Consider the following 72,089-nt stretch of genomic DNA (forward strand, 5'->3'; position numbering starts at 1 on the left):
AGTGTACATCTGAATAATGTATGGTCGGATAACACTAAGTGTGTGGTCACACTAACGCAATGCTAGCACCCAGGGGCGGCATGGCCCTGATCGTATATGCATTTCCAGTGAAACGCATGCAGTCGGTACCCAGCACCTGCTTTACTGCAAGACATGAGGTGTGAGGTTATATGTGAGGTAATATGACAGATAGATAAAGGGGCAAATACATCTTAATTTTTCTAGTTTGCAGGGTTTTTTGTACCTATATTGGGCTAGATGAATCACTTTTTTTTTCGTTGTTTTTGCGCCTTTTCATAATGTCACACTGTTTTTGCACTAGTTTTGCAACTAAAAACCAAAAGCCATGCAGCAAAACCATATTTTCCTCATTTATGCTACCAATTCAAGTTTTGCTGTGCCTATTAATTATTCATCATTAGTGAATTGTTCACTTAGGTGCAATTAAGGTGCAAAAACACTCCAGCCTGAAGGTGGCGTAGACTGAGAAGCAAGCACTGAGCTCTTGTGCAGAGCAGCTTATCCCTAGCAGCAGTGCTCAGCCAGACACTACAGACGCTACTATCAGCCTCTGTTTACAGTTCATAATCTTTTATTTACAATCAATCTGCAAAAGCAGCAGCTCAGAGCTGGATAGAAGAGAAGTGTGTTGTGAACTGTAGACCACACTGTAGGATGACCTGGTGTCTGAGGAGGATAATGGCCAGAATTACAGGGAAGCAGTAGAAGATCAGCATTGGAGGATCCCCTACAAGAGAAGCCCCTGCTGAGGATATCACTGGGAGCAGCCTGTGGGAGAGAAGCAAAGTGTAGCTTGTAGCAGGATCACATGTAAGAGCCCAAATCTAACATTGCGCCTATACTGTGCCTAAAGTAAAGTGATTAATAACAATGTGCCTGAATAAGGTGCAACAATGAGACTTGAGCGCAGAACAGTGATACATCTGGCCCATTGGGGCAGATTTACTTACCCGGTCCGTTCGCGATCCAGCGGCGCGTTCTCTGCGGTGGATTCGGGTCCGGCCGGGATTCATCAAGGTAGTTCCTCCGCCGTCCACCAGGTGGCGCTGCTGTGCTGAAAAGCATCTGAACGCACTCAAGTTCACCGAGCCGGACCAAGTGAAGGTAAGCGCGTCCCAAGCGACACTTTTATTGTTTTAAATGCGGCGGCAATACAGGGAAAATCGGCGCAAATCGGAAATATTTGGGTAACACGTCGGGAAACCGCAAATCGGGCCCTTAGTAAATGACCCCCATTGTCTCTATTTTGCACCAAATATATCTAATGGTTAGATAAAATTTGGTTAGATAGATGTGTTCATTCTCAGCGGCTTGTTTTTGAGCACTATGTGCAGTTTTGATGTGAAGTATGCAGGGTACAAAAGATTCATGAATCTGGCACACCCTGCACTGCACACACTGCAGCAACTTTTTTTGGTGCACCATTAACATGAGGCATGCAACACAATTCTGTTGGCACCAGAACGCCCCTTTCAGTGCAGAATTTTGTGTTTGGTCAGACAGAAAGCTAACGCAGGGGCTTCAATAAATGTGGGACAATGGGGCTCATTTACTAAGGGCCACACTTTCGTCAAGCATCCCAAAGATTACCATTTTGGGATTTAAAAGGGGTTTTTGGTGCACACGATCGGATTTTGACGCAATGGCGCAGGCTTTCATCCGACAGAAATCAGGGGCGGGCCAATGGATTTGGACAAACCGCAGAATTTTACTTTAAAATTGTGTCGCAAGCCAAGCACTTACATTCACCGGGAGGAAGATGGTGAACTCCGCCGGACCTGCGCGGGGAAGCGACACATGCAGGAAATCGGGTGCATGATCTAAGTGAATCGCGGCACAGTGCATTCCGGACGGACAATTCACTTTCGGGAACTCCGAGGGACTGGGTAAGTAAATGTGTCCCAATATGTATGAGATTGCACTTTTACGCACTGTGGCCCAGATTAATTAAAGCCCCTGCACCAGTTTTCTGTCTGACTGTCTGATAAATCTGAGCCTATTTATGCACTTTTTTATGTAACATATATATGCACTGTTCTACTTCGCCCATAATTGTGTCGCTTAGACCTTTGCTTAGGTATAGACAGATATAGATAGATACTCCAGTCACATCCAGAGCTGCAGTCTTATCCTTGCCATTATTTACTCCAGTCACATCCAGAAATCATCTATCTACCATTAGATCATCTCAAATGACTGCAGTAATAGCTAAGTCATAGCTATTTACTATCCCCGACAACGCTTGTATAAAGAAATAATAGATATTTACTTGGAATAATCTCCTAAGCTTTCACCCCTGGCAGCAACTTAATTTCTGTGTATTAAGAATGTTGAAATCCAACAAATACAAATTGCAATTGCATTTCTCAGTTCATGCCCTAGAGGCCATCAATTTTAGTTCATCTATTTGAAGGACAAGTGCTGCAGTCTGTTTATCATTTACATCAGTTTGGACCGTTTGTTCATATTGTGGAATATCATACTTTTCATAATACTACAGTTTGGTTCCATTTGTTCCCAACCCCTCCCTTTGACTATTCCATGATCAGTGATCACACTACTGGTTGATGGTCATATTATAACTCTATGAAATCAATAAAACACATTTAATGTGGCTAGTATACCTGAAAACAGGTGTGCAAGCAGTGAAATAATCATAATGCCAGGTGCAATGCTGGGAATTGTGACTTCTCTGGCTGGGCGGGGAGGGGGCTGGTTGTGGATGCAGTGGGTAGGCGCAGGAATTTCCTGTCTATAGCCTATCTATAGCCATCACACCAAGATGGCTCTGCACGAGGCAGCTACCTGTACACCCACTCAAAGTCTCTTCTTTTTTGTCTTTTATGTAGCCCTCCCATACCAACATACATACCGATGTGCACTGCTTGCAAGTGGGGTCCTAAGAATACCCAGTATGGGCACATGACCCCCCATCACCTGCAACCTACCAGGAACCACTGCACACGTCTGTTCCACCACTGATGACTGGCCTCTCAAATGACTGCGACCGAGATGAGTCATCCTGAATCAGCCTCCCCTCCTCTGCTACAGAAACCTGTCTCCCTCCCCCTGCTATGGATCCTCCTCCAGATGATGCTGCTGCCAGAGCCTTGCTCACCATCACAGAGATCCCGGGGCATCCACTGCACTGGTCTGCCGGTGGCATAAACTGCCATGGGCTATGCGGCATGTCATGGTGGTGTGATGGAGCCTACCGAAATGTTGCTGTTCATGCAGTGGCCTGTTGCATGGTGACCAGGATCCTTTGGTGGCCTACACTGCCGCAGGCAATTCTCTGGGGCTGTCAATGGCCTACTATAGCCAAGACCAGGCAACTGACCAACAGCTTGAAGAGCAAACCCCACCACACCTACCCCACCCCAGGACTACAACTCTTACAGACCTATAGGCCATATTGGCCTATTGCAAAATGGCCACCCAGATAAGCCCTGATCACCTTGACTTTGCTCAGCACACCTTCACAACGCACCTCTGGGCCCCCCTCAACAAACATTATCATTACAGCTCCCACAGACCCCCCCCCCCCCGCCCCCAACTAAGCACCAAACTTATGCCGGCACAACAGCGCCGGAATCAAGGCACCCAAGAGCGCCAGTACAAGCGTTACAGGAGCGCTATGTGAGGATTGACACCATGCAGTTAACAGTCCTGACCAGGAAAACACTCTTCAAAGGTCTCGGTACTAGTCAGTACCTTGTCAGCTTAGGCTCTGCCAGGAGAGATGCCAAGTGTCCCCCTGCCAGTAGTCCTGTCACAACATCGCTAACTGCACAGGCACACTGTGTAAACCTGGAGTGTGTCTATTGCTGTCTATGGGGGACATATGCAGGGCCAGATTAAGGGTCCCAGCGGTATGGAGCACCTAATTTAGGATGGGGCCCCCCCAGCTCGGCAGCCAATGCGGGGCCCCCTCCCACAACAATATAAGTAAAAAAGATACCACATAGTTATACTGTTAAAAAGCTCTAGAGATATTAGAAACCAAAAAATACTCCCGCCATACTATTATAAAATAATGATACCACAATACTGTAACCAATTAAAACTACCATAAGGCCAGTATTCCAAACAATAGCGCTACTATTTATAAATGATCCCTCCAAAATGCAGCACACAGCATCACCACGACATAAAGATAATACCAACATCCTGATAATGTGCACAAACTCTATACACAGACCAGAATTACCAATAATTTACCAAGTATATACTCCATTTACTGATAATCTTTACCGCCATATTATTATTATACAAACCCCAACCAGCACAGGACAATATCACTAATGACACCTCTTACCAGGCCCAAATAATAACATTACATCCTGATTATCACCCCTACATAATAACTGGATAATACTGCAATACTATATGATAACCTACACACAGACCAGTATGTACCACCATATAGTGACCATATAGTAGTATATACCAGTCCTGCACAGAGGCCGCAGTGTGATCCAATCACTTACCTATTGACGTCCCTGACGTTGTCTCTTCCCTCCTGTCTGATCTTTCAGGAGACTTCTTCCATCCATAACTCTATCTCTGCGGGTTTATAAAACAAACATGGTTGACATCATCCTATGTACTCCTCACACCTGACGGTCACACCACAACTGACCACTTTGTGTCCCCACATATATCATATATACCCCTCACACCACAACTGACCACACTGTGCCCCCACATATATCATATATACCCCTCACACCACAACTGACCACACTGTGCCCCACATATATCATATATACCCCTCACACCACAACTGACCACACTGTACCCCACATATATCATATATACCCCTCACACCACAACTGACCACACTGTACCCCACAATTATCATACACCCCTCACACCACAACTGACCACACTGTACCCCCACATATATCATATATACCCTCACACCACAACTGACCACTTTGTGCCCCCACATATATCATATATACTCCTCACACCACAACTGACCACACTGTACCCCCACATATATCATATATACCCCTCACACTACAACTGACTGCACTGTGCCCCCATATATCATATATACCCCTCACACCAGAACTGACCACACTGTACCCTCACATATATCATATATACCCCTCACACCACAACTGACCACACTGTGCCCCACATATATATCATATATACCCCTCACACCACAACTGATCACACTGTGCCTCCACATATATTATATATACCTCTCACACCACAACTGACCACACTGTGCCCCCACATATATCATATATACCCCTCACACTACAACTGACCACAATGTACCCCCACATATATCATATATACCCCTCACACTACAACTGACTGCACTGTGCCCCCACATATCATATATACCCCTCACACCAGAACTGACCACACTGTACCCTCACATATATCATATATACCCCTCACACTACAACTGACTGCACTGTGCCCCCACATATCATATATACCCCTCACACCACAACTGACCACACTGTACCCCCACATATATCATATATACCCCTCACACTACAACTGACTGCACTGTGCCCCCACATATCATATATACCCCTCACACCAGAACTGACCACACTGTACCCTCACATATATCATATATACCCCTCACACCACAACTGACCACACTGTGCCCCACATATATATCATATATACCCCTCACACCACAACTGATCACACTGTGCCTCCACATATATTATATATACCTCTCACACCACAACTGACCATACTGTGCCCTCCACATATATTATATATACCCCTCACACCACAACTGACCACACTGTGCCCCCACATATATCATATATACCCCTCACACAACTGATCACACTGTGCCCCCACATATATCATATATACCCCTCACACCACAACTGACCACACTGTACCCCCACATATATCATATATACTCCTCACATCACAACTGATCACACTGTGCCCCCCACATATATCATATATACCCCTCACACCACAACTGTCCACGCTGTGCACCTATAATGCTACACAAAGAGTTCCCCATAGAGCTTCATTAGGTAGGTCTCTCACTTAGAAACAACTCCATGCCGTAATGGTACAGCGTGGAGAGTTAAGAATTTAATATACTAGAATGACTGTTGGAATACTAATAATACATTATTTGATATGCTGCCCCCACACAATTATAACAATTATTTTTGTGTGACGGCTTGTTTTCTGCGTAACAAATTGCACTTCATGGTGATGGTATTTAATATTCTATGCCATGTACTCGGAAGTGGGAAAAAAATTCCAAATGCAGTGAAAATGGTGAAAACACGCATTTGTGCCGTATTCTTGTGGGCTTGGAAATTACAGCTGTGGGTGGGGTCATTTTTTGCGACATTTGATAATATTTTCAATGATATCATTTTTAGGACTGTGCGACCTTTTGATCACTTTTTATAGATTTTTTAAAATGTTTTTCAAAATGGCAAAAAAGTGCCATTTTCAATTTTGGGCGCTATTTTCCGTTACGGGTTAAGCGCAGTGAAAAACCGTTAATATATTTTTGTAGATCGGGCATTTTCGGATGCGTCGATACCTAATGTGTATATGATTTTTACTGTTTATATTTATATCAGTTCTAGGGAAAGCGGGGTGATTAGAATTTTTAGGGTTTTTTATTATAATTTTTTTTAAACTTTTTATTTTTACTATTTTTCAGACTCCCTAGGGTACTTTAACCCTAGGTTGTCTGATCGATCCTATCATATACTGCCATACTACAGTATGGCAGTATGTGGGGATTTTCCTCCTCATTCATTACAATGTGCTATCAGCACATTGTAATGAAGGGGTTAAAACGAAATAACGACGGATTGCCGCTCCTCGATGACGTCACGGGGAGCGACGATCCTAGGCATTGGCGCCGCCATCTTTTTGAAGTTGCTGGTTGCTTTGCCGGCAGTGATCACTGTGAAAACACCCGCGATTGGTGTTAGCACAGATTGCGGGTGTTACTGGGAAGGGTGATGTCAGACGTGGCGCTTTGTCTGCGCTTGCAAACGCAGACAAAGCCGCGCCCCAATCGCATCTGCGTTTCTATTAAATTTACGTAAACCATCGGCGACTCATTCCCGATCGCAGGCGTTTCCATAGAAACGCCAATGCGATTGGTCCGCAGGCCGCCCCGGGAGGCACGGCTTTGTCTGCGTTTGCAAGCGCAGACAAAGCGCCACGTCGGACATCACCCTAAGTCTTTGCTGCAATATGCAGCAAAGACTTACCGGCTATGGGAAGGGTTCAGCCCGTGAGCCCTCTCCATGCAGTAGGACCCGCTGCGCGCCGTGAACCAGTTAATTATTTCATATGCTTCCCCCCCACAATGAATTATATTATATCCTCCCCCACAATGAATTATATAATATGCTGCCCCCCACAATGAATTATATTATATCCTCCCCCACAATGAATTATATAATATGCTGCCCCCCACAATGACTTATATGATATCCTCCCCCACAATGAATTATATTATATCCTCCCCCACAATGAATTATATCATATCCCCCCACAATGAATTATATATCCCCCCCCCCCACAATGAATTATATTATACCCTCCCCCACAATTAATTATATAATATGCCCCCCACAATAAATTATATAATATGCTGCCCCCCACAATAAATTACTTCATGTTCTGCCCACCGATCCCCTCTCTCCACCAATGAATGATTTTATACAATAAGCCCCCACCATGTTTTTACTGTTGTTTGATGAAAAAAAAAACAACCTCATACTCAACTCTGGCTCCCGCGTCTTCTTTCTTCGTCCTGCGTCCGGACAGGAAAGGGTGCGCGGCCGCGTGATGACGTCATCGCGCGGCCGCGCATCCTAGTGCATGGAGCGATGTGCGCCGGGGTTGTCTTCCGGCCACATCGCTCCAGGAATAGTGCTCGAGCGGCCGTTCCGGCCGCACCGAGCACTGTGCAGTGACGGGCAGGAGCTTCCTGTCCGGACGGACGGAGGCCCCTGCCCGACTGCCGAGGCGAGGTTCGGGGCCTGTCGGTGGGCCCAGCTGGAGACTGAGCATTCGCGCTATTGGAGCGCCAGCCCGGGGCCCCTAACCTATAAATCCGGATCCGGGGGCCCGGCGCTAGTGCTCCAATAGCGCCAATGAAGATCCGGCTCTGCCCCCCACAATGAATTATATTATATCCTCCCCCACAATGAATTATATAATATGCTGCCCCCCACAATGAATTATATTATATCCTCCCCCACAATGAATTATATAATATGCTGCCCCCCACAATGACTTATATGATATCCTCCCCCACAATGAATTATATTATATCCTCCCCCACAATGAATTATATCATATCCCCCCACAATGAATTATATATCCCCCCCCACAATGAATTATATTATACCCTCCCCCACAATTAATTATATAATATGCCCCCCACAATAAATTATATAATATGCTGCCCCCCACAATAAATTACTTCATGTTCTGCCCACCGATCCCCTCTCTCCACCAATGAATGATTTTATACAATAAGCCCCCACCATGTTTTTACTGTTGTTTGATGAAAAAAAAAACAACCTCATACTCAACTCTGGCTCCCGCGTCTTCTTTCTTCGTCCTGCGTCCGGACAGGAAAGGGTGCGCGGCCGCGTGATGACGTCATCGCGCGGCCGCGCATCCTAGTGCATGGAGCGATGTGCGCCGGGGTTGTCTTCCGGCCACATCGCTCCAGGAATAGTGCTCGAGCGGCCGTTCCGGCCGCACCGAGCACTATGCAGTGACGGGCAGGAGCTTCCTGTCCGGACGGACGGAGGCCCCTGCCCGACTGCCGAGGCGAGGTTCGGGGCCTGTCGGTGGGCCCAGCTGGAGACTGAACATTCGCGCTATTGGAGCGCCAGCCCGGGGCCCCTAACCTATAAATCCGGATCCGGGGGCCCGGCGCTAGCGCTCCAATAGCGCCAATGAAGATCCGGCTCAGGACATATGTACAGCCGCTAACTTGCAGTCGTATATATGTCCCGCATACATTCATGCGAATTGAACCCTAACTGTTCTTATCACTATGCCTGGACACACTGTACAAAAGAATTTTTCCCTAGGGGATCAATAGTGTTGTATCATATTAAATGCTGTGTCCCTTGACCCCTATGTAATACAGGTTTCATGTAATTGATTGTTTATTTTTGAAGGGGGATAAGTGAATGACAGATTACTGTTGTGGCTGTGGCACAACAGAGACCAGGAGCCACATGCAACATTCTTTTGATCCTGCAGTGGAGGGGTAAGCTGAAGACCAAGGGCTCGGAGCAGTGACAAATTAAGTGTCCCATAGGCCCTGGGCTGTTGACACGACTTGGGCCCCCCAGCGTCCAAACCTTACCTCATGAACCGAGACCTAATCTGCTGCGCCCAACGACCCCACTGCAAGCCCATACTGGCCCCCTTTAGTGAAAAGTCCATAGCAGAGCCCCCCCTTTACAGAAATATCTACAGCAGAACCCCCCTTTACAGAAATGTCCGCAGCAGAGCTCCCCTTTACAGAAATAACCACTGTAGAGACCTCCTTTGCAGAAACGTCCATTGCAGAGCTCCCCTTTAATGAAATGGCCACTGCAGAGACCCCCTTTAAAGAAATGTCCACAGTTGAGCCCCCCTTTAATGGAATGTTCACTTCAGAGCCCTCTTGAAAATGAAATGGCCATAGCAGAGTCCACCTTTAATGAAATCCCTACAGCAGAACCCACCTTTAATTAAATGGCTGCAACAGATTTCCCTTTAATGAAATGTCCACAGCAGGCCCCCCTCTATTTATAGAGATGTCCACATTAAAGCCCCTTGAAAAAAAAACGCTTTACTCACCTCGGTCTTCTTCTCTTCCTGCCGGCACGCAACACTATGCCTCACGTGGCCGTGACCCTGACACATCATAGTGATGCGCTCGGGCTGGAAGAGGAGAAGATGGAGCGGAGTATAGAGTTTTCTTAAACTGAAGCTGCAGCGATCCCCATATAGTGCCCAGGTATGGGGAGCGTGGGCCCCTGGGAAGCCGTAGATCTGCCATTGGCTAAGAGAGACCTTCCTTTTCTATTAAGCAACAAATCCACCAAAAACATTAATACACAAGAAGATCCCTTTAACAGTTTAAAAAATGTTATATTCCATAAAGTCTATTAAACAATATAACAGAACAAAGAATATTTCATCTGCAGCTAGAAGATCCGAGGCTGTTACTGATGTGTTAAAGGACATCTACCACCAGAATCAAGAACTATATGCAAATTAGCCCTCAGGCTTATTTGCATACTGTCTTTCATCCTGGTGGTAAATGCCCTTTAAGCATTGTGAGTCTGTTACAATAGGTTTTACTGTATTGTAAGAATAGAAAAACAGAATATCTAATGGGATGGTGCAATCGAGTTAGAACAGGACATTCCCTACAGACGAAGAACTGATCTGATCTTTCCATTCGTCAGCAAACTTTCTACGATGACAGTAAAATGACTATATGAGGACATTCTTTACTAATTGCACCAGAAAGGAGATAAAGATACTTACTTCTTAGAACACTTAAAGGGGTTTTCCAAGATTATAATGATATGTCTATTAAATAGGATATATCCTTGGAGTAAGTCATCAATGTCAGATAAGTGGGAGTCCGACACGCAGATCCTCCATGAGCAACAGAGAACAACAGGGGCAAAACAGTTGTCAGCTACGATTTATGTTACTCCATCTCGGTAATCTAAAGGTAGATAAGATTCTGCCAAATACATGCTCCTTATCTGGTGTAGAATAGGAAAACAGATTCCCGGTGAATTGTATTTAAGTTTGCCAACAGATATTCCCATTGCCAGCTGGAAGGGGTGTTCCATTTCAGCAAATAAATGTTATTGTTTGCATGATAAAAAGTTATACATATACTGCCCCAATATACTTTCTGAATCAATTCCTTTTGCAGATCTCTGCTTGCTGTCATTCTATAGACAACTTCTATGTTTATTGCCAGTGAACAGAAATCTGTCCCTGGTCACACAGGTGCACTTCTTGTTAGTATCATAGAGAATAATCAGAGTGGTGTGTTATAACGAGCCGTGCACCTGTGTAACATCACATGATGGGGCGGTCGTGGGATCACATGCCGTGAGACGTGGCACTGCAAAGGCTACCGGGATGTGTCTTAGCCCGGCCAGGCTGCACCACGACCCAGTAGCCTCTGCAGGTCATTTATATATTGCTAAAATAAAGTTTATAACAAGAAAGGTCAGGTTATTTTTATTATTAAATCAAAGATTAGGACAGAGTCAGGCAAGAGGAATCTGCTATGATATCTAGTTCTGCACACTGTAAGAATTTGCGATTACTTTTACGACTGCGCCAGGTTTTTACACAGCGCTACACCAGGTCAGACCTGGCATCGTTTAGCACCACCGGATAAATCAGGAGACTTAAGCCTCTTGACGTACATGGCAGGACACATCTGAGGCATGAAACAGTCTTCTAATTGTCTCCAACAGTTCATCAGTTTTTCTTACACGATGCAAAAAATTGGAAAAAAAACATTTTCAAAACATAAAACCCCCCAAAACAATCTGATAATAAGCATCTGTTTACAAAGTGACAATGGTGGAAACTGGGCATAAAAATACTTTTATGAAACTTTATTGAGCGACATATCATGAAAATATACCAAACAATGTGAAACAATATGGTCGCCCATGTACTATCAACTGCCAGTGGAAGGGTCTGGTATTTTTCTATAAATATATATAACACCAGAAATATAATCAGATTCTTTAGCAATCTCCTTTTCTGATGTAGCTTTCTCCCACTGCTCCACTTCTTGTACTAAGACTTGTTCCCAGAATCCTTTGCTCTGCAAAGAAGACATTTCTTCCTCCAGATCAGCCTTGTACTTCAAGTTCGAGGTGTTACTACGTGTGGTCATACATACAAGGCCACCTAGACAAGGGCAGACAAACTGTATTCAGTTCAAGATGTTATGAACATGACAAATATATTTATACAATTTTCATGATGTTTTATTTACTATTTATATTACTTTTTTATGACAATCAAGGACCACAAAAGGTAGGACGAGAAGAAAAAATACATTTTCTATTACTTATCCTCCACTCATAAGAAAACTATACCCAAACCAAACTGATCCAAATGTATGGCTGACATTTATGTGGTCACTATATATTTGGAGTCAAAATGGCTGTCCTATGAAATACCATACATGTTTAGGGCATTCTGTATAGTGTGGATTATGTAGAATTATATCGAAGGGAGGGAGTGAAGAGGTGCTATTACCAACTCATGTGTGCATGCACATATACGAGGGAGAGACCTGTGAGCCACATTTAGTCTCTCCTTAAAAAAAGCCAACTATAGTACAATAATGCCCCCTGCCCTCAAGAAAGTTTGTTCCGATAAATTTGCTTTTTGGTTACACTACACTGAGGACTGACTGATGGTAGTGATTACAATAGACTATGCACTCACTGGTCGTAATGATTATACTAAAGCGAGCAATGACTGGTGGCAATGATTATACTAGAATGAGGACTGACTGCTGGCAGTGACTGCACTAGAATGAGGTTTGACTGGTGGTAGCGATTACATTAGACTATTCACTGACTGGTGGTAGTGATAATACTAAAGCGAGCACTGACTGGTGGCAGTGATTAAACTAGAATGAGGACTGTCTGGTGGCAGTAATTACACTAGAATGAGGACTGACTGGTGGCAGTGATTACACTAAATGGAGGACTGAGTTAAGGTAGTGATTACACTAGACTGAGTACTGACTGGTGGTAGTTATTACACTAGACTGAGTACTGACTGGTGGTAGTGATTACACTAGACTGAGCACTGACTGGTGGTAGTGATTACACTGGAATCGTGACTAACTACAGGCAGTGAATATAATAGACTGTGATAAGTGTTTGTATGTTTTTATATAAGTGAACTTATAATAGTGTATATGTACTCACCTGCTTTTGAGACACGGAGTAGTTCGGGAAGCAGAGACACTGGGACCTGTCCATCACTGAGTGCTCCTACTATAATAACTGCATCATACTTATCTGCAAACAGACCGGATGTAAAATGATCAGAGAATTGTGCTGTGTATGCAAAACAATCCAACACAAGAAGTGAGAGGGATAATTGTCTGCGTAGTCATCAGGGTCTATCATAGAATATAATAATATGTGGTTGTAATTTGTAGAGTGATCCACGCTGTTTAGGTCTCCAAATCCAGAATGAAAGTGCCACATAATAGAAATGTATTAATGAGATGAATCTCTGGGAGCCTCACAATCACAAGTTCCCAGTGCATCAATGGCGCTGTGATCAGGTGTGAGTAATGCTGCTCCATTCATCTCTAAGATTTCCAAAGGAAAGCTGAGTACAATGCACCTTAAGATACCATGCCATACTCGTATTTCCGGGCGTGTGGCACTCTTTCTAATGGAGAAGGGGTGGGTGAGCAGTGCTCATCCCGCCTCCTCTCCAATGCACCGATATGTAGTCTAACACAGTAGGACATATTTACTTACCCGGTCCGAGGAGTTCACCAAGATCGTGCGCCCGATATCCTGTATGTGTTGCTTCTCCGCTCAGATCCGCTGGAGTTCACCTTCTTCTTCCTGGTGCATTGTCTTGTGACACAATTTGAAAATTAAATCCTTCGCTCAGTCCGAATCCCTAATATCGTCCGACGGCCCGCCTCCTGATTTGTGTCGCATGGAAGCCAGCGCAGTTGTGACAGAAACCGTCCACATTAAATACTTGTCAAAGCTGCAAAAATCCTGAAAACAGCCTAAAAACCGACAAAAGTGTGATCCACGACCCTTAGTAAATAAGCCCTAGTATCTTTTTTTGTTGTTTACCAGAGTCATATGGTAATTGTTCATGTCCCAGCATGCCATGCTTCAAATCTTGGTACAAAGTTTTCTTCTTTGCAACCTCCAGCATTCCTGCACTGCCATCTAGACCGTGAAACAATGTAAAGCCACATCGCTTCAACTGGAAACAAAAGTATAATAATAGTATGGTCAATTTTTGTGTTCTATCCTATAGTCAATTCACATACTCATTGTAATTAATAATTAATTCAAATATTTTATCATAGCTATCTGCCAATAGATATCTAGCCATTTTTTACTTATTTCAAATGTTCATTTTATCTAGAATCACATCACATAATTGCATCTAAAGCTAAGTCACCTATACGTACAGAAAGAATATAATGGACCTATATAAATATTTTAAATTATATAAAAAATTATTCATTTCATAACCACATTAAAGCAGAGAGATTCCTAATGTTGTGAGGCGGCTACTCATGAAGCAGCTGTGTCTTCTCTGCTTGTCAAATGAAGTAACTGCCTCATGCTCTTAGAATTATCATTGACAAGAAGATAACATGCTGCATGTGTGTCCTTGTCTGCTCTGTTAAGGTGGAGAAAGAAAAGGTTATTGATATAATAGGTGATGGTGCCATTGTCCCGTGCTGCTGCCCGTTGGTCCATACAAAGACGGGCACACTCCGCTCCGACAACTTCCACCTGCCTGACAAGTCCACCTGTTCCCTGCCCCTGTGCCTAATACTAATTTAATCTGATGCTGTATCAGGGGGGGCAGGGGATGGGTGCGTGTGCCAGGTGGGCAGAAGTTATTGGTGCAGAGCATGCCTAACTCTGTCAACAAACAGGGGCAGGCGCCGACGAGCAGTGGCATGGGACAACGGGAGCACCGGAGGAGGTGCATACAGTATATATATATATATTTTTAGTTAATAATAATTCCTTTATTTATATAGAGCACACAGATTACGCAGCGCTGCACACATCTTGCCAAATCAGTCCCTGTCCCCAATGGGGCTCGCAATCTAATCAACCTACCAGAATGTTTTGGAGTATGGGAAGAAACCGGAGGACCCGGAGGAAACCCACACAAACACGGAGAGAACATACTAACTCTTGACAATTTTTTTAACATCCCTCACTGTCCCCAAGACACCTATAAAATTTTTCGAAACTCTCTGACAACTCCTTTAACATTATTGCTGCAATATTTGATAATATAAATAATTTTTCTTAGTCATATTTATTATATTTACACTTTCATTAGGAGTTGAGGAGAACACAAAGAAACATGATGAGTTGAGGTACACAGTCTGGGGAGCATTCCTGGTAGTCGAATCAGCATTTTCCACTGGATACAGATGTCTTCTGTTCCAGCCAAGGCTACTGATGTGTAAAAACCTGGAGTGTTTTGTACGGAGTGAGATGGGGACTGCTAGTGCAGCAATGTGGCGGAGGGAGAGGACAACTGGCCATAACAATACATAGAACCATCAGGAGGGTCTTCAAGACTCCTCCATTTTTCTGTATAGGGTGTTCACACAAAACATTCACAGCATGTCTAAAAATAGGAGTCACACGTGTCAGCAAAGAAGTCAAATAACAGTATTTAGCAGATTTTAATTCATGTATATCACATTGATAAGACAGAAACAATGGTGCCCCAACCTTTATGGAATATAATTAAGGCATTTGCAAATGGGCAAGTTTTTATTCTGTTTGCCAGATTTACTGACCCAAACCCCGAATAGCTAAACTGAAATCAGAATGTCAGTTCATCGAGATGTTCTTCATTTGAATCAGTAAATCCGACAGACACACATGTTCTTTAAGGGGTATTCCCTTCTTATGTACTCTTCCACCTCTATGTAGTCTCCTCTTCTCCTTCCTCTCCATTTATGTCTACAGGAGTGCCAAACATTGCTGAGCGCATAGGCTTGGCTCTCCCAAAAACATCAAGGAATAGTGGTTGTGCATGTCAGCAAACTCTCCATTTGGCTGTGATGTGGGAAGGGGGTCAGTGGGCTGGACTGGCCCAGAGGCTGCATCTATGATGTATTTATTACATATCCTGTGAATATGTCATTACAGAAGATGGAGAAAACCCCTGCAAGCTACTAAACCATCTAAACTAAAAATGTAAGTAGTCTTTAATGTATAAGTAAACTGATAATAAAGTAACAGAGCACTTTGCATGTAACATTAATATTAAACTCATGCTCCGGAAAAGGGCCATTATTATAGGCATTCCATCAAGCGTATGTATACAGTAACATGGTAGTAATTTTTACTGACCTCATAGCAGATGCAAAGTGCATTTGTTATTAGTTTATAAAAGATGCATTAAAATAGCAGATATTTTACTCATGATGTATCAAAACTGCAATAGTAACTAGAGTCAAGTATACAAATGGGATGCTAATGTATTGGCAATTATTTTATGGAAGTTTTTCATGGATATAATTCCTTATGAGAAATACATTATAGAACACAGAAGTATAGTTGACATAAAGAGGAATTTATCATTTAGTACAATTTATCACTGTGTTATACATGCGGTCCCCGACTTAAGGACACCCGACTTACAGACAGACCTCCCTTTCCACTGTGACCTCTAGTGAAGTTTTAGTGAAGCTTTATTTTAGTCCCAGGCTGCAATGACCAGCTGTAAGGTGCCTTTAATGAAGCTTTATTGATAACCATTGTTCCTGTGACAGCACATAATTGTGAAAATCAAATTGTCACAGGGACAAAAATATTTTTAAGAATATACCTGTTCCGACTTACATACAAATTCACCTTAAGAACAAACATAACGAACCTTATATGCAACCTGGGGATTTCCGTATATAGTATATTCTATGTAACTGCAGGTAACTCTACTGATAGTGGCTTGACAACCTTTTATGGGTGTAAAGGGTCCATTATATGGCTTAATCATTGGGAATAAACAATCATAAAAGCTCTGTGACAATAATTACATTGGGGGGAACTTATCATACGCTGGCACTCGTGTGCATTGGCCTCTTGATGTATATGCTGGGCAGCCCCTCCGACTCATAAACGTAATTTTAAAAGTAGATTTCAGAAGGAAGCGGCCATGGATAACAAATATAAGAATATTTTCTTTCCTAGTGCCATCCTCAATCTACTTTTGTTTGCACCTAACGGATAATTTCACTCTTCCCACTGATACCTCCTAACAACTTCTCCACATCAGTGACCAACCCAAGACTGATAATAAGGGAGATCTGTGCAGGCTATTATTTTCTCCCACAAACTAATTATTAGTTCAGGAAATTTCCCAGTAAATGGAACAACAAAAGTCTGGGAATTCTTATCTGAGAAGTCTCAAAGGGGCACTTTAGTAATGGCTGAGTAACTTTGTACTGACACAATGGATGGAGTGTAAACTAAGCTGGCGAAAAACAGAAGTATTCCTCCTCCAATTGGCATATGATCCAATACAATAGTCCAACATGGAAAAGCCTTTAAATGCACAATGAGTGTTCAATACCTTAGAACTTCTCTGCCATTTATGGTGACAATTAGGCAAAGCTACTTCTAATCCATCACCTTTGTATGACTTAGGCTACATTCACACGAACGTATGGAGGACGTATATACGGCCGACGTATATACGGCCGATATACGTCCCCCATACACTCCTATGGGCGCACGGCACCCTATGGGAGCGGTACGGTGCAGCACACGTGCGGCACCGTACCGTTCCGTACCCGGGAAAAAGATAGGACCTGTCCTATCTTTTCCCGTAATACGGAGCCGTGCGCCATAGGTTGCTATGGAGAGGGGCGGGGGTGAGCTGCGCTCACCTCCTCCTCCTCTCCCCGTACACTGCCGTTGCCCGCTACGGTACGGGCGGGCAACGGCAGTGTGAATATAGCCTTAGGCTTATTTTTAGATTTTGTAGTACATTTTTAGCTTGATTGAAAATATATATTTCCACTGCAATGGATTCAGTTCCCACAGTACATAGGTATTTTGGAAGACATTACATGAGTCGTTCAAGTTCTCAAAAAACATTTATTAAGAATAAGCAAACAACTTATATTTACTTCTCCTCAACACCACCAGGTCCAGCTCTGTGCTCCAGGCTTCTGTATCTTTATTCAGCATGTGTCCATGATATTTTGGCTCCCAGGGACTGGAGTCATTCTAAAACCTTGAGCAATGGCTAAGTACACAGAGTGAATAAAATACTTTATTTTTTCTTTGAAATCTTACATTGCTGCCATATTCCTTTTATAGTTTTGGATGAACTCCTTGTCATAGTCTGGGCTTGCACCTAAGTCAGAATTACTTTCTGCATTTACGTGTTGCTTTTTTCATTTTGTATATGTATATATCTAAACATATATATCCTTCCGTCAATAATGATCTCAACGGTCTTGTGCCATGTACCTCCGAGTGCAATAATGTGTGAAATCATCGCCCTTAGGCAAGTTTCTCACAAACAGATTTTGGTCAGTAGAACATTGTCAGATTTTCATCAGATTACAGTCCTGGGGGCACATTTACTCACCCATCCGAAGAGTTCCCGGAATTGCACTGTGCCGCGATTCACTAAGATCGTGCACCCGCTCACAACCGCCGGAGTTCACATTCTTCTTCCTGGTGCATGTAAGTGCTTGATCTTGTGACACAAATTGAAAGATAAATCCTCCTCTCAGTCTGAATCCGTCGGATCGTCTGACGGGACACGCCCCCCGATTTCTGTCGCATGAAAGCCAGCGCAGCTGCACCACAATCCGATCGCATGCGACACAATCCCCTGCTAAATACCTTTCCCAGCGGTGCAAATCCCAAAAATCATGAACAGTCCGACGAAAGTGCGATCCCCTTAGTAAATAAGCCCTGACCATTGATGTTTGTAGTCACTCATTTTTACAGCTCTAAGCTACTTTCTTGGAAAACTAGCTGCACTAGGATGCTGTCCCTTATTTTTCACACACTCATTGAGTTCAAGAGGTGTGTTGCACACAGGGCTTGGATCAGAGTAGAACATACAGCGTTTTTCTCTCATTGGATCGGTTCAGCAGACTAAAAATCGTCTGAGGTGTACACAGCAAAATAGCCTATCAATAGGTTCAGTCTAAGTGTGGTCCAATGTAGACTGAGACAACGCTCGTATGAGAAAATATTTTGTGGGCAAGGGACCTTAACAGATATATCAATTAATCCGGACAAGAACTACATTGATGGAAGTGATATCAGGAAAAAAGGAAAGATGAGTGTTTAGTTATAACTTGCTTAACCCCTTTAAGATGATGGCTTCCCATGCATTATACAAACTGCTTAAGTTCTCCAGAATGTATGCATCTTCAGAGACTCGCCATCCTGTTCATACAACAAACTGAGACCTTCCCCCCAGAATCACCAACCAATATCAACCAATATTTTCTCTTAGTTCCAAAATCTTTGAGTCCTCTGGTCGCCTGACAAATGTAGTGGGATTTTTCTATTTAGAGATGCTGTCAGGTTTTCCATGAAATAATAGAGCACAGATTAAACTCTCTCTCATCCAAGAAAAGATAAGTGACATAAAGGGCCAAGCATTAGAACAAATGTCAAAAAGATTTCTTCAGCTCTCATTATAGATTTTGCCTCAAGCTGTAAACGGAGAAATGCCCAGCGATTCCCACTGCTAGTCATGCACATCCAGGTTTGATTATAGGTTTCCCAGACGGGAAGGAAAATCTATTTCATGGGTCATAAGCTTTACATTGGGTGATGGCAGTGAGACAACAGTTGTCAGCAATTACAGAAGAAAATAAAAGCATGGTAATAAAAAATTGTGCAGTGAAATTTACACGTGGCTTCATATTATGGTTAAAGTCTGTCTGCGAGCTATGGTCAGTTCTGAGCGCTAGATCGGTCTGAACTGCCTAGATCCAACAAGAGGAGCTTACACTTCAGGTCCACCCCCTTGCACATTAATGTGTCTTTATTTTATCTCAAAGTATAGTGTGTCCTAGCATTGGGGATGTCCAATGGCAGCACCCCTACAATACACTGCAAATGCACTTGCTGTAACGTCAATGGAGAGGAAATCATCCGTGCATATTAGTGACCATTAAAGAAGGCAATATGAATAAGTCCCCCCGATGATCTGATCTTTCCATTATGACAAAAACGTCCCCTAAAACCTTGTTAAAGGGAATCTGTCACTATATTGTTCCCCAATAAACTAGCAGGTTGGCTATGAAATGTTGTTTTCAAAATGTCCTTTTTTATTTTATGTTAAATCTCACCTACTCAAATATAAAAAAACTCTCCCAAAGTCATGTAAAAATTAGCAGAGTAGAGTCATATTTCCATATTTTACCTGAGAAGATATTTTTTTCATATAGGTAACCGTCTTCACATACAAAAGAGAAAAAGGACATTTCGTAACCTACCTTAGGCGTCTGGTAGTTTAATGGGGTAAAATCTAGTGATGGAGTCCCTTTAAAATGTGCTTGTTTTCCTTGAATTGGGATGTATGCATTAGTGACCCTATTGAATTTACCAGTCTAACCAGGGACGGAATTCCCAAAAACGTGCTTAAAAATTTCTAAGGCTGTTATTTCTCCCTTCTGTGTTTCCGGTCACAGTCAGCTTGATGGTTACAGACACGCTCTAAGCAGCACATTTTATTTCATGGTTAGGAGAAAATCTTAAAGGGTTTTCTGGACTCTTTATGAGACCTGTAGGTGGTTGGTCTTATGGGCTGTACTGGAAGGTTGATTAGATTGTGAGCCCCATTGGGGACAGGGACTGATTTCACAAGCTCTGTGCAGCGCTGTGTAATCTGTGTGCGCTATATAAATAAAGGAATTATTAATAAGGGAATGCTCACCACCTACACATTACCTACAGTATTTGTCAATAGATTAAAGATCTTTATCCGCAGCTCGCTTTCCCAACTATTCTATTAACTGCCCTTATCTCTGGTTCTGCACCACAGAACACTGATGTTTTTAAAGATGAGATTCTCATCTTTAAAACAACACCAGGCAGCCACTTTAATTTGGGCAGGGCCACGAGCTCCCCTTCCTTATCAACAAGCATTTGTACTATTACACTCAATCCCTGGCACCTAGGGGAGTCCTTCTACCACACAAAAGAACAAAGCAAGGTGAAGCAGATTTACAATATTATAAGAGCCAAGTTAGTTAAAAAATCTAGCATCATTTGCAGGTTTTGTCCCCTTTACCTTTTATTGTTAAAAAGTGATGACATCAACATTAAAAATTTAAAATATAGTCCCTAATAGTCCCTAATATAACATTAATTACATTTCTATGCATTCTGTCATGATAATTTTTTTGTAGTGATTTTATATTGAAATATATATGCATCACATAATGTTACATATAATGATCACTATTATCTCTCAATTAACCATCAACGTCTTTCTTCACATAGCAGCTTCCAGAATCTGTACCTGATATATTCCACTTTATACACAAATTTGTATGATTTGGTGACATCTATACAGCAGTTCAGCAGCACTACTACACCCTGGTGGCTATAATTTATATTGCAGGTAACATATCTGTACCTCTTCTGCTGCACGTCCAGTACCACATGCTACATCCAGCACAAGCTTTGACTCTCGATTTAACGGACAAACAGAGGCCAACGCCAGCGCTGCTAAATGTGGGGCTTTATAGTCCAAGATGGAGACATCCTTAAGTGAAAAAACAGACAAATATTTGTATAAATTACTCTTTGTTAAAATAGGAAAGTAATCATGTTATCTGGAAGACTACCTATAGTATGAACAGCAGGGGTGTAACTAGTAGAGACAGGGCCCCATAGCAGACTTCTGAATGGGCCCCCCCTTTAAAAAAATGTACATATTTGTATACTCATACATGTGAGTTACAATCGTACACAGTACATACACAGCATGTATACAGCATATACACACATACATACAGTCAGGGCCGCATCTGCCATGAGGCGAGATGAAAATCTCGCTTCAGGTGGCAGAATGCGGGTCCCTGTAAAGGGCGGCGAAATTCGCCGCTCTAAAGTGGGCGATTCGGGCGTCCATTAATGCCCGAATCGCCCACCAGCTAAATAAATCGCGCCTGTCTCTTTAAGACACAGGCGCGATTTATATGCGGAGCGACGCAGCGCCTTTCCGGCAGCTGCGTCGCTCCGTTCTAAGCAGTGACACAGGCGTCATGACGTCACGCGCCTGTGTCACTGTGCGGAGCCGCGGCTGCCGGAAGCGCCGCGTGAGGACGGGACCCGCGCGCCGAGGGAGCAGCTGCCTGCAGGTGAGCATGTATTTTTATTATTTTTCATGTATTTAATTAATTAAATGTGGCTAATATTTAATAGTGGGGGGGCGCTATATATATATATCATATGGGGCCAGAATTATTTTATACTGGGGGGGGGGCTTGATGGAATGCTATGTATTTTATTTTGGGGCTATAATTATTTTATACTGGGGGTGGGGGTGGGCGCTATATATATCATATGGGGCCAGAATTATATTACACTGGGGGGGGGGGGGGGATGATGGAATGCTATGTATTTTATTTGGGGCTATAATTATTTTATACTGGGGGGGGGTGCAATATATATTTATATTATTTGGGGCTATACCGTGATTATTTTATACTGGGGGGAATGCTATATATATATTATTTGAGGCTATGATTGTTTTATACTGGGGGGATGCTATAGATATTATATGGGGCCAGAATTATTTTATACTAGGGGCGGGGGGAGGTTCTATATATTTTATTTTGGGATTTGGGGCTATACTTATTTTATACTGGGGGGATGCTATAGATATTATTTGGGGCTATAATTATTTTATACTGGGGGGGGATGCTATAGATATTATTTGGGGCTATAATTATTTTATACTGGGGGGGGGGATTCAGTATATATTATATGGGGCCAGAATCATTTTATACTGGGGGGTGCTGTATATATTATATATCACTATATCACTAAGCTGGGGGGGGCTGTATATCAGGTACAGTATATTACTAAGCTGCAGGGGCTGTATATGGGATACAGTATATTACTAAGCTGGGGGGGGGGGCATATAGCAGGTACAGTATATTACTTAGCTGCAGGGGCTGTATATGGGATACAGTATATTACTAAGCTGGGGGGGCTGTATATCAGGTGCAGTATATTACTAAGCTGGGGGGGCTGTATATCAGGTACAGTATATTACTAAGCTGGGGGCTGTATATGTGATACAGTATATTACTAAGCTGGGGGGCTATATATGGGATACAGTATATTACTAAGCTGGGAGGGGGCTGTATATGTGATACAGTATATTACTAAGCTGGGGGGCTATATATGGGATACAGTATATTACTAAGCTGGGGGCTGTATATGGGGTACAGTATATTACTAAGCTGGGGGGCTGTATATGGGGTACACTATATTACTAAGCTGGGGGGCTGTATATGGGGTACAGTATATTACTAAGCTGGGGAGCTGTATATGGGATACAGTATATTACTAAGCTGGGGGGGCTGTATATGGGGTACAGTATATTACTAAGCTGGGGGGCTCTATATGTGATACAGTATATTACTAAGCTGGGGGGATGTATATGGGATACAGTATATTACTAAGCTGCAGGGGCTGTATATGGGATACAGTATATTACTAAGCTGGGGGGGCATATAGCAGGTACAGTATATTACTTAGCTGCAGGGGCTGTATATGGGATACAGTATATTACTAAGCTGCAGGGGCTGTATATGGGATACAGTATATTACTTCGCTGCAGGGGCTGTATATGGGATACAGTATATTACTAAGCTGGGAGGGCTGTATATGGGGTACAGTATATTACTAAGCTGGGGGGATGTATATGGGATACAGTATATTACTTAGCTGCAGGGGCTGTATATGGGATACAGTATATTACTAAGCTGGGGGGCTGTATATGGGATACAGTATATTACTAAGCTGGGGGGATGTATATGGGATACAGTATATTACTAAGCTGGGGGGCTGTATATGGGATACAGTATATTACTAAGCTGGGGGGCTGTATATGGGATACAGTATATTACTAAGCTGGGGGGCTGTATAAGGGATACAGTATATTACTAAGCTGGGGGGCTGTATATGGGATACAGTATATTACTAAGCTGGGGGGCTGTATATGGGATACAGTATATTACTAAGCTGGGGGGATGTATATGGGATACAGTATATTACTTAGCTGCAGGGGCTGTATATGGGATACAGTATATTACTAAGCTGCAGGGGCTGTATATGGGATACAGTATATTACTAAGCTGGGAGGGGGCTGTATATGTGGGGCAAGATTTTATCCCTATATAATGAAGGGATGTGTTATATGTGGGGTAGCGTGCGGTCAGTTGTGTTGTGAGTGGTATATATTATTTAGGAGCACAGTGTTATCCAGGAGACTTTATACTGTAAGTGACTGTGGTATTTTTAGGGACGCCGTGGGAGATGCTGCACGGAGCTGAAGGTATCCGGCCACGAATTCAGCCGTAATGCGTCATGGATTGGAGAACCCGGAATAAAGTCCTCCTGATGGAAGAGATTGTCATCTATAAGGTACTAGATGCCACTAATGCCTCTCAGATCCTGTAGTCAGTCACACAGTGTCAGGGAGCTGTCTGTAGGGATGTTACTTGTTAATAAAGTTTAAGGATTTACTTAACAGGGAGCGGGGGGGGGGGGGGGGGCAGCATTTTAATATTCGCCTCAGGCAGCAAATATGCTAGAATCGGCCCTGCATACAGTACCATATACACAGACATACAGCATATATACATCCTCCCACACACACATACAGCATATACACACGCAATACCCCAGTTGTCAGGGCCCCATGACACTGTGGGCCTCATAGCAGCTTCTAACCCTGTAGTTACGCCCCTGATTAACAGCAAGAGTAACTTTAATGTGAGGCATTTTCCAGCAGATATATTAAAACAGATTCACTTGCTCAACTCCAAGTCAATCTCACTCCAACAAAAAGGATTAGTATACAAAGTTGAGTTGTGGAAGTCCTCCCTCTTATACACTGTTTCTGTACCTCCATGTCCATTATTCCTGTATGGGAATAATGGACATGTAGAACAGGCACATAACTCTATGACTACCACAGGAAGGTGGAGGCAGCACTATTTGCTTCCTAACCTTTCATAGTCTACAATAATAGAGGTTATGTTATGATTGCATGTTGGATAAGCTTTCTGTCTTAACCCTGATGGTATGCAAAGCTCATGCTCACATCCTTATTCTTCATTCTTTGGTGCAAGTCAACCTAAAAGATGATCAAATACTCTCATAACTCTTATTTTGAAAGACAACATAATAGTGTGATTTAGGTCACCCAGGCCTATAGTATTTATAACCAGTGTTTATTATCCCTAAATTGTAACACCATTGTATTTAATGGGGCACATTTACTAAGGGTCCGCAGCCGCGAATCCGTCGGGTTTTTCCCGAATATTTCTTCTTTGCGCTGTAGTTCACGGGATTGTGGCGCACGCCAACTTTCGTGCGACAGAAATCGGGGGGCGTGGCCACCGGACAACCCGAAGGATTCGGAAAAAACGCAGAATTTAAAAAGCCATTTGTGTCGCAAGATCAAGCACTCACATACACCAGAAAAAAGCAGGTGAACTCCGGCGGACCCCGGCGCAGCAGCGACACCTGGTGAATATATCGGCGCACGGACCTTAGTGAATCCCGGCAGAACCCGAATCAGCGTCGGAGAACCCGCCGCTGGATCGCGACTGGACCGGGTAAGTAAATGTGCCCCAATGTCTCTTCACTGTGAAATCACTGTGTACATTATCCCTGTTCTGTGACATCACTTTGTGTATTATCTTTGTACTGTAACTTCACTGTGTATATTATTCCTGTACTGTAACTTCATTGTGTGCATTGTTAATGTACTGTGACATCGCTGCGTACATTATCCCTGTATTGTAACATCACCGTGTGTAATATCCCTATTCTGTGACATCACTGTGTGTGTATTATACCTGTACTGTGAATAAAATATGTGTATTAACCTTGTACTGTGACATCACTGTGTGTATCAACCCTGTACTGTGACATCACTATTTGTATTACCTCTGTATTGTGACATAACTGTGTTTACTGACACATCACTGGGTATATTATTTCTGTACTGCAATATCAGTATTATCCTTGTGCTATGACATAATTTTCCTTGTACTGCAATATTGCTGCGTCTATTATCCATGTACTGTGGCATCACTATATGTATTACCTCTGTATGGTGACATCACTGTGTGCATTATCCATGTACTGTGGCATCACTATATGTATTACCTCTGTATGGTGACATCACTATGTGCATTATCCATGTACTGTGGCATCACTATATGTATTACCTCTGTATGGTGACATCACTGTGTGCATTATCCATGTACTGTGGCATCACTATATGTATTACCTCTGTATAGTGACATCACTATGTGCATTATCCATGTAATGTGACATCATGGTGCGTATTATCTGTATACTGCAATATCAGTGCGTCTTTCATCCCTGTACTGTGAGCTCTTTTTGTGCATTATCCTTGTACTGTGACATCACTGTGTGCATTATCCCTGTACCTTGTTAATCACTGTATATATTATCCCTGTACAGTCTTACCTCCTCATACTGTGTAGCCCATTGATCATAAAACTGAAGCTTTTCCAAGACGGAGCAGTCTTTATGAGCGGCAGCTATTATGTTTCTGACCTGTTGTAGCCCTCTACCACAGTCTGCCATGTTTCTCGATATTCAGAACATGCATTTATCTTGTCTTCATATACATCTGGGGAGAATAAAAAGAAAAGTAAATTGTGATTGTAAATAGTAGATTTGTCATTTATTTCTCTGCAGCGACTGCTTAAAGGACATCAGTTTGACAGATAGTAGACGAGTCCTACTCACATGTTCCTTAGGAATTATTTTATTATAAATCAAAATGGTGCGATTTCACCAGGAAAGAATAATTTATTTCCTCCCCCTCACTTGTCGCAAAGAGAAATCTTTATTTATTTGCAAAAAAGCCTGTGGGTGCACCATGGGTGTGACATTGTCAGGCAATGTGCTAGTGAAGTGCTAGGCAGTGAAACTGGGCAAGAGCGGGTGCACTAAAGCCATGCCTTTAATTTTTAACTTACCTGGCTTCCTCTGTTTATTCCTAGGGGTTGGGCTTTGGTTTGGATGCACTCTTAAATAACAGCATGTGACGTGTCTGTGTTGCTCAGTCCTCAGCTTTCAGCCCCCAACTTTGTGCTCCTTTACAGGAACAGAGCTAACAACATGGTGAGCTGACATCAGTGAGAGAGGGAGATGCTGTACAGGAGCACAAAGGTGATGGCTGTGAGCTAAGGAGTGAGCAGCACAGGTGTTGTTTTTTGCATCCAAACCAAGCCCAACCACTAGGACTAAACAGAGGATTCTGTCAGGGTGAAAGGTAAATTAAAGCACACAATTATACTGTCATGCAAATGCTTAGAGAAGGCAGAAATATTTGCAATGCAGGTGTGATGGGCTTATGCAACCTGTCTCTAGTGAAAATTAGGTCCCTGATGACAGGTTCCCTTTAAAGATACAAATTATCTTTAGAATGATTGGTTTATGGTGCAGGTGCACTTCACATACAGGGAGATATGTTTAGTTTATATGTGAGGTGGCAGCTGCCAATGAATTACAACTATGCACTGTCAGTTTCCCAAACTCTCTTAGCACTTGTCTATGAAGCTCACATATCAGATAACACATACTACATGTGCTTGAAGTTACAAATTTAAATTGCCTGTCATTTGTTTTCTTAGAAGAGCGGATCTCTCGGCACCACATTACACATGTATATGATTGGAAGCCTGGAGGCCCGCATGAAGTTATGTAATGCATTAGGGAAATGGTTCCAGTATAGGGTTATTCATCACAGGAGGGAACAGATCTATTAGATAGGAACATGAATGTACCTTGTCGTGTGGAGGATTTCCAAGCAGCAATAAGTGGAATGAAATTATTAGGTGGAAGGTTCATTTTATTTGCATACATTATGGGGTTACATATCAACATTGGCTGCATATCCGGCTGCCTGACTAAAGATTGCTGTGCTGTCCTCTGACTCCTCCATTAATCTAAGTGAATGGAGTTGTATTGCAACCCCAAGGATTTTAAGACAACAGATTCTGGTCCCCAGAATATCCCTTTTATTGCAATGCAACTCTATTCACTTGATCAAAGTGGCTGTTTAGCCCCAGCCTTGGGACCTAACTATTTTGAACCTTTAGGACCAAACATTTAGGGAATTATATTTTAAAAGGGGTTGGCCAATTCATGTTTTTGCAATGTGTGTGTTAGTGAGTGGGGCAGGATATTAGGTAATTTACCAATATATATCAATATTCTGCACTGCTTTCTGTCTGCTGTCTTTTACCTCATCAGCCAAAAATTCCTGTGCATAAAATGGCCACAGATGGAGGGTCATGTGATCTCTAACTGCCCATGAACAATCACCCTGCCAGGACCTTATGATAGCATTATACCCTTCATAGCGGCCATTTTATGTTCAGGATGGCGGATGAGGTAAAAAACAGAAGGCTTTAATTTACATGTCAATAGAGAGGTGCAGAATTTTAAAATAAATGTATATTGGTAAATTACAGCACCTAATATCCTACCCCCCACAATTACACATTTAAAAAACATGAGGTTAAGAGGCCCACCCCTTAAATATCTCGACACATATAAAAAATAAAAATAAAAACACGTTTAGCTTTGACCACTGGCATAACAGGACACCAATGCAAACTTTGGATTATGCTACCTATTTACCTAAAATCGCACTGCAACCCCTGTCCTGCACACTACACTTAAAAATACACATACACTCACCGGCCACTTTATTAGGTACACCTGTCCAACTGCTCGTTAACACTTAATTTCTAATCAGCCAATCACATGGCGGCAACTCAGTGCATTTAGGCATGTAGACATGGTCAAGACAATCTCCTGCAGGTCAAACCGAGCATCAGTATGGGGAAGAAAGGTGATTTGAGTGCCTTTGAACGTGGCATGGTTGTTGGTGCCAGAAGGGCTGGTCTGAGTATTTCAGAAACTGCTGATCTACTGGGATTTTCACGCACAACCATCTCTAGGGTTTACAGAGAATGGTCCGAAAAAGAAAAAACATCCAGTGAGCAGCAGTTCTGTGGGCGGAAATGCCTTGTTGATGCCAGAGGTCAGAGGAGAATGGGCAGACTGGTTTGAGCTGATAGAAAGGCAACAGTGACTCAAATCGCCACCCGTTACAACCAAGGTAGGCAGAAGAGCATCTCTGAATGCACAGTACGTCGAACTTTGAGGCAGATGGACTACAGAAGCAGAAGACCACACCGGGTGCCACTCCTTTCAGCTAAGAACAGGAAACTGAGGCTACAATTTGCACAAGCTCATCGAAATTGGACAGTAGAAGATTGGAAAAACGTTGCCTGGTCTGATGAGTCTCGATTTCTGCTGCGACATTCGGATGGTAGGGTCAGAATTTGGCGTCAACAACATGAAAGCATGGATCCATTCTGCCTTGTATCAACGGTTCAGGCTGGTGGTGGTGGTGTCATGGTGTGGGGAATATTTTCTTGGCACTCTTTGGGCCCCTTGGTACCAATTGAGCATCGTTGCAACGCCACAGCCTACCCGAGTATTGTTGCTGACCATGTCCATCCCTTTATGACCACAATGTACCCAACATCTGATGGCTACTTTCAGCAGGATAATGCGCCATGTCATAAAGCTGGAATCATCTCAGACTGGTTTCTTGAACATGACAATGAGTTCACTGTACTCAAATGGCCTCCACAGTCACCAGATCTCAATCCAATAGAGCATCTTTGGGATGTGGTGGAACGGGAGATTCGCATCATGGATGTGCAGCCGTCAAATCTGCGGCAACTGTGTGATGCCATCATGTCAATATGGACCAAAATCTCTGAGCACCTTGTTGAATCTATGCCACGAAGAATTGAGGCAGTTCTGAAAGCAAAAGGGGGTCCAACCCGTTACTAGCATGGTGTACCTAATAAAGTGGCCGGTGAGTGTATATACTGCTTCTACTCAATAAAATGTCCGGCAGCAGCCTCCACTCAATAAAATGCCCAGCAGCATCCTAAACTCAAAAAAATGTTCCACAGTAACCTCCTTTGATTAATAAGATGTCAAGCAGCAGCCTCCCCTGATTAATAAGATGTCAAGCAGCAGCCTCCCCTGATTAATAAGATGTCAAGCAGCAGCCTCCCCTGATTAATAAGATGTCAAGCAGCAGCCTCCCCTGATTAATAAGATGTCAAGCAGCGGCCTCCCCTAATTAATAAAATGTCTAGCAGCAGCCTCCCCTGATTAATAAGATGTCTAGCAGCAGCCTCCACTGAATAAAATGACTAGCAGCAGCCTCCCCTCAATAATAAGATGTCTAGCACCAGCTTTCCCTCACTAGTAAAATGTCATTAAGCAGTCACAGGGCCCCTCGTCGTATAAAACTCAGAACCACGCTCTGGCTTCCTTTTCTCCCAGTGGCATCCTTTGCAGCAGCACGGGCAGAGACATGCCTCCGCCCGTGCACTCTGATAATCAATTATATTTGGTCTTCCATGCAGAGGCGCACCTGCCATGAGGACGAGGGTACTACATGGCGGTACGCTGTATGCATTTTATATTACTTGACGGTACTCTGTATGCAGTTTATACTACATGACGGTACACTGTATTCATTTTATATTACTTGGCGGTACTCTGTATGCATTTTATACTACATGGCAGTACGCTGTATGCATTTTATATTACTTGGCGGTACACATTTTAAATTACACGGCGACACGCTATATGCATTTTATACTACATGGCAGTTTGCTGTATGCATTTAATACTACATGGCGGCAAGCTGTATCTATTTTCTACGCTGTATCTGATATATTACATATATGGTGGGGGGCTCTGCTTGCCTTGGGCAGCAGAAAGGCTTGGTTCACCCCTGCTTACAATGCATACTTGCATACAATTTATTATCTTCTGTCATGGACCCACAGTCTGCCAGCTTGAACCCTCTTGACAGGGATTGTTACTCAACTTCCTTTGATGTGTTTGAGTGAGTGATTTGTTTTTTTGTGGGGAAATATGTAGTCTTTTAATTGCACCAATATGATATACAGCTGAAGTTCAAACCTGCATCAGGGCTTTCCATTTCCAAAAAGAAGGGGAGGGGATTTCAAGTCCACATTCAACCTGAAAGGAATGTGTTCGGCTATGGTAAGGACAGCACCACCGACCTCTGTTTGTATACACCCAAGGGGGACACTGCAGCTGAACAGGAGCGTCACCCAACCCAATCTTTTCTATGTAAGCCAAAGAATGACAGTGAATTGTACAAAGGGCTACATAAGGAGAGGTGAGACAACTGCATCACCTGCGTCTTATTGTGCAATTGCTGAAGGGATAGCGTCCTATATTTTATGCATTTTCCAGTCATTACACCAGGTCCTTGGACAACCCGATAACTGTGACTCAGCGCTCTGAATACTCCTTGAGCTGTGTAACAACATCACAATTCCACATTTACAACCTGTACTCAGGCCACATAGCTTGGATTAATATCTGTTTACTTTCCAGTTATGAATCTGGATAAACTGGACATGGATTTATAATATTCACATTTTCCTTAAGCCATGAGCAATGTCCGTGAATAACTCCCTGATCCCAGCCCCCTCGTGTCAGCTGCACTAATGCAGAACATTCTCTTCATTTAAAATGGAATTTGGACATTTTCGTTACAACAAAAATGTGAAAAGCCTTCAAAGTGACTGCTGGTGGCTGCAGCACAAGCCTGGCTATGATGCTAGATTTGCATATTTGCCAAAGGTGGGGTCTTTTACACACACAAAAAAAGATAAAAAATACGACTTTCTGTAAAAAATGTTCTCTCAAAATCTCTTTAGAAATGATTAAATAAGCATTCAATCATTCACAGCTCGTGTATAGTGTAATCCGCATATTAAATAATCCTATGGCTCCGCTTTTATATGTAACACCACCAGCTGTTGTGTCTGCATGGCAAGAGACGTGAGAACACTCCCTCTGCTGGAGAACTGGTGCAAATGATGGAAATGCTTGAGATTTTACTGTGAGAGGGAATGGGATTATTAAGCAGTTACCTAATATGAAATAAAAATCACTAACGTGAGCAATTTTAGCAAATAAATGGGAAAATTGAGTATTTCAGTGGACATTGAAGGAGATTTGATAAACATGTTAAAGGAATATTACTGACCGTTTTTTTAGATGACCTATACCTAGAATTAGTCATTAATATCAAAATGATGGTGTTTGAAACCTGGTACCCCCACGAATAATAAGTTTAAAGCATTTGCATTGCTGTAATGAGTATTTAAAATGGTTGCCCTGTATCTCTATTTTTTTTACAGAGAGGTCTGAGGTTTCACAAGACCCCTGGGCGAATAAGACGCAGTAGGCCCCTTTGCAGTGAACTTACATTGCGGCTTTAACACCCACAGTACATTTCAGCCATCCTTTAATAATATGGGTAGATTATCTTGAAAACTCCCCAGTTAACTTTTAGATACCGCAGAGGCATTGGATGACTAAGAGGACATATAATATGAATAATCTTTATTTATATAGCGCCTCATATTCTGTAGCGCTTTACAAATCATAGGGGACATACAGAGTACAAACAGTCATATGCAAGAATAGGAGTGAAGGCCATGCTTGCAAGAGCTTACAGTCTATGAATATAAATATAATGTCTAGCCAACCGGTATCCTTCCTTTCTGGGCCTTCGCACACACTTCGGCGCCCATTAACAGGGCAGCTTCCTTCTACTGCCTATGGAGGCAACTTTATGGGCAAGTTTTGGCTCACAAAGATAAAAGGGCTGAGGTTAAAGGCAAAGACCAGTCAATATGTTATTGACAGGGCTGCTAGGACCATAACAGTCCAAGGCAAGCAAGAAGAGCTATTGGTCAACTATGTTTTACCGGTGGGACTTCCAGTCCAGTCCAATACTCCAACTAATACTTCTCTTGCAGCTTATGTTGTTATACAAAGGTTAAATGGTGACAGTTTACTTTTGCTACAGCCTAATATAGGTATCAGCAACATGTAAGTTTTGGGGTACTTGCACAAGGCTGGATGTTTTTGTCTATGTACTATCCATTGGTTCAATTTGCCACACAGACAAATCTATCAGTATGGTCTCATACATATGACTGTGGTTTCCACGGCCGTGGTGTGGATTCATAAATTTGGAACGTGTGGATAAAATTTAGTAAAATCTCTTGCTCCAGGATGTTAGTAATTGCGTTTGCAATGTAAAATCTGAAGTGTGTCCACTGCAAGGAACATCCACTGAAAACTTGAGACGGAGTCTCAATGACTTTTTTGTTTGTTCTAATTACGTTTTGCTTGCGATTTTGCCAGAGAAAACACAAGATGTTCTGAAAGAGGACACTTAAGATAATAATTGAACTATTAGGTAATTGTCTGCACGATCACTCGTTCTATGTCATTACATAATCCCTCAATTTAATAAGGACTAGAGTGAATACACAACATGTCATAGGTGTTGTAGTTGAATTGCAGCTAGATTGCAGACCACTGCTGGACTACAGAGTGAGGTCACATATGAAGTCACCCAATGTCATCGACATATAGATAGGACAATGTAAAGATTAAACATCACGGTTCACAAAGTTCAGTGTTACATAGACAAATATTCTCTGACAAAGGCAAATTATCATCAGCGGCTATAGATGTGGTGTAGATATCGTGATTACTTGTCATCATCAATTTCCTAATAATTTATCTATAAAGCTGATGATAACCAAGTTGCTCTACATTAAACATATGTGCTAAATTCTATGTTAAAACATCCATATGGATTATTTCCAATTGAAATGAAAAGTCTCCATTTATATAAATTCCAGAAACTTTACATCTTCCAGATATGACTAAAATATTGGAACAAAGCCTTTAAGTCAAAGTTTAGTTTCTGGAAGGCTGTTGATGTGGCTTTCCCAACTTTAGATCTTCTAGAGTTTTAATAGAGAACTGATCTGTCGTAAATGTGCTGGCTCTGCACAGTTCAAGAAGTCATTTCTAAGAATTGAGTGATTTCTTTTACCCTGTAATGAACGTACATTGCATTCTTTGGCTTTTCAGACAATATATATTCACATTCTCCAGATACGATACCGAAAATTTGCTACAATAGAAAAGCACGTATGGGCAGATGTGAATTGTTATTATAGGCAGAGGGGCTGCAATTTGATCAGGTTGGATCATAATAATCTAATCTCCTTGGGCTTTTACGTGTGGTTTCTGAATTTCTGGGTCCCTGAGCAATATTATGTGTAAGAGCCTAAGAGGTCCTTGACATACATATCTCTAGGACATTGGCCCACATTTATTAAATGTGTTTGCGCCAGTTTTCTGTCGGACTTTGCACGGCTACTCCACGCACCAGTAGCCTCCTTGATCCTCCTACCCAGATATCTTAGGCGTGCAGCTACAAGGAACTGCACACCCTCGTGCACGTAGCCAGTGTTCTGAGCATGCGCAGTAGCTCTGGCTTCGGACCCTAGACCACGCAACCGGCAGCCTGCATTCTGCACATGTGCAGAAAGTCAGCTTTGCAGATGAGGGCACACAGCTCCTCGTAGTTTAATGGTGAAGATGTCTGGGTAGGAGGATCAAGGAGGCTGCTGGGGCGTGGAGTAGCCGCACCGGGTAGCCTCAGCTCTGGTTACTCCACGCCCCAGTAGCCTCTTTGGTAAATTAGCATATTACCACAATTAAAGATTAAAAAAAGATAAAGGGGACTTAAAAGGGATATCCTTGCATACATTAGAAGCCCTTACCAGTGGCTCTACATAAATAGGTAGATCCAAGCTGATAAGTTTCCTTTAAAGGTGCACCTAAAGAAAGGTGGTGCACACTGTCCGAGCAGTGCAGGGGGCGCCAGATTAATGAAGACCAATAATATGGAACATTCTGCACACTCAACAAGAAAACAGTACATTTATAAGTGTGGGCCATTGTGTTCACCCAGTGGACTGTGTACAGTAAAGAGTGGATTTCCCCAAAATGCAACCAAAACATCTTTGTGGTGCCAGGTAAACTCCACAAAGTGGTGGGTTGCAGGTTCTATGGACCCGTTGTTAAAATACCAGCCAAATCGTTGTTGCCAAAGACTTATTAAAAAACAAAAGGTGGCCGGGAGGGAGCTGCTTAAAAAAATAAACATGTACTTACCTTCCTGCGCCCTCCGAGTGTCCAGCGCTGCTGTCGCTCTGGTCCGCGCGCCAAGTAAACAAACATGGCTGCGGGAGCAGTGCTTGACTCAGCTTCCCTATTCACAGCATTGTATATGCGGGACGGATGATTGTCGGGTCTGGGCGGAAGTGGAATCCAGCACTGCTCCCGCGGCCATGTTTGCTTACATGGCACGTGGAGTGACAGCAGTGGTGGACACCCGGAGAGCGCCTGAAGGTAAGTACATCTTTATCTTTTTAAGCAGACCCCTCCCGGCCACCTTTTATTTTTTAATAAGTTTTTAACAACCCCTTTAAAATAGCACTGAGTTCGGCATGCCCTGTGCTGTCCAGGGTCATTTAACTTTTGTCTGGACATTTACACTTGTTTGTTTGGGTTTTGGATTAGTTTGATTTATCATAGAGGGCAATATATCTGGCGTCTGAGCCTGCTGGTTTTTTTGCAACTTTAAAAAAAAAGTGTCACACAAAAGTTGCAAATTCTTTTCCAACCTCTTGTAATCTCTATCCATTGTCTTGGAATGTAAACATCTAGATTCTTACGTTATATATCAGGTGCAACACTAAAAAAATTATAACAAACTTTGCTAGGCAAGTGAAAAAAATTTAAATTGTCACAAATTTACACACAAAGAGGGGTCTAAGTGCCATGCCATAGGTTTCCCACCACTAAGATACATTACAGTAATATCAAATCGTGAGTTTCCATTATGCTTTATGACCTATATATGCTAAAATCTACATAAATGAGGAGAAATGGCATTCACTATGGATCACCTAGAATCTGAGTTATGGCGCCACATTTCATAATGCTTCCACATTTTGCATCATAATTATGGTACATTTCATCTACGCCAGGCACAGTCCTGTACACACCATTAACCTCGGCGTCTTAATACCACGTCTAAAAAAGATGGAGACTTCTCCTTTATTGTGTGACAAGTGAAACATGAAAAGTGAGTGGTTTTGGCAGAGACGCATGGCTGCTTTATTATCCAATAGACACAACATGAGATTTTTTTTTTCTGCACATTTGGCCGCAGCAAATTTTTCAAGGCTGTTATGTACAATATCGATTTATATAATAAAAAACAGACAAGAAATATGCGCCTTGGCGTAAACTAAAGCGTCCAGGCCAGAAAAGACACATAGATTGTGCCTGTTTTCATATATAATAAAACAATGGAGCAAGTGAAAAATAGACACAAACTATTTAGGCTAGAGAAACCTTTTGGAGAATGTAAAGCCCTGGCTTACAACCGACTGCTCTGCCAATCTTTGTGCTATGTTTTTTGGCATTGGGGAAAAAAATTAAATTAAAATTACGTCCCATTTTTTCGCCAAGACGGACTGTTTACAAGGTTCGTTCTGTAAGGAGGCTAATCCAATTTTCATTACATATATTAAAAAACATGAAATCGAAAACCCTTGGAAAAGAACTTCCATGACTTTCCTAAGACACATCTTAATTTATATATCTCTCATGTGTACTTGAATTTATGGACTGACAGCTGCTGGTCTTTCATAACAAATAGATACACATGACGAGAGAGGTTAATGGAATTTATGTGTCAAGTTCTGGATGGGCTTCTAAAGCCTCTGACAGCTGAGGAAAGCAATCATCCCAGGGATATGCTGACACAATGGAGGACAGCGCTTGTCAGTACGATACCTTAGCAGCTCAATGGAAGGCTTGTAGTCATATCCGTATACTGTGCAGCTCCCACAATGCAATCGGAGCTAGGAAGTCCTGCCTTACACAGCAGGATTCCTCATACAGACTTGCACAGTGTGGGATTGTCTTAGGCTGGAGACAAATTAGGAGTTTTTGTTGAATTTTGTTGCACTTTTTTGCGCCAAAGTCAGAAGTAAATTCAGCAGGAAGGAGAAGAGCTTTTTTTTTATTAATATCCAAAATAAAAGCAACAAAAAATCCAAGTGAGTCTACAGCCTCTACAGTGTAAGCTTTCAGGAAAGAGTTAAGGACACATTCTAGTGTGCACTCCACCTTGAATAGCTGAGCTACACTCACAGGATTTTGGCTATTTAACACTTGTGTTACCAGAGAGTAAAGTGAACTGGGGGAAGCAAAGTATAGATCGTACCCTGCTGCTATAGTATGGAGAAGTATCCCAGCCCATACCAAACCTTGGCAAATATAAGTTTGTCTTTTGCGTGAGCATATCCTCAAACACATTTTGGTGCTTTGGCATCAGAGGTAGACTAAATGAACTTATTTGGTTGAAGAAGTCGACCTGTTATACACTACATTGATACTTTATACATCACTTAATTCTGGAGCAGTTGATTATGTGTTAGTTACTTCTTCACTGTGCTCAGAATAGAACAGTCCGAGAACATGCTTTACTAGAAAGGAAGCATTTATGAAAAATAAGTTCTCCGTTTCCTTAACATCTGATATTCTTCTAAGTTCTCCAGTTTGTGTAATTAAAGCAAAATCATTTCGTGATGAAAAGCAACTTTCCCTTATACTTGGCTTAGTTATCTAAAGTTTTTAAATTTATGCTTGCTGTCATCGATCGGAAACATGCATTAAACTATTAGTCTGGTAACACATGTGGCGTTTTTGTTGCGATTTTGAACGCATTGAATATGTTTTTTCAAATGTTTGCTTGCGTTCACATTTTTAAAAACACAATGCTTAATGTGCGTTAATTGATGTAGCAATGTTTCTTGGAATTTGTTAAAACGCAGTGATCTTGTTCTCCCTGCCGTTTGTGCATGTAACTGCATGGGTCTCAAAATGTAGACACAAATGCATGCGTTTTGAAAAACGCAATGAAAACGCACCACATATATGCAGACACAAAAAAGGCAGGGGAGAAAACACAAAGTTAAGACACTTTATCCAAAAACACCTTACATTCAAAGGGCCATTTTAAAGGGAACCTGCGAGACAATGGCCCACATTTATTAAAGCCCCTGCGCCAGGTTTTTTGGGGGCTTTGCATGTTCTATTCAGTGCAAATTGCTTGCACTATACCCGTGCACCACATTTATCATGCAGTGTCCAATAGAATTGTGTTGCACGCTCTATGTAAAAGGTGCACCAAAAAAAGTTGCTGTGTCAGAGCAGTGCAGGGGGCGCCAGATTCATAAAGAACGTGCACCACAAGCCATGAATCTGGTGCCCTATGCACACTACACATGTAAACTGCACATAGTACACACTGCACTGTTTTTGATAAATGTGGGCCACTATGTCTCTTAGCTTATGTCTGATAGCATTTTCCCTATATCCAAAGGTTTCAGGAGGTATCGGACGGCAGGTGGATGGTTGCTGGAAATTTTATTAATAAGAGGAGTCTACTGATGGACATTTTATTGAGGGGAGACTGCTGCTGAATATATTATTAATAAGGGAAGGTTGCTTCTGGGCATCTTATTGATGGGAGGCTGCTGGAACTTTGAGAGAGAGAGAAACAGATGTGTGACTCAGCAATGCTACATTATTAATCACTCCGTCGAGACAATTTTATAACTGGTAGGACAATGGCCATTGTCTAAGAAAGGGGGCTTCATCTCAGTGTGTCAAACATCATGCAGATGGGTCCGAATTTTGCCTCAGTTTTCTGACATAAATAGAAGGTGCCAAGTGCACCAAGACAGTCTTAAATTACACCAGATTTACCATTCAGGATTAGATTAATCTCTGATAAATATGGTAAATAAGGAAACCCAGGATAACCCATCCCATACGGAGCTTAATCAGCATATTGTTTTTTGCCCTGAATCTAAACTACTTAGGCTCTTTAGTGTCAGGTTTGTGATCTTGGGTTGTAGCAGACAGTCTGGTATCACCCATTTGACAGTAAAGAGCTGTAAATATTGACACTGAATTTGGAGAAAGGTGGGGGCAAACTAAGCCAGAATCAGTGGAACAATATTTATTAACAGATGAATAAAATTAGGGCTGTGGCAGGGGTTGATTTACTGGCAATGGGTCAAAAGATCCTTAGATTAAAAGGACTGTGCAGAATTATCAGCTCTAAAGCTGATGTTCTCATACTGATGGGAAACTGCTGCAATTGCAACAATGTAATTATAATATATACTTGCTAAAATTGATAAGAAAAAATCTGAATTAAAAGAGTTGGAAAACTGCAGAAGCATTGCAAAAATGTAATGGTATCACCAGTTGCTCACAGGGGACAATTTCTAATTAGTGTTGCAAGGTTCGATTTTAGTCTGCTGTAATAGACTTACTTTTTTATTGTGTCGCAGGGGCTTAATGAATTGGTGCATGGCTGAAGTTTCTGAAATGACTCCACATTCATGAGAAATCAAACTTTTTAAAGGGGCTAAATGTGCGACACTAATGCGTCAAACAAGAGTCGGAGAAGCTAGAAGAGCAGGAAAAGTGTCGGAATTCAAAAGTTGCGACCAAATTGAGCGGCAAAAAAAACTGGCATGGGTGTCAGCAAATAAGCTTATTTGTGGAACGTACAAAAAATAAATAAAGCTCAACTCAATAAAGGGCAAGAGCACCCAAAAAAAAAAATAAGTGGCCAACAAAAACTGGTGGAAATCCTATAATAGATGATCCCCAAAGAGTACAAAACTAATGGTGCACTGAAGGGGCAGGAAGGAATTATCTTCTGTATAGAGGACTCACTGGAAATACACTGGGATTGTTTGGTGACTAACGTCCAATAACCAGACATTATTTTAGACAGTGAACCCATGACCCCTGCTGCGGCCCCCTGTTGGGGGTCACATACTACTTCCCATGAGTTAGTGTGTATCACAGGTTTGATCCTTGTATGATCTCATTACCTGTGGAGCTGCTCAGGTAATACACACAATGGGGCAGATTTATCAAGCTGTCTGAAAGTCAGAATATTTCTAGTTGCCCATGGCAACCAATCACAGCTACCCTTTAAAATATTCATGAGACCTGGTAAAATGACAACTGACCTGTGATTGGTTGCCATGGGCAACTAGAAATATTCTGAATTTCAGACAGCTTGATAAATCTGCCCCACTGTATTGTAACCTTTTCGAGTCTCTACCTTTCAGGTCCTGCATGACCAAAACTCTGGATAATACTTTGTTTGTTGGTTTGTACTTTAATATGTGCATCTTTAATAAACGTTGTAATACTTAAAAAAAGTCTCCTAAGCAGAGGAATTTTCCTGGACAGAGTGTACTGGACAAATGGAGTGCTACATGTTTTCTTCCTACAGTAGAAACATAGCACCTGGGTTAACAACTTTCTGAGACAATGAATAACACAGGCTCCTTTGGTACAGCACTTAAAGGACTATGGAAGGTCAGGGCTAAGTCCAGGAAATCAGGTGCCCTCATTTTACACCCGTCTTAGAAATAGAGATTCCACTCTAATCTCTATGCAAACTGCTTTGACAAGAACTAACTACTACTACCACCCTTCATATGGTCAGACAGTTTGTAAAGAGCAACCACCAATACATTGTTGTTACATAGCAACACTGATCAGATTTTGGCGCTTTGGTGCTGGCTTGCATGCAACACAAATCGGGGGGTGGGCCGTCGGAATACACCTGCTAGAAATGTGGAGAGATTATGATAATAGTGCTTAGGCCTGGCAGACTCTGTGCTTAAGAAGAGTTAATGGCTGTGAAGGTAAAAGTTACAGGGTTGAGAAATTCTTGTGCTCAGAATAAGACATTCTCTTGTCAGTTTGGAAACACTTTATAAAAGTAATCTATTCTGGAAGATTTTGCATGACATCGGTAAAACAACACCAGCAAATAATGCGAAACAGAAATAAGTGAGGTCAAGTAAGATCTATGAAGGGGAAGTGCATAAATACATCCTAGCTTTAACCACAGTTCTAGTAAAGCGGGGGAACCGGGAAAGATTGTCAGGACACTAAAATATAATTTTTTTTTAAATAAAATGGCTTCCAGCAAAATCTGCTCATTGGTTGTTGTAGGGCACTGATGAATATCCTACATTTGTTTACTTTGTATTTTTTCTTAATACGCATAGTATTTGCTGTAGAAGACTAAAGTTTGGTCTGATATGGTCCATGCTAAATATGGCATTGAACCGGAAATTGTTTTCTCTGTGTAGTGACCCATCCAATACAAAGAGAAAAAATTCAGCTTCACTGAAACCATGATCTGTGTTTTGCCAAAAACAAACTGCTGATTTTTGCAAGGGCCAGTTGTTGTCCCAGTCAATCACATAATGATGACCTATGTGAGAATAGACCTTCAAAATAAAAAAACCCTTGATAAATTTTGGACCACAGAAGATGTTACAGACATGATTCTGGAAATCTTTTTTAAAGTTAATTCTGGTCTTTCTTTGACAAGCCACATGACCACCTTGCCATTGGTAAGACTTGTGATTCAATATGGCGGCTTTCAAGGTGGTAACCATGTTCTTGACATAGCCTATACATAGCCTAGACATGACCAGCCAAAAGGATGGTAGGGAAAGATGATTGGAAGCCACAGATTGACACATACATCAATAATATGAACTACAAGAGAGCTATCTATCTTTCACAACTTAATCTATAAATGGACACAGCAAAACCATAAAAGGAATTGAAGAACACACTGAAGGTCTATATAGATTTTATGGACCAGACAGGCAAAACAAAGTGCTTTTAGCATGTGTCTGACCAGTAGGTTTAAATACTTCTTAGTATTATGGCTGCACATTGCTGACTGCACACATAAGGATATAGAGGGAAATAATCCGGGCTTGTGTGTCAGTTCTCTGGCTAGGAATTGTGCCTATTTCCCTCCTTATGCCAAGTGGGCATTGAGGGATGTGAAGGGTGCATGCCCAATGGTGGAGTGGGCTGGAGCAGCGTGTTCCTGTCCCGCACCTGTACACTACCTACAGCCTAATGGCACAACCCTGCCAGATCCTCCTGATCCCCCCATAGTTTCTAGTTACTAAAAACTTCCAAAGGCAGCATCTGGCATTGCAGTTCTGTTCCAATCACATAAAAGGGTTGTCTATGGTCAGTAAAATGAAGAGACTACAGCGCTGCCATACACAGTGCAGTGGCTATGCTAGGTATTACAGCTCAGCCATGTGATAAATGGATGTGATATCTAAGAAAACTTTTTCATACCTATAAAGTAAAGGGTGCTGGTAGCTGTTGATCCTCGTTGTATATTACTAGTTAAAATACAAAAAAGGTGGTGAACATAAAACTTGTTCTTTACCCACGCATCAGTGCAATGTTTCAACTCCATGCCTGAGTTTATTTCAAGCATGCTTTCTCAAGTAGAGTCAAAGCATTGGGATGTTGGATGAATAAAGAACAACTTTTATTTTCACCACTTACCAAGGAATGCTGCTACTTTTCATATTTCCACAAATGGATGTGATGTCACTGGCCTCGGATCTGAACTCCGGCGACCTGGAGGAAAAATTGCTCTGTTAATGGGGAAAAAAGCACATAAACATACGTACCTTTTTTAAGTAGAATTGTTCCTAATAAGGTGATTTGTAATTGGGCTACCAGAGACTACGATATTGGTGGCCTAAGAAGAATAGGATACAATATTAAATAATATAGGGAAATTTATTAGAGAAATGTATGGTTTGAAATTAGCTTTTTTAATACTTAATTGGGCCAAATAATAGGAAAAACATTGTATTTAGTGTTTATAGTATGTGCTAATAGATGAATTAAATGACTGTGCTCAAGCTTACCAGATACAGGGCACACATAGTAAGGGACTGGTCTTATTATTTTATATATTAATAATAAAAAATAAGAAATTTGAAGAAAAGTCCACGTTATCAGGTGCATAATCTTTACATACTGTTTAATAGTCGTTTTCTGCCTTCCTCACATTATAGGCTCATACATAGAGAGAGAAAATAACAGCTGGTATTCATTTCCTTGTATTTAGATCTATATTATATACGGATTTACATTATGAATGAAATAGGAAGCCAAGAAAAATCGCATTGCAGTCCAACACAAATATCTTTGGAAAAACATGAACAAACACTAATAAAAATATTTCTGAAAAAAAGACAGAGGTTTATTGCATTTAGAGGTAGGAAACGAAAACAATTTTCTCATCATGGCCATTTGGTTTTGGTCAGTTGGAAGTCAGCACGCTATACTTTTTCTTAAAAAAATTTTTCACATCTCTCACCGTCTGAGGAATTGGCATGACCTAGTTAAGGAACACAAGCTGAAATTAACATTTAGTTGCTATTATGACATCATCTTAAGTGGTTTAGGATAACCATGTATCTTTTTGCTCCACTGCTTAATAAACCTAATATATGTTTGTGTGGATTAAATTAATTGAAGGCCGGTCCCAAAGTCAAGGTTTAGATATTCCATTATATTGTCTATTTTGGCTTCAGTTCAGTTACAGTTACATTGTAACTGCACTTTACTCTACCGGTATACATAGTTTATGAACAAAGTATGTTTCCGATTTCACAAGGTTATCTACATAATGTTGTAAAATGTCCATAACTTCCTCTTGATAATGGCTGTACAATGGTTCTTCTCACTTAATGGTTGGCACAAGCCTGGTCATTTGGAACTTTTGATAAGCCGAATTTGGAACTTCTTTCCTGAAGTTTTTTTCATTTAGCAATACTAATTTGTGGGAAATTTAGATGTTATAATGAATAGTGAGTTGTGACATAGTTAGGTTGTGGCACCAGACTGGTCTGGCTTTGGGCTTATCCCAACAATGTCTTCTAAGTGACCCTTCTAGGTTTTACATTTTAAGCCATTTAGAATTCAGCAGCTGGTGTGCGTATTTTAGGGGGACAGCCGTGTTGGCCGTGTTGGCTGGGAGGAGAAAGGGCTTTCACCCTCAAATGCCAATCACAATTACATGTATAAAGTTGTTTTAAAGGGAACCTGTCAACAGAAATTGGCCTAATAAACTATTAGTGTGTTATCTAGCAGCTTTACCCCTTCCAGATCATCTTTCTTTCCTGGTCCTGCATGGTTCCATCATCTAGAAAATCAACTTTGAAGTGAGATGTAAATTAGTTGTAAAAAATGTCAAGGAGGTGAATAGTTTAACTCTGAAGTCAAGCTCTCCCCACCTCTGAACGCCTCCTCTAGTGATTTACAGCATGCGTTGGAAATCTGCTTAGTTATGTCTCACTAGACCAGGGGTCCCCAAACTACGGCCCGCGGACAGTTTCTATGCGGCTCCCGAGCACTATTATGGCAGGTGGAGCGATGTGGTGGAAAACCCCCCCGGTGCATATCGCTCTTTGAACCTGGATGCGTGGCCGCGTGATGACGTCATCATGCAGCCGTGCACCCTTTCCTGTGAACAGCCGCAAGAAGAAAGAAGACGCGGAACCCAGAGGTGAGTATAGGATTTTTTAAATTTTACAGCAGTAAAAACATTGTGCTGGCCGGGGGACCCTAATATATGAAACAATTCATTATGGGAGCATCATATAGAATAACTAATGGTGGTGGGGAGACATATAAAAAAAATAATAACTAACTAATAGTGGGGGGACATATTAAATAACTAATGGTGGGGGGGGGGACATAAAATAACTAATGGTGGAGGGAGCATATAAAATAACTAATAGTGGAGGGGCAGCATAGGAAATAATTACTGGTGAGGGGCAGCATAGGAAATAATTAATGGTGGGGGGAATAGGAAATAATTAATTATTAGGGACAGTCTAGTAATTAATAGGGGGCAACATATTCAATAATTCATGGAGAGGGGTCCCAGTATATTTAATAATTAATTGACCCAATTAATTAATTCATTGGGCCAATATATAAAATAATTCACAAGGAGGTGCAGTATATTAAATAATTAATTGGGGGAGGGCAGTGTATTACAGATGTGGTCACGTGTACCGCTATTTATCCGGCCCTCCAACGGTCTGAGAGGGACAATGAACGGCCCCCCTATGTAAAAAGTTTGGGAACCCCTGCACTAGACCATCAATTACAGTAAGGGGGCGATGTGAGGCAGGGAGAACTTGAATTCAGTGTAAAACTCTTCACCTCCATGACCTTATACAACCAATTTACATCTCAATTTAAAGTTGATTTTCTGGATGATGCTGCCACACTGGACCTTGAAAGTGACATAATCTAGATGCTACTCAGCTGCTTGACAATACATGAGTAATGGTTTATTAGGTCTATTGCTGACAGGTTCCCTTTAAGTTCATAGTAAACCTATAAAGTAATACATTGCTTAAATCTTTAAGACTATCAGAATTTTTTGTGCTTTCCCTGTATTGTCTCACACCTCATTGTATTAATTTAAACATATTTCAGCCCTTTCATATGCGTTTTATTTGGCCTTTACCAATACTTAAGGGGGTATTCCCATCTGGGCATTTACATTTAATTTAATTCATTTGCCAAATGTAAACATTTGTTTAATTGGATGTTATTAAAAAAATGTCCCTGTGTGAAGATAATTTCTCATAAATATAGTGATTTCTTCCCTTAGAAATGAGACAGCTTCCTCGGATACGACCACCTCACATTTGACAGCGGTGGCCAGACATGTGCTATTGAGCCCTGCCTGACCTCCTGGCTTCAGCAATCATTACCACAGGACGGTTGTAAGACCTGCAGTAACTCCCGTATATTTCATATACAAAAACCTTTTGTTTCTTGGTGCAATCACTCTAACAGAGGTGGTTGTATCCAAGGAGTCAGTCTTGTTTCTAAGGACCATATTACTACATTTATGAGAAATTATCTTCACACAGGTAATTAAAAAAAAAAAATATCTTATTGAAGAAATGTTGATTTATGGCAGATTAATGAAACAGAATGTGAATGCCTAGACAAGAATAACCCTTTAAGTTACAGAGTGTGGAATAGTTTGGCACAGTTAGTAAGCATGTATTCATACAATGCCTTTAAATAGGGTCCTCATGAAATATGTGGCTCCATCTGATAAAAGTTAAAGGGATTTTCCTGCACTTTTGTAATGTTGCCCCCTTCTAAAGCTAGGCTGTGGATATTTAATTCTTTGGGGTTTGAGTCATGATACCCCTCATAATCATTTGCTTTAAATATAGTGGTGGATTGGGCGATCAATTCAGTCTCTTTTTTGGAAAGCACATTCATCAGTCACATAACCTTTTGTCATCCAAGTCCCATTCAGGTGAAAGAGATTGGGGTAGAGTTATCAAAAGTGTGCAGTGTGCAGAGTTAGACTAGACAGCCTTACAGTATGCTACAGTATTAGTATGCCTGATGCTCAATGATAAATTTCGGGTAGTGTATGACTGTCTAGTTATACTTTACACCATCTATTAACTGGCACCAACCACACCATACCAGCATAATATTTGGAACACTGACTTATTCCTGTGAAGTCACGCCCCTTTTGGAGGCCACACCTCCTGTGTTATCACAAGGTATAAAAGTGCCTGAAAAGTGTTTCAAATCCTCCATAAATGTGATACAGATAGTTTGTGGTAGAAATTACGGATTCTGCAGTAAACAGTTTGATAAGTCTACCCCATTGAAAGCGGGCACAATGTTTGTTTATAAAACTTTTCATTGACCTCATGGGAGATTAATGGCTTATTCTATGGATTTTCTCAATGGATTTTCTCTATTCTATGGATTTGTTCATGATGGAGTATATGCAATTTAAATAATACATTAAACTGCAATTGGCCGAGCATCCTGCTCCCATCTCACTCATGATGTATTGCGTCGCAGCACCAAATCCAATCTTCTCCTAAATAGTAACCTTTTTATTCGTTTTATTTTATTTTGGGGTGGAAGTGCTCTATAAGTGAGGTTTCCTATCATTACTGAAAATGGCAAAGTATTCTTCAAAAACCTGTTCTCAGAAACTGAATTAGATTACTTTTAATGAAGAATAATTAAAAACATGTGGTACACAGAATACACTGTACCAAACCAATGTTTCAGACCCGATATATTTCTACTTGTATAGAAGGAGGTAAAATTGAAGGAAGCAGAATGTACTGTTAAAATGTTCCATTAGTGTATGTAAATGAAATCCACATTCCATAGTACATGGCTCCAATTTATAAGAGAAGGGAGGGAAGTCATTTGAAGCTGTTGGGCTTGTAGCGTGATATGTGATCACATGATAAGTGTAGGATCTTATTAGGTTTTAATGTCTATAGTCTGATTACATCACACTACAATAAGCATCATGAATATTTGGAACCAATTTGTTGAACTGTCAACTCCAGTGCGCAAGTGTAACCCCTTTGGGAACTTGTCTTTTGGAGCAGATCGAAATATTGTATACACTTACTGAATTGCTCCACTTTTTCTATGCTTTAGAGTCCAGGGAGAGAGCATAATTTTTAAAAGCTCTCTGTATGGACACTCATACAGTAACGGCTGTCGGTTAATACATAGAACCATCCACTGGACTCACATATTAGCAGAGGTTATGTACAATGTTCTCAGCATTTCCTGCTCTATAATATGCTGTCTACATATAGGACACCATGTACAATCTGCTCAGCTCCTCCTGCTCTATAACAGTATTCCTGGAGCAGAGGAATTGCTAAAATTGATTGCGCTCCATAGAAAAATGTTGATAGGTTCCCCCAAAACATTGCGTTGTGGTGTGCAACTATACTGGCCCCCACAATGTACAATTGCACCTCCTTTAACCACTTTCCGCCAATGCCCTTTTTCGAATTCTCATTTCCATTTTTCACTCTCTACATTCAAAACTCTATAACTTTTTATTTTTTCATGTAGAGAGCTGTGTGAGGGCTTATTTTCTGTGTAAGAAATTGCACTTCAAAGTGGCGGTATTTAAATATATTCCATATGCAGTGAAATTGGTAAAAAAAGTAATTGCGCCATTTTCTTGTAGCCGTTTTTTACAGCCTTCACTGTGCGCCCCAAATGACATATCTATTTTATTCTTTGGTTCAACTTATTCTTTGGTTCATATCTACTTTATTCTTTGATCCTTTGATCAAGGGAATACTAAATTTAAATGGTTTTTATTGTGTTTTCATGCATGTACAAAACAAAAATTCTTCAATTTTGCCTTCTGGCGCTAATAACTTTTTTATACTTTGGTGTTCAGAGCTGTGTGAGGTGTTATTTTTTGCCAGATGACATGACATTTTCATTGCTACCATTTTGAGGACTGTGCAGCTTTCGATCAATTTTTATAAATTTTTTTATATGTTGCAAAATGGCAAAACAGTGGTATTTTGAACTTTTGGGCTTCCAGTCCCAGAGCCCTCTCCATGCACCTTCAGCCAACCAATGACATACTTGTACGTCACATGTTGGTAAGTGGTTAAGATTAATTAAGTGTTTTCCAGCAGAAAGCAGAATGAAACAGTGCAGTCTACTACGTTTTTTCATACCATCGTACATTATGCAACATATACAGAGAAGATGGAGGAAAAAATGATGTGGCAGGAACCAAGAGTAGTGGACCCACTAGTGGACACCTGGGAACGGAGTCTACCGGAGTGGCACACGGTTTTCACCAGAGCCTGCCGGAAAGCGGGTTGGACTTGCTGCGGCGTGGTATGACCAGGTCGCTCCACAGGCGCGACTTGGTCCGCGGTGGTGACCAAGACGTAGTACAAAGTCGTGAGGCGGCAGTTTGGTCAGGGACAGGCAGAAGGTTGAGACAAGCAGCATACGATCGAAATCAGGGATGTAGCGTTAGGTCAGGACAGGCAGCACGGAATTGAAGTCAGGAACGGAATCGAGTTCACAAGGAATAAAGCTTTCTCTAAGGCATAGAGCACAAAGATCCAGCAGGGGACACAGGAAGGGGCTTAGAATTTATCAGGAAAAGTGGCCGGCTAACGCCAATTATCGGTGTGCTGGCCCTTTAAATCCTAGTGAGCCGGCACACGCATGCCCTAGGACACGGGGACGCACGTTGGACCACGGGAGCTGTGGAGACCACTGCTGAATATGTGAGTGCTTGTGCAGGCAGGCCCCGGGGCACAGGAAGGAACACAGGTGCACCTGTGACCCAGGATATGGGTGGCAGGGGAACCCGTGACATGATATCTCCCTGCCGGCATATGGCTTTAGATACGTTCAACAGGCTTGTTGGCAGCTTTTATGACTTAAATGCTGAACAGGTACAAAATTACGCCACTGATGGCGGTGCAACACACGACAGGAACATGTATGTAGATATTGGTGTATGACAGAGTATGGAGGTGGCAGCAGCAGCAGGAGGTCAGAAAGTGGCACAATGACAGAGTGGAGGTGGTGGCAACATGGTAGGCCACAGAGTGGCACATTGACAGAGTGTGGAGGTGGCGGCAGCAGCATGAGGTCAGAGAGTGACATGATGACAAATTCTTTAGGTGGCAGAAACATGGTAGGCCACAGTGTGTCACAATGACGAAGTTTGAAATGAATTTGAAGTTTGGAACAAATTCGAAGTTTGAAATGAATTTGAAGTAGAAATTTTCAATTTAAATTTGAAGATTACAGACGACACATGCATTACAATTTTCCTGAAAATATCATGCCTTTGCCAAACAAGAACTTCAAAGGTAGCACCCGCAGCAGCAGCATGAGGTCAGAGAGTGGCACGATGATAAATTCTTTAGCTGGACGCAACATGGGAGGACACATTGTGGCACAATGGCGAAGTTTGAAATTAATTTGAAGTTGAAATTTTTTATTTAAATTTGAATTTGAAGATTAGAGATGCCACATGCATCATACATTACAATTTTCCGGAAAATATCATGTCTTTGCCCAAAAAGAACTGCAAAGGTGGCACCAGCAGCAGCATAAGGTCAGAGAGTGGCACGATGATAAATTCTTTAGCTGGCAGCAACATGGGAGGCCACATTGTGGCACAATGACAATGTGTGGAGGTGACAGCAACCTGGTAGGCCACAGAGTGGCACAATGACAAAGTGAGGAGATGGCAGCAGCAGCATGAGGTCAGAGAGTGGCATGATGACAAATTCTTTAGGTGGCAGCAACATGGTAGACCACAGAGTGGCACAATGACAGAGTGTGGAGGTGCAGCAACATGGTAAGCCACAGAGTGGCACAATGATAGAGCGTGGAGGTGGCATCAGCAGCAGCAAGAGCCCACAGAGTGTCACAATGATAGAGTGTGGAGGTGGCAGCAACATGGAAAGCCACAGAGTGTCACAATGACAGAGTGTGGAGGTGGCAGCATCATGGAAAGCCACAGAGCGGCACAATGATAGAGTGTGGAGGTGACGTCAGCAGCAGCTGCAGGAGCCCACAGAGTGTCACAATGATAGAGTGTGGAGGTGGCAGCATCATGGTAAGCCACAGAGTGGCACAATGATAGAGCGTGGAGGTGGCGTCAGCAGCAGCAAGAGCCCACAGAGTGTCACAATGATAGAGTGTGGAGGTGGCAGCAACATGGAAAGCCACAGAGTGTCACAATGATAGAGTGTGGAAGTGGCAGCAACATGGAAAGCCACAGAGTGGCACAATGACAAACTGTGGAGATGGCAGGAGTGGCATGAGGTCAGAGGTTGGCACGATGACAAATTCTTTAGGTGGCAGCAACATGGTGGGCCACAGAGTGGCACAATGATAGATTGTGGAGGTGGCAGCAACATGGAAAGCCACAGAGCGGCACAATGATAGAGTGTGGAAGTGGCAGCAACATGGAAAGCCACAGAGTGGCACAATGACAAAGTATGGAGATGGCAGCAGTAGCATGAGGTCAGAGGTTGGCACGATGACAAATTCTTTAGGTGGCAGAAACATGGTAGGCCACAGAGTGGCACAATGATAGAGTGTGGAGGTGACATCAGCAGCAGCAGCAGGAGCCCACAGAGTGTCACAATGATAGAGTGTGGAAGTGGCAGCAACATGGAAGGCCACAGAGTGGCATAACAATAGAGTGTGGAGGTGACGTCAGCAGCAGCAGGAGCCCACAGAGTGTCACAATGATAGAGTGTGGAGGTGACAGCAACATGGAAAGCCAGAGAGTGTCACAATGACAGAGTGTGGAGGTGACAGCAACATGGAAAGCAACAGGGTGTCACAATGATAGAGTGTGGAGGTGACAGCAACATGGAAAGCCACAGAGTGGCGCAATGACGGAGTGTGGAGGTGGCAGCAACATGGAAAGCCACAGAGTAGCACAATGATAGAGTGTGGAGGTGGCATCAGCAGCAGCAGTAGGAGCCCACAGAGTGTCACAATGATAGAGTATGGAGGTGGCATCAGCAGCAGCAACAGCAGGAGCCCGCAGAGTGGCACAATGAGAGTGTGGAGGGGGCATCACCCTGGTAGGCCACAGAGTGGCACAATGACAGATTGGGGAGGTGGCGGACAATTTCAGTCCCTGGTAAAGATGGTGGGAGGCATAAGGAGCAACTGGCAGCAGATGTGTGGCATCAGGCGGGTAGCAGCATCAGAATAGTGGCTGAGGCAGGTAGTTAGAATCCAGACTCATTTCTAAACGTTTGGGGGAGGCTTCATGACTGATCTAATCTGATGCATAAGGCATTGGTGTGTTGAAATCCTGGCCTATCCAAGCATGATTCATCTTGACAAAGGTCAGTCTCTCCACATTACTGGTGGACAAGCGGGTTCTCTTTGGGGTAATGATGGCCCCGCAACACTGAACAGCCACTCTGATGCCACACTACTGGCTACCCAGTAGTCCAAGGGATCCTCTACCTGGGGTGGTAAAGTGCTGTCCAAGTAGGCCACCACCTGCTGGTGCAGGGTCTGCTCCATGTCCTGCTGCTGCTGCTGGTGGCGGCTACCCTCCTCAATAGGCGTGTGAAGGAAGTTCCTCATTAAGGACTCCAAGCTTCTACTGATGGACCTGCTACTGCTCCTACCCCCCATCTTCCCTCAGCAGCTGTGGCAGTAGTATGTGAGCGATCACTGCCAGGAATCCCCCGGTCAGACCTTACAGAGGATGGACAATGGCGCACAAAGGCTGCGGCCAACTGTCTTTTCAGTATTTTTCTATAGTATGCCAGTTGCTCCTCCCTCTCGGCAGCTGGAAAAAAAGTCACTTATTTTTGACCAGCAGCGAGGGTCCAAGAGGGTGGAGAGCCAAAACTCATCCCTATGCTGGATGTTGACTATTCGGCTGTGACTAGTTAGACAAAGCAGCATGCTGGGTGCAATCTGCCCAAGTGACTCTGAGGGACTTCCGGCCTCCATCTCCAGTGTATACTGCCACGGTGCTTCTGGGTCATCTGCCTCGTCTTCTAGCTCCTCCGGATGCTCCTACTCCTCCTCTTTTGTCACCTGAGTGGAAAAACCACTGATTTCACCAGACTTTGCTTGTGCTCCAATGTCCTCCTCCTAAGGTGAGGATGGCTGCACGCAGGGGCTCTGATAGACCCCAGTACTTGCCCTGCCAGACAGTTATTTATATTATTTGCTGCCCTCTTCACCATTTTTGTCAAGTCTTGGATCAGAGGAGGCAGAAACAGTTGGAAGCCGAGCGGCATCACTGGACTCATCTGTGTGGGTGTAGTTCCACCACTGGCCTTGATATTTAATAAAGTGTTGGTGACTTCTCACTCTTACTCTGACCCAGATAAATCATGTTATTTGATTTAATGGAGTAGTTAAGAAAAGTCAGCACTTCCTGCTTACTGCACCAGTGCTGAGGGATCAGGTATGAAAATTAAAACCAGATCACACTGCTGGCTTCCAGGTAGTTCTGCGCATGCACAGTAGCTCCTGGTTCCCTTTCTGGCTTCAGCTGTGCGCATGTGGAGTGAACATGCACAGCTTTGGAGATGGGAGCAACTTCCAATGTGCAAAGCTCCCTTGAAGCTGGTAGTGCAATGGGAGACTCTGCGCATGCACAAGCCAGACTGCTGGCTTCACAATCAATACAGATGTGCAAAGAGGTGGAGGTCACTGCAATGCTCATTTCAGTAAGTAGATTCCAGACCGTAGATTTCACTTTAAGATCATACTTTTGCATAGGGCATTAATATAGAACTAATAATATGAATCATTGCATATTGTAAAAGTCTTGACAGCTTTTGCATAGGAGAGGGCAGACCTCTTGATATTGATTTTGTTATTGCAATCAAGTGGCTCATACTTTGGGTATTTAAAAGTACTAATAGTTCTTTGCAAAAATAAATCATATGCAAGTACGATACACATTATTGTATTTATCATTTCATGATCTCATATTAATGGCATGTCTCAGTGATGTCACTATCCCTCCAGCTGCCAGGCACTGCAATATAACTAGAACCTGCCATAGTCTTCTTGCTAGGCCATAAAATACATGTTTACTGAGAAAAATATCATAAATGATAAAATAAGTTTCACAGTCATTTCCATTCAGATAATGTGTATGGATATGTAATTACAGAATGGTATGGGAGTCACGTTCCGTCCACACAATAAACTCTACCCATGTGGTTTATGGCCTATTTGGAGAAAAATAAACTAATACTTACAACTTTAATAACTGAAGCTTTTCATGACAATGAACCATTTGAAAACTCTGTTAATGATTTACATTATGAGAGTATTACATAGACAGAGTAGGGCTGGTACTAATTAAAGACATTTCCTTCCATGTTGCATTGCTTGGTATAATTTGTGGATTCCATATGTAAAAGCCATGTGTCAGATTGCTCCATGATATGCCTGACACTAAGTACGCTGAGATCTAAGGACTGAGAAATGTCACTGAATGTTCAGTTGTGATCTCATTCATTCCAGGCACAAGAAACAGAAATAAGCATATTAACCATGTCAAGGTGGTTGCATGGTTATGCTAGCAAATCATAGTTAAAGGGGCACTCCAGGATTTTTTAAAATGTTTCTTGGGATATCAGATTGTTTATCCATATCAGACCGAGGTCTCCTCCAATCAGCTATTTAACCTTTACAGTGATCACCACTTCCCTTGCCATGCTTATAATATTAACATCAATCACATGTCCTGGTTACAGATCAGTCCTACCCAAGTAAATGGGGCTGCACTGCAATACCAACCACAACCACTATACAATGTAATACATCCCTTTTCAAAGCCATCAAAACTGGTGCCATAAAACTTGGCTAAATTTAATTTTATCCCAATTGCAATTTCATTTTTATTTGCCAACTGTAAACGTCTCAGAAAGATAGTGGGGCACATTTACTTACCCATCCTACGTGATCCACGAAAGTGCATTGTCCGATCAGAATGCACATCTCATGAAAATCCTGCCCCCGGTATCCTGCATCTGTCACTTCCCTGCTCAGGTCCGCCGGAGTTCACCTTCTTCTTCCTGGTGTAAATGTTAAATCCCGCGCTCAATCCGAATCAGTCGGATTGTCTGACAACCCGACCCCCGCTCTCTGTCGCATGAAAGCCGACGCTGTTGTGCCAAAAACCGATTGCGTCCGACACAATCCCCAAGTCCAACGGAAATGCGATCCACGGACCCTTAGTAAATAAGCCCCATTATGGTATATGTTATGAGCAACTAATTTGTCTCACAGTAAGCAATTCTCCATACATATTTTACATATACTGGTATAACTTTTAGAAACTGAGATACAAATACATAAATTGGCCAGGTCCAGATTTTGTACCTGACAGCAATGTTATTTTTCAGAACATCAACTAATGTAGGAAATAATTATTGCAGATTACAATTTGAGCCTAAAAATGTGTAGGTTTGAAGCAATAGGCAATTTGGGAATCTATATCTATATATATCTATATCTATATCTTTACATATTAAATCTATTGGAAAACAAAAAAAGTCAAAGATTTTTTCTGTGCTATAGAGAGTGATGATAATATTTAGTCAATGCATTTTAAAAAATCCTGTAGAAGTAACCTGTTACCACATTTTTGACCATTGTAGCTAGTGGCAGGTCCCCTAAGTATCCTTTTAAATAAGAAAAACAGGTTTGCCAGAACGAGCAGCAAGTCAGAGGGAACATATCTATATCGGTCAAGTCCAATCATCCCTCCTGTTCTTACTCCTAGTTACTCCTCTCCTCCAACAATGTCATCCACCTGGCCTCATGAATTCCCATGCCTGCACACTGCTGGAGGGGTGGAGAAGTAGGGAGTTGGGGCAGCTGGAAGGGGTGGCTGGACTCTTCTGAGATAGACACACCCCCTCCGACTCGCTGCTCATTCTGGTTGTATGTCATGGAAGCTTTCAAATTTGTTTTTGTAGGGATGTAAAGGACAGAAGTTTTATCCAAAAAAGGGTGCCCTTTAGTTAAAAGGGTGCTATTCTGCAATAGCGATCAACAGATTCCCTCTAAGTCTGGTTGAATTCAAGCATTGCAGAAATGATTAAAGTTTAGCTACAGTTATAGTATTTTGAAATACTGAAGATTTTCATTCAGATTCTGTTTTCTATCAGGTTTCAACCAGTGTTTTTGTTAGTACTCAAGTTTCATCCATTTTATTTAATTTAAGCTCCTTCTATGCAAATTTTGGATTCTGTTCAGATTTCATCCTACCTACAACCCAGTGAGAAAGGTTCCCTTTATATTTATAAGGTTATTAAATGAATGATGCACCTATGCGGTTGTAATGAGCTGGTATCCATCTGCAATATTTTTTATCTTTGACTTCCCATTTCGGAGAAAACCCTAGTGACTGCATCTCTGGGCTATAAATAAAGACACCCAGCTTGCTTTGCTAACATTTCTGTGAATCAGACATTTCAGATAACACCAATTTTAATATATGAAATCTCACCTATTTTGGCAGCATTTTGGCATTTGAGCATGACAAGTATTTTTCTATAATACATGAATATGCCCCAGTAGACATTCAATAACTAGAAAAAAAAGTTTACCATGCACAGCAAAACACTAAAGCACAAAGCAATATACAAGTGAATATTATTAGTAGGGTTGATGCCAAAAGGGCTCATACCATTAATAGTAATGTTTGTTTATAGAATCATTTTATTAGACTGAATAAAGGAATAATAACTGAGAACTGGTAAAAAAGAGGGAAATACAGTTGATTCTCCTCATCCAAAAATATATGATCATTCATTAAGAATGATAACTAACATTATGATTCATTGTGTGTTCGAATTCAAGTAATTTTCCATATTTATATTTGTTTGCACTACAGATAGTAGCAGCAAGTTCTAAAAAGTTATCTCCTCTACTCTGGAACCCCATTGACACCACAATCGGTTAATTTGTGGTTTTAAGGAAACTTCTTTTTTTTTGGGGGGGGGGGTGCATGGGACCAAAGTTCTTGTATTTGGGGGGTGTTCCAGCTCTTGAACCCCTAACCAATCAGCAGTGTATAGATTGATATAACCAGAGTACCCCTTATAGCTTGCTAGCTTACTAACAGGTGAAGTAATAGTATGCTACAGTTATATTCCCAACCTGACAATTTTAACTAAATCTGCCTTAGGCTGCATTCACACAGCCGTATGCAGGACGTATATACGGCCGACGTATATACAGGCAGTCTCTGATTACGTACAAGATAGGTTCCATAGGTTTGTTCTTACGTTGAATTTGTATGTCAGTCGAAACTGTATATTTTATAATTGTAGTACAAAAATCTTTTTTGCCCCAGTAACAACTGGAGTTTCTAAAGTTTTTGCTGTAATGGGACCAAGGATTATAAATAAAGCTTCATTACAGACACTTTACAGGTTATCAATGCAGTTTGGGACTATAGTAAAGCATCCAGAGAGCTTGACCAGAGGTCACAAGGGGCAGAGGGGTCCGTCTTTAGCTAGGGGTCGTTTGTAAGTCAGGTGTCCTTAAGTAGGGGACCGTCTGCACGTCAGATATAAGTCCCCTATAGACGGCAATGGGCGCACACGTCAATGTGAATGTAGCATTATATATACATTTCAACAATTGGATGTTATTGAAAATAATTTCCCATAAATGTAGTCATGTTGTCGCTTAGAAATGAAGGTCAGCTGTCCTAAGACCACCACTGATGTACATCTAATGGCCTGGAGTTACTGCATGCCCTACAGCCATCCTGTGGTAATGGACAGCAAATCAAGGTGGTCGGCAGGCCTTAAAAGGCGCATATGTGGCCACCACTGCCTCTGCGGGGTCGACCGTATCCAAGAACAGCCATCTTGTTTTGGATCATATGGCTATAGTTATGGGAATTTATCTTCACACGGGTACATTTTTTTTAAATACCATCCTATCGAAGAAATGTATGTATATGGCAGATGAATTCAATTAAATTTGAATGTCCAGATGGGAATATTCCATTAAAGGAAACCTACAATCAGGAATGAACCTATTAAAGGACATCTAGATTTACTGATGATAGATGTGTCCTACTAAGATGTTCCTGGCTATTTTTGGTGCTCCCATACAAATGGAGAGTGGCTACACTCTCCGTTCAGCCCAGCTGGGAGAAAAGGGTCAGCGGACCCCTGTTCATGAGATATGTGTGGGTCCCCTGCGTATTTCATCTATTTACGACATATTCTGTGGATAAATCATAAACAGTCAAGTTGCTTTCAATATTTTAGTGCCTGCATTTTGCTCCACTCTATAGTAGTTCAACTGATTCATTACCCTGGGAGTGCCGCTCAGTAATTCTGGATAGGAATGTGGTTACTTTAAATAGAGTGGTTAGAGAAGTGTCTACTATACCATGCAAAGCTGCCATAGAGTCAGGAAGGAGCGGGTCTAGACAGTATAACCAATCAGCAGCTTGGCAGACAACTGCCACGCTGATCAGATTTCCTGTTCTTGACTGGCATAAAGTTTCATTGCCCATGTGCGCTTACCCAAATTGCATTAAAGATGGCACCAGTCACAGTATAAACATACAGATGGTTGGCAGCCTGGGTGCATTTATAGATGTTAATAATACTGACATAATATTACAGTTATAAACAAGTAACCTTTGGCTAAATGTTGCTTGGAAACTATTGACACTAGGTTTTTAATTACAAAGTCTGTCCATATGTCCTCTCCTCTTCATGTTAGAAATGTAAAAAAAAGTACTTGCTATTTATGTCAAATGCAGAATCCAAACACAAGGTGGGAGTGTATTCCTGGGAAATCTCTGCTCTACGTATGCATGAAACATTACCTTCTACTCCATCTTACCCAGTTAGGAGACTGTACATGGTGAAGGTTTTCCTCTTGTAACTTCAGCATCGATTTAGCATTGAATGTTTTTTTGTGAATCTTTAAATATTATAATTTATATATTTTGTTGGATCAACGGGAGGCAATGAGAAATAATAGGGATTGTAAACTCCTTCTGTAAATATCCTAATTTTTTACGCATGGATTTTTATACCGCTTTATACGGTCGTAGTGTGTGCTTCATTCAAGAATTACAATAATAAAAATGTATATCCTGTAGCTACATCCTGAAACCAACCTAGTGAATCACACACTAGGTCATGCAGTTTTATCATATAATAAATTGTGTGAGACTTTATCTGACAAAATAATACAATTTAAATGTGCTGTGAATTATTTCATTATTTCATTTGTTAGAGTAGAAGTTTGTGCGTCAGATCTGTATCTCACCAGGATAAGAAAATAGAAGCACCCGCCATAACCTAAAGCTTCTGAGACATAAAACAAAATTTCTACAGTGCGCCCTATGTAACTGTAAGTACTGTACTTGGAAAGTTAAGAAGAGATTTCCTCTAATTATGTTGTGCCAAGGTAACGTTTTGCACCATTTTTTAGAAGTTGTGGTCTACCACAAGCCACCCCAACGTCTATGGTGACAATGATGTGGCCACAAAGGTTTGTGTGCAAGGGGCCTTGGTGTAAGTTTTTTTTAAAAAATTGGGTGCTGTTAACACAAACAGTTAGTTCTATGCAAAACTCTTTACCTATAATCTCTCTGCACCACAAGTCCGCTCAATGTTAAAGGGTTTGTCCACTTACAGCAAATAATTGATATTTTGAATTTTAATTGTATTTTGCAATATACTTTCTGTATTAATTCCTTGTGGTTTTATAGACCTATAGCTTGCTATCCTGCTATAGAAAGCTTCTATGTTTACTTCCAGTGCATAGAAATGTGTCTATGGTCATGTGATGGACATGCAGGTGGACCAGTATTTCTAACACATGATCATGCATCTATTCATTGCAAATAAACAAAAAAGTGTCCTACAGCAGGACAGCAAGCATAGACCTTGGAAAATTGTATAACTTCAATTATTTGCTGAAAGTAGACAACCCATTTAATCTTGGGACCCTTCATGGGACTCCCTCTGCTTTGTGCTCAACAGAACTTACTTTACCCCATTTTTCATGTCAATGGCTGCGCATGAGCCTGTCTGCTCATCAACAATCATGGAAACATGACAAACACCCCAAGTTGTGACTTTTCCTAATCCCCTTATCTATTAGCATAAAAATATAACACTAACCAGCACTTTTTGGTTTAGGCTCTGCGTGGACTCCTTCTGACATTTGACCCCTCTTTTCCCATATGTTGGCAGTATAGAAACTATCCTAAGGTTTCAGGGGACATTACCACATACCACAAGACAATGGGGATTATTTACTAAGGGTCGCAGATCCCACTTTTGTCAGACTTTTGACGGTTTCGAGATTTACGCAGCTATGACACGTGTTTAACAAGGGTTTGCTCTGGTATTCTGTCGCACGCGATCGGATTTTGGCGCAGCTGCTTCTGGCTTTCATGCGCCAGAAATTGGGCCTGGTAGGACGATCCAACTGATTCAAACTGAGCGTGGGATTTAAGACAATGTACTTACATGTACCACTAAAAAGATGGTGAACTCCGTCGGACCTGAGCGGGGAAGCGACACATGCAGGATATCAGGCGCACGATCTTAGTGAATCACGGCACAGTGCATTCTCGTCGGACAATGCACTTTCAGTGAACTCCGTGGACAGGTAAGTAAATGTGCCCCAATGTCTCTACAATATGGGGATTTTAAAGTGGATTCAACAAATGTTAGAGAAACAACAGAATATCGAAGGAGGGAATAAGATCTACCTGTATTACAGTAGCATTCAGCTTACATCATACATTTTAATGTCTTTTTAAAAGTCATATGATTATTAACAAAATATTTTTAGGCAAGTAAAAATTATATAAGAGGAATAATATGTGGTTCAAGGTACAACATGAAAGGAACACAATTATATGGTGAGAGCTTTGCCAAACCACATAGAACAATATGCAACAATGTGACCAATGAAGAATCATAAAGGCTTTTCTTACCTCCTCAGGTTCTTCATGTAACTGAAGAAAGGCTTCATTGTTGAAGTTTCTTTTAGCGTTGGGAAAGCTGTTTAGGTATTGGTACATTGTGGTGATTGGTTTGCCATGGTAATCAAGGAAAAGGTAGACATGAAAGAGCTCTGACTGGTCTTCATATATAGGCTCCTTACCTTCCTCTGTGTGTGGCACACATATCTTGTATGCCGCCTGCTGTGTCTTACATTGTAATTATTTCTTTTAACTAGGAAGAATGCAATTCTAGAAGCCAAAAGGCACAGATTGTTTAAAACTTTCAGCTATAATATTGAAAGCCTCATAACATGATTGTTCAGGCTCTTAATAGCACTGCACCATTATCATAAAAGCTCAAGAGCTCCACAGGATTATGTTGTTGTATGTACTTACACTTGATTACCAGATACCTTAGGATGTGTTTTAATTTACCTAGTGACAGAAAATGTTCACTAACTCCTTAAAGGGGTATTCTATGAATCAGCATAATTCATATACAAATGGGTCCTTAAAATATAAGCTAATATGTAATGTGTTGTTATTTAAAAATGTTCTCCCCTTAGCAGAAAATGCTGTGGACAAGGACTATAATGAAGAATTAAAATGCTACTGGCCCTTTAATCAGTCCGTTAATTTCCTCCGCATGGAACAGACACAGGACAGAAGATGCCGCTGGTCACATGTCCACATCACATGTTCTGCACCTGCCTGGGCAGGTCATGTGATCACCACTAGGTTTGGCTGTAGTCGGTTGGTTGCAGCGCATCCAGTATGGACAGTGTTGTGGTGATGGTTACACATCATTACTATGGTAACAGAGCAGCACAGTCTGTTACATTATCACTGGGAGCAAAGCATGAGAGGGAGGAGGAGTTACTGAGAACTAAAGGATCTTGGGACTTGTAGTTTCCAGTGGCGGCCATCTTAGTGATAACTCCACATACTTTAGAGAGGCCATAAAATTTTGTGAATCATAAAATCAAACTATTGAAGCTCCATTTTGTGAAAGATGACATTGAGTTTTGTTATATTTGTTTATTTATAGCATCATGGGTTTTTGAATCAGATGTTCATATTCCCGGAATACCCCTTTAAGGACGCAGCCCGTTTGTAAGGTACGGCTCAGTCCTTTTTTTAATTTGACCAGTGTCTCTTCCTGTGGTAACAACTTTTCAACATTGTAGTTTATGTTAGTAGTATAATTTCGGTGATTAGTCACACCACAATTTTTTTTTAGAAACCTTTTGCCATTGGTCTTCTTTTTATTTTCATAATTTGTTTTACGTTTCCATTTTTTTATGGATCTGAGAAGGTTTCAAGTTTTAGTAGCAATTAAAGATGAGCGAACATACTCGTCCGAGCTTGATGCTCGTTCGAGCATTAGCGTACTCGAAACTGCTCGTTGCTCGGACGAATACTTCGCCCGCTCGAGAAAATGGCAGCTCCCGCCGTTGTGATTTTTGGCGGCCAGAAACAGAGCCAATCACAAGCCAGGAGACTCTGCACTCCACCCAGCATGACGTGGTACCCTTACACGTCGATAGCAGTGGTTGGCTGGCCAGATCAGGTGACCCTGGGATAGACTAGCCGCTGCCCGCGCTGCTCGGATCATTCTGTGTCTGGATGCCGCTAGGGAGAGAGCTGCTGCTGGTCAGGGAAAGCGTTAGGGTGTTCTATTAGAATAGTGTTAGGCAGGAGTGATTCAACAAGAACCCAACAGCCCTTCTTAGGGCTACAATAACGTTATACTTTTTTTTTTTTTATTTGCAGCTAGTACCATATTGTGAGGAATTTGCAGGGGGACTTGCTACTGTTGTGTTTAGCTCTTAGTGACACACATATCCACCTCAAACACCAAAGTGGGAAAATTTATTAGGGGTTTGATTTCAATTAGGCACAGTCTGGCAGTTTCTTTTTATTTTACGTTTATTTTTTCATAACTCAGCGTCATCTCATCTGGCATAGCAGTGTGCTTTCATACTTGGCTAGAAAATAGCCAAAGGAGAATCCAAACGGCTTACTTACGCCTACAATAGCGTTATATATATTTTATTTCTGGTTGATCTGCTGGTGGCTGTCCTTGCTGCAGTGCATATACTAGCCACTTGTCAGGAATTTGGAGTGAGACTTGCGACCGCTGTGTTTAGCGCTTAGTGACGCACATATCCATCGCAAAGACCTAAGTGGGAAAATTTATTAGGGGTTGGATTTCAATTAGGCACAGTCTGGCAGTTTCTTTTTATTTTACGTTTATTTTATCATAACTCAGCGTCATCTCATCAGTGTGCTTTCCTACTTGGCTAGAAAATAGCCAAAGGAGAATCCAAACGGCTTACTTACGCCTACAATAGCGTTATATATATTTTATTTCTGGTTGATCTGCTGGTGGCTGTCCTTGCTGCAGTGCATATACTAGCCAATTGTCAGGAATTTGGAGTGAGACTTGCGACCGCTGTGTTTAGCGCTTAGTGACGCACATATCCATCGCAAAGACCGAAGTGGGAAAATTTATTAGGGGTTGGATTTCAATTAGGCACAGTCTGGCAGTTTCTTTTTATTTTACGTTTATTTTATCATAACTCAGCGCCATCTCATCAGTGTGCTTTCCTACTTGGCTAGAAAATAGCCAAAGGAGAATCCAAACGGCTTACTTACGCCTACAATAGCGTTATATATATTTTATTTCTGGTTGATCTGCTGGTGGCTGTCCTTGCTGCAGTGCATATACTAGCCAATTGTCAGGAATTTGGAGTGAGACTTGCGACCGCTGTGTTTAGCGCTTAGTGACGCACATATCCATCGCAAAGACCGAAGTGGGAAAATTTATTAGGGGTTGGATTTCAATTAGGCACAGTCTGGCAGTTTCTTTTTATTTTACGTTTATTTTTTCATAACTCAGCGTCATCTCATCAGTGTGCTTTCCTACTTGGCTAGAAAATAGCCAAAGGAGAATCCAAACGGCTTACTTACGCCTACAATAGCGTTATATATATTTTATTTCTGGTTGATCTGCTGGTGGCTGTCCTTGCTGCAGTGCATATACTAGCCAATTGTCAGGAATTTGGAGTGAGACTTGCGACCGCTGTGTTTAGCGCTTAGTGACGCACATATCCATCGCAAAGACCGAAGTGGGAAAATTTATTAGGGGTTGGATTTCAATTAGGCACAGTCTGGCAGTTTCTTTTTATTTTACGTTTATTTTTTCATAACTCAGCGTCATCTCATCAGTGTGCTTTCCTACTTGGCTAGAAAATAGCCAAAGGAGAATCCAAACGGCTTACTTACGCCTACAATAGCGTTATATATATTTTATTTCTGGTTGATCTGCTGGTGGCTGTCCTTGCTGCAGTGCATATACTAGCCAATTGTCAGGAATTTGGAGTGAGACTTGCGACCGCTGTGTTTAGCGCTTAGTGACGCACATATCCATCGCAAAGACCGAAGTGGGAAAATTTATTAGGGGTTGGATTTCAATTAGGCACAGTCTGCCATTTCCTTTTTATTTTACGTTTATTTTTTCATAACTCAGCGTCATCTCATCTGGCATAGCAGTGTGCTTTCATACTTGGCTAGAAAATAGCCATAGCAATAGGATAGCATTGTTTGGCTTTAAAAACTAAAAAACACAAAAAAACCCCAAAAAAACTAAAAAACACAAAAAAAAGTAAAAAAAAAATTAAAGTTATAACTTTCATTTTCAAAATGTTTAACCCGAGGGCTAGGGGTAGAGGACGAGGGCGGGGACGTGGGCGTCCAACTACTGCAGGGGTCAGAGGCCGTGGTCCTGGGCGGGGTGAGACACCACCTGCTGATGAGGGAGCAGGGGAACGCCGCAGAGCTACACTCCCTAGGTTCATGTCTAAAGTTACTGGGACTCGTGGTAGAGCACTGTTGAGGCCAGAACAGTGCGAACAGGTGATGTCGTGGATTGCCGACAATGCTTCGAGCAATTTGTCCACCAGTCAGTCTTCCACGCAGTCCACCCATGTCACCGAAATCGGCACTCCTCCAGCTCCTGCACCTCAGCCTCCGCCCCCCCAGTCTGCCCCCTCCCAGGAAAATTTGGCATTTGAACCGGCATACTCTGAGGAACTGTTTTCTGGACCCTTCCCACAGTCACAAACCACTTGTCCGGTTGCTGCTGAGCAATTTTCCGATGCCCAGGTTTTCCACCAGTCGCAGTCTGTGGGTGATGATGACCTTCTTGACGTAGTGGAAGAAGTGTGTAAAGAGGTGTCCGACGATGAGGAGACACGGTTGTCAGACAGTGGTGAAGTTGTTGTCAGGGCAGGAAGTCCGAGGGGGGAGCAGACTGAGGGATCGGAGGATGATGAGGTGACAGACCCAAGCTGGGTTGAGAGGCCGGGTGAACACAGTGCTTCTGAGACGGAGGAGAGTCCTCGACCAGAACAGGTTGGAAGAGGCAGTGGTGGGGCCAGACGGAGAGGCAGGGCCAGAGCAGGTGCATCAGCGCCAAATGTGTCACGTAGTGAAGCTCCCGTGGCGAGGGCTCCCGCGGCGAGGGCTAGATTTTCAGAAGTCTGGAGGTTCTTTAAGGAAACACCGGATGACCGACGGACTGTGGTGTGCAACCTTTGCCAAACCAGGATCAGCAGGGGTTCCACCACTACTAGCTTAACTACCACCAGTATGCGCAGGCATATGAATGCTAAACACCCCACTCAGTGGCACCAAGCCCGTTCACCTCCGGCCGTGCACACCACTGCTCCTTCCCTTGTTTCAGCTAATAGTCAGCCCCCTGCCCAGGACCCTGGCACAAAAACCCCATCGTCGCCTCCACGATCCTCCACAGCATCCCCCAGCGTTCAGCTCTCCATACCCCAGACGCTGGAGCGGAAACGCAAATATAGTGCAACCCACCCGCACGCCCAAGCCCTTAATGTCCACATCTCCAGATTGCTTAGCCTGGAGATGCTGCCCTATAGGCTAGTAGAGACCGAGGCCTTTCGCAACCTCATGGCGGCGGCCGCCCCTCGGTATTCGGTCCCCAGCCGCCACTACTTTTCCAGATGTGCCGTCCCAGCCCTGCACCAGCACGTGTCAGACAACATCATCCGTGCCCTGACCAATGCCGTTTCTGACAAGGTCCACCTGACCACAGACACGTGGACGAGTGCTGCCGGGCAGGGCCACTATATATATCGCTGACGGCACATTGGGTTAACTTGGTGGAGGCTGGGACCGAGTCTGACCCTGCGGCTGGTCATATACTGCCGACGCCGAGGATTGCGGGGCCTACCTCGGTCCAGGTCTTTCAGGCCTACTATGCCTCCTCCTCCTCCCACCCCTCCTCCACCTCCTCCTCCGAACTACCATCCGTGGGCATGCCGCCATCAGTCGGTAGCTCTAGGCACAGCAGCAGTGCCGTCGCTAAGCGACAGCAGGCGGTGCTCAAACTGCTGAGCCTAGGCGATAAAAGGCACACCGCCCAAGAGCTATTACAGGGCATCACGGCGCAGACTGATCTGTGGCTGGCACCGCTGAACCTGAACCCAGGCATGGTTGTGTGTGACAACGGCCGTAACCTGGTGGCGGCTCTGCAACTCGGCAGACTGACACATGTGCCATGCCTGGCCCATGTGTTAAATCTCATAGTTCAGCGTTTCCTCAAGACATACCCCAATCTGTCTGATTTGCTCACGAAGGTGCGCCGCATCTGTGCGCATTTCAGGAAGTCCAGCACAGATGCTGCCACTCTCAGGGCAGCGCAGCGCCGCCTCCAACTGCCCGCTCACCGACTGTTGTGCGACGTGCCCACGAGGTGGAATTCAACATTAACCATGTTATCCAGAGTTTACCAGCAGCGCAGAGCAATTGTAGACTGCCAGATGTCAACTTCCACCAGAACTGGTAGTCAGGTCAGTCAGCTTCCTCAAGTCTACAATGAGGAGTGGACGTGGATGTCTGATATCTGTCAGGTGCTGAGTAACTTCGAGGAGTCAACACAGATGGTCAGTGGCGATGCCGCCATCATCAGCCTCACCATCCCGCTGCTTGGCCTGTTGAAAAACTCTCTGATCAGCATGAAGTCGGAAGCTTTGCGCTCGTCACAAGAGACGGGGGAAGAAGATTCCCTTGTTGATAGCCAAAGCACCCTTAGGTCTGTTTCTCAGCGCATATCGGAGGAGGTGGAGGTGGAGGAGGATGAGGAGGAAGAGGAGGAGAATGTTGGCGAGACACAAGAGGGGACCATTGTTCAGTCCTTCACTGTTCAGCGTGTATGGGCAGAAGAAGAGGAGTTGGAGGAGTTGGAGGAGGAGGAAATGGACAGTCAGGCCAGTGAGGGGAGTGAATTCTTACGCGTTGGTACTCTGGCGCATATGGCAGATTTCATGCTAGGCTGCCTATCCCGTGACCCTCGCGTTCAAAGAATTTATTCCAGCACCGATTACTGGGTATTCACTCTCCTGGACCCACGGTACAAGCAAAATCTTTCCACTCTCATCCCTGGAGAGGAAAGGAGTGTGAGAATGCATGAATACCAGCAGGCCCTGGTGCACAAGCTGAAACAGTATTTCCCTTCTGACAGCGCTAGCGGCAGAGGGCGTAGTTCTGTGGGACAAGTAGCGAGGGAGAGTAGGCGAGCAGGCAGCTTGTCCAGCACTGGCAAGGGTACGCTTTACAAGGCTTTTGCCAGCTTTATGTCACCCCAGCAAGACACTGTCACCTGTCCCCAGTCTCGGCAGAGTAGGGCTGATCTTTACAGAAAGATGGTGAGGGAGTACGTAGCTGACCATACCATCGTCCTAAATGATCACACAGCTCCCTACAACTACTGGGTTTCAAAGCTGGACATGTGGCACGAACTGGCGCTGTACGCCTTGGAGGTTCTTGCCTGCCCTGCCGCTAGCGTCTTGTCTGAGCGGGTTTTCAGTGCAGCTGGTGGCATCATCACCGATAAGCGTACACACCTGTCGACTGACAGCGCTGACAGGCTGACGCTTATTAAGATGAATAAAGCCTGGATTTCTCATAATTTCCAATCTCCACCAGGTGAAGGAAGCTCAACCTGAATAATTTATCCACTCCTCCTCCTCATCATTTTCCTCCTTCTCCTCCTCTTTGTACACTAAAGCAGAGGAAACTGGCTATTTTTTGACAGGGCCCACTGGCTCGAGCTATAGTACTTTATGCATTAAATTTTTCTGGAGGGCCACCTACCCGATCCTCTGTTTTAAACAATTTTTGGGAGTGCCACATACAGGCACTCAATCTATTTCATTTTTCTGGAGGGCCACCTACCTGCTCCTCTGGTTTGAAAACTTTTTTGGACTGCCACATACAGGCACTCAATCTATTTCATTTTTCTGGAGGGCCACCTACCTGCTCCTCTGGTTTGAAAACTTTTTTGGACTGCCACATACAGGCACTCAATCTATTTCATTTTTCTGGAGGGCCACCTACCTGCTCCTCTGGTTTGAAAACTTTTTTGGACTGCCACATACAGGCACTCAATCTATTTCATTTTTCTGGAGGGCCACCTACCTGCTCCTCTGGTTTGAAAACTTTTTTGGACTGCCACATACAGGCACTCAATCTATTTCATTTTTCTGGAGGGCCACCTACCTGCTCCTCTGGTTTGAAAACTTTTTTGGACTGCCACATACAGGCACTCAATCTATTTCATTTTTCTGGAGGGCCACCTACCTGCTCCTCTGGTTTGAAGACTTTTTTGGACTGCCACATACAGGCACTCAATCTATTTCATTTTTCTGGAGGGCCACCTACCTGCTCCTCTGGTTTGAAAACTTTTTTGGACTGCCACATACAGGCACTATCCAAATTAAATTGTCTCCATAGCAGCCTCCACACGTTGTCTCCATTGCTACCTCCAAAAGTCGTCCATATAGCTGCCTCCATACATCGTCCCCTTATCAAACGAGGTGTGTCAGGGAGAATTTTGGGTTGTTTTCATGGATTCCACATCAAAGTTGTTAACTTTGTCGCCACCCTGCTGTGTTATCCACAAAATATACTGGCAAACTTTTATCATTTACCAATATTATTTCAGCGCTTCTTGCGCATCTGTTTACATTCCCCTCACCCGCCATATCCTAAACTTATAAGAACGCTACTACACTTGATCTTATACAAAAGGTTCTCTTAGAAGTGCTGTTTGGGGAGTAGCCTAGAGACAGGGGCTTGGATTGGCGAAAGCTCGCCTGGCAGCGGAGCGCCAGCTCCATGCGCATCATGCGCTTCTTGCGCATCTGTTTACATTCCCCTCACCCGCCATATCCCAAACTTATAAGAACGCTACTACACTTGATCTTATACAAAAGGTTCTTAGAAGTGCTGTTTGGGGAGTAGCCTAGAGACAGGGGCTTGGATTGGCGAAAGCTCGCCTGGCAGCGGAGCGCCAGCTCCATGCGCATCATGCGCTTCTTGCGCATCTGTTTACATTCCCCTCACCCGCCATATCCCAAACTTATAAGAACGCTACTACACTTAACTTGGTGCAGGCTGGGACCGAGTCTGACCCTGGGGCTGGTCATATACTGCCGACGCAGAGGATTGCGGGGCCTACCTCGGTCCAGGTCTCAAAGGCCTACTATACCTCCTCCTCCTCCCACCCCTCCTCCACCTCCTCCTCCTCCGAATTACCATCCGTGGCCATGGCGCCATCAGTCGGTAGCTCTAGGCACAGCAGCAGTGCCGTCGCTAAGCGACAGCAGGCGGTGCTCAAACTGCTGAGCCTAGGCGATAAAAGGCACACCGCCCAAGAGCTATTACAGGGCATTCCACATCAAACTTGTTAACTTTGTCGCCACCCTGCTGTGTAATCCACAAAATATACTGGCAAACTTTTATCATTTACCGATATTATTTCAGCGCTTCTTGCGCATCTGTTTACATTCCCCTCACCCGCCATATCCCAAACTTATAAGAACGCTACTACACTTGATCTTATACAAAAGGTTCTTAGAAGTGCTGTTTGGGGAGTAGCCTAGAGACAGGGGCTTGGATTGGCGAAAGCTCGCCTGGCAGCGGAGCGCCAGCTCCATGCCAAGATCCAACTAACATAGTTTTAACTGCAGCACCTTTAATCTACTACTAGTTCACTGCCTCCATACATGGTCCCCTTATCAAACGAGCTGTGTCAGGCAGAATTTTGGGTTGTTTTCATGGCTTCCATGTTAACTTTGTCGCCACCCTGCTGTGTAATCCACAAAATATACTGGCAAACTTTTATCATGTACCGATATTATTTGAGCGCTTCTTGCTCACCTCCTTTGGTTCCTCTCTGCCACCCATTGGTTTGAAGCCTGAGTCCATTTAGGGTATGTCGCCATGACACTCTCTAGCCTGCCGCTGCTGCCGCTGCCTCTGCATGCCGTCCCCTATAGTGTCAGGGTCAATTATTGGATGTTTTACATGCTATCTAGCTTCATTCTGGCACTCTGTCATGGCCATGCTGTTGCCCATAAATTTGGCATAATGGTGCGATTAAGCAGCCTCAGAGGCATCCATGCATGCTGCCCCTGCTGTTTCCTGTCCATTTCCGTGGTGTTTCCATCCTTTTCTGAGGTTCCCAGGTGTTTGGCCAAGCTTCCCTGTGCAGAGCCTTGGTCCCCTTGAAAAATGCTCGAGTCTCCCATTGACTTCAATGGGGCTCGTTATTCGAGACGAGCACTCGAGCATCGGGAAAAGTTCGTCTCGAATAACGAGTACCCGAGCATTTTAGTGCTCGCTCATCTCTAGTAGCAATTTCTCTGATTTTTAAGAGATTTGAAAAGTGCTAATTTTTGGTGACCAATTCAGTTTGGAAGTGCTCTATAAAGGCTTCTGTACTATATATCACCACAAGTAACACCATTCTATGAACCTCACATCTCAAACTATTCAAATCAGCATTTGAGAAGTCTATTAACCCTTTAATTCTTTCTCTGGAAGAAAACAAAAATGGATTGAACATTTAAAAATTTCAATTTTTGAATAAGATTATTCTCATTTAGCCCTAAAATGGACACATTCAGAAGGAATTTGAGGTGAATATACTTTCCAAAAATTTTTGCCCTGCTTCTTTTGAGCACGGAAATATCAGACATGTAGATGTCAACAGAACAGAATTAATGCTATTGGATTTTTGGCAGAGGAATTTGACTATAAATGTTTTGTGGTGCCACAGTGTACTTGAAGAGCCCCTGAAGTAACAATACAATAGAAAACCCCCAAAGATGTCACCCTTTAGGAAACTACATCCCTCAAAGTATTTATCTGGGGTATGGTGAGCATTTTAACCCCCAACATGCTTGTCAAAATCTTATGCAAAGTAAATGGTGCAGAGCAAAAATTGCGTTTTTATCTCAAAAATGGCATTTTAGTGGCTAATATATTGTGCCCAACCCATGCCACTTTAGTGATCAGAACCCATGCTCATAGTGATATGGACAGCATTCTGGGGGTTTCTACACCTAAACAGTAAAGGTGGTTGTACATCAGTGGGTTTTTCCTAACAACTTACTATCCTAAACATGGAGGTGCTGAACTGATTGGACATGATGGGGGGTATTTATCATATGCTGACACTTGTGCACTGGTGTGCAATAGCCCCGCTACCCCTAAGGGGCAACTGGATACATCAAAAGACTGTGAGACTAGTCTTGAAGAGAAGGAAACCCTCTCTAAACAGAGGACATTCAGCCAGTGTGTAAGTGTTTTTACTGGCTTCATATCTTTCAGAAGTATAAACCAAAGTTACATCTTAGAGTCCTAGAGACAAATCATCACATCAGCCCTAGGTCATCAAAGGCTGAGGCTACAGAAGTGATGCTAGTTAGTATTTATTACTAGTGAATAGTGTCTGGGCTGAAGATTTTATATGGACGTTTATTATGTATTTTTACTGGGTGTTCTTCATTGACTGCAATGTATCATCAGTAACGTACTGGTCTTCTTCAGTTAGAATATTGACACCCCCACGATGCATTTATGATGCCATATTTTCAGAGCACTATTATGATCGCATGTCTGAAGCCTACTCTTTATAGATCGCATTGACAAATTATTTGGCATGTTGAGAGCTCAAAGCATATCTGTAACTTGTAGTCACTGTGTTATAAATAGCGCTAAAATCTCCAACTCTGGAGCTTTCTTCAAGAAACATTGTCTCCTGCTGCTTTTTTATTTAATCATAAATCACAATAAATCTGTCTTTTCACAAGGCACTGTTCCTTCTTATCTTAATCCCTTAAATGTTGGAGTTATAATTCATGGCACTTATGGGATGCAGAAAATAGACAGTGGAGAAAAGTTGTTACAATCTTTTTAGTGATGCAAGTGGAAGGTATTTCTGTATTCATGTGCCCATATCCACAATGTACACAGATTCTCTCCTTTACTGTAGTAATAGTACAACCTTAACCATAGGTCGTCATTCATCAAAATAAAGCATCCTAGTGGGGATGTAGGGATGAATATGACAGAGGAGATTAGTGATTATGAGACTTTTTGTTACAAAAGTTTATGTGCTACATTACCAGGTCACATGAATCAATTCCCTTATATATCAGGTATTTTAGAACATATTGGAAACTCTGTTACATCACATAATGTAAAAATATGTAACCTTAGCTTATAGTCAGATGGGGCAGCAACCACATGTGACCACAGTTTTGCCAACTAGGCCGAAATATAACTCACCAAATAGAAGGATACAAAAACTTCTA

The 72,089-nt window shown here is 42.5% G+C and overlaps 1 protein-coding gene across 2 annotated transcripts; it reads right to left on the bottom strand.

Moving 5' to 3' along the window:
- Positions 1 to 11,654: 11,654 nt before the first annotated feature.
- Positions 11,655 to 60,608, bottom strand: METTL27 (methyltransferase like 27). Of its 2 annotated transcripts, none has more exons than XM_072138049.1 (6): positions 60,388 to 60,608; positions 26,553 to 26,718; positions 21,448 to 21,576; positions 13,908 to 14,043; positions 13,008 to 13,100; positions 11,655 to 11,970 (listed from the first exon to the last, which is right to left on the bottom strand). In XM_072138049.1, the coding sequence occupies exons 2-6, from the start codon at positions 26,670 to 26,672 to the stop codon at positions 11,735 to 11,737; spliced, it is 714 nt and encodes a 237-aa protein (XP_071994150.1). In that variant the 5' UTR covers positions 26,673 to 26,718; positions 60,388 to 60,608; the 3' UTR covers positions 11,655 to 11,734. The 2 variants fall into 2 exon arrangements, with proteins under 2 accessions (XP_071994150.1, XP_071994149.1); XM_072138048.1 differs by lacking the exon at positions 60,388 to 60,608 and adding an exon at positions 36,918 to 37,035.
- Positions 60,609 to 72,089: the final 11,481 nt, after the last annotated feature.

The sequence above is a fragment of the Engystomops pustulosus genome, chromosome 2 (assembly GCF_040894005.1).
Source record: "Engystomops pustulosus chromosome 2, aEngPut4.maternal, whole genome shotgun sequence".
Classification (NCBI taxonomy): domain Eukaryota; kingdom Metazoa; phylum Chordata; class Amphibia; order Anura; family Leptodactylidae; genus Engystomops; species Engystomops pustulosus.

Coding starts and splice junctions, on each gene's coding strand:
- METTL27 (XM_072138049.1), bottom strand. CDS start 26,672: ATGGCAGACTGTGGTAGAGGGCTACAACAGGTCAGAAACATAATAGCT. Junction 21,577..26,552: donor GGGCTACACAGTATGAGGAG/GTAAGACTGTAC, acceptor TTTTCACTTAAG/GATGTCTCCATCTTGGACTA. Junction 11,971..13,007: donor ACTCCGTGTCTCAAAAGCAG/GTGAGTACATAT, acceptor GCCCTTGTCTAG/GTGGCCTTGTATGTATGACC.